At 39.9% G+C, this 72,089-nt stretch overlaps 1 protein-coding gene across 1 annotated transcript; it reads right to left on the reverse strand.

Moving 5' to 3' along the window:
* Nucleotides 1-3,639: 3,639 nt before the first annotated feature.
* On the reverse strand, nt 3,640-54,971 carry SLC16A10 (solute carrier family 16 member 10). The gene is made up of 6 exons (XM_063124781.1): nt 54,268-54,971; nt 28,168-28,312; nt 25,184-25,616; nt 16,092-16,235; nt 10,418-10,646; nt 3,640-6,205 (listed from the first exon to the last, which is right to left on the reverse strand). The coding sequence occupies exons 1-6, from the start codon at nt 54,716-54,718 to the stop codon at nt 5,976-5,978; spliced, it is 1,632 nt and encodes a 543-aa protein (XP_062980851.1). The 5' UTR covers nt 54,719-54,971; the 3' UTR covers nt 3,640-5,975.
* Between the last annotated feature and the right edge of the window lie 17,118 nt (nt 54,972-72,089).

The raw sequence follows: 72,089 nt of genomic DNA on the forward strand, positions 1-72,089 counted from the left end.
CAGAGGTGAGTCCCACTGAGTTTAATGGGGCTTACTTCCAGGTAAGTATAAGGTTGCAGCTTCAGGCTGTTATCCCATACTCACTTATTCTTAGGTAAATCCCATTGAACTCAGTGGGCTTTACTTCTGACTAGACATGTATAGGGCCACGCAGTAGAACATAATTGTCTAGATAAAACACATTTTATGGAGGTAATACTTTATACTGCAATGTAAAAAAAAACCCTGAAAAAATAGTTACTTAGAGCTATACTTAAACTATTCAGATTCATGCATTTAAGTTTAACGGGGTTTAATTAAATTTGAACATTATGAACTCTCAGTTAAGACCAAAGAAACTGAAGTGAAAATAATGGGCCAGCTCAAATATTGTTACACTTGGCTGTGGAAAACTCCCTCAACAAGATCTGAGAGCTCCAAGGATCACCTAGGGTTCACAGATGCTAGAGCAAACCCTTCTTTGTATTTTTATAAGTAGGGAAAGCATAACCACAATTCATCTTTCTATTTTACCCTAGTTAACTCTGAGCTGAATATAATGAGCTAAATTGAGGAGAGACTAAAACAGTGTGTTGAAACTTTTCTTTTCTTTCTACAATGTTTTAAAAGTATGTGTGATTGCTGCTGCTGTTATTGTAATGTAGTTCCTTGGGGCTTCCAAGAACATTCCCTGCCCTTGTGTGGCTGAATCATAGAATAGTAGAGTTGGAAGGGGCCTATAAGGCCATCTGAGTCCAATCTCAATTATTCTCGTGAATAATTACAAACCACTGGGGCAATTTATATTCAAAATAGGCAGTTCACTCTGCACTCTAGAAAATAGCTTTTTAATATTTATACGTGGTCTTTCCTTTCCTTCTGCTAATTTGGGTAAATGTGGGACATACTTCAGCTAGGCTTTAGGTTCCTGGTTTGGTATAACCTTTCTGTCTTTCCGTTCTGCCTTATTAATAACTGTAAACTCAAAGACTTGTACATTCTTAAAATAAGTTGTTTTGTATCTTCACTTTCTAAAGCTCTCATAAGATCAGTTTCTGTTCAGCAGAGTATCACTGTATATCTTGGTAGATTAAATAACAATAGTGACTGGAAGAGAGGGCAGTTGACAGTTTAGCACCACTACTTTACCCCCATCTGGCCATGTTATCTATAGAAGCTATTTTCTAGTAGCAGCTGGTTCAACAACTCATCTGCATTGGTGGCCATCTTCAATGTTCCACTTCTGTATTTTGTTCTTGGATAGTCAGTACCTCATGAAACAAGAAATAACACCCCCAAAATGTCTGGACAGACTCTTTCAAAGAAATTAAGCTTCAAAGCATGCTGTCATGGCTTACAAGTTTTACCTGCAAGCTGGAACATCTTAACTTAATTGGTTAACTTATGAGCAACTTTGAGGTGTTCTTTAACCACAAACAACAACAGAAGTGTGATATGAACTGCAAACACCTAAAGAACAGTATGGGAATAACTCCAGGAGGGGCGAGGGAAGGCAAACCTAGGACAAAGGGAAACAAATGGCTACAGAGGCAATAGCACAATACAGTACTTGAAGCATTCTAATGTATTGGGGGAAAGACCCCATGTTTTAAGTGTAGTACTATTTCTATAATCTAAAACCACCATTAAGTTTTAAATGCTTTAACCTCCTGCGGTAAGCAGATGAAAACAACTCAGTTGTATATAAAAGCATACTGCAGTTATCTTATTAAACATTCTATACTTTTCAAAAAGTAGATTAGGAAAGCAAAATTTAGCTAACAGTATTGAACAAGTGCACATTTTTAAGCATTAGCAAGATCATTATAATTTTTTAAAAATTGGTCATTTTAAATTACATGTATGTTAATCACTTAAGTTCTTGCAGAATCAGAACTATCAAAATATATGTGCTTTAATAACATCTGAAGAAATTAATAGAAAGCTCTCATTGAAAATATAAGAAAATAGTTATGAGCTATTTTCCATAACTATTGAAGAGAACATTGTCAATTTAAAATAATATAAAAAATAGTATAATTTTATCTTCATCTCAACTAATACTAAAATAAAGCAACTGCAACTATACCAATTCCCTTACTCTGGCTACATTCCAACATTCTTGTACACAACACAGGAGAAGCTTACATGTTCAACTTCAGTGAGTTTTGGGGTTTCTTGTTTCCTTGTTTTTTAATATCCATGATAAGTTTTAATATTATCAAGCAAAACAATATTATTAAAATATATTTATACTATTATTAGTAGAACACTTCTCATATAAGTCTGCTACTTTTCACCAAAAATAGCTATTTAAAAGGGAATGAAATTTTAAAAGTTATGTAAAAAGGTATCTCTGTCACACATGCACAACAGGAATACTAAACTGACTTTACTGACAATATTTTAGTCAAAAGAAAAAATGTCATTGAAATATTCATTTTGTTAAGTACTGTTGGTGCCATCTTTGTCAATAGGGTAGAATACAAGTAGGACTTCTGCCAGCAAGAATTGTACAAGAATATCCATTGGTTATATCAGTGCTGGAGGAATTCTCACCCTCTTCAACAAAGAAGCTTCCCAACACAGGTCTACAAGGCTTTGGGCTTCCATCCTATAAATGGGGCAGAGGTTGCCAGACAGCCCAAGGCATTGCTATAATTCATCATTACAGTATCCTCTTTTTTGCAGCTTTCAATCCTTCTATTCACACCCCACAAGCCCGATTGCAAACACGATGCTGATACAGTAAGTATACTGTATTTTTTTAAAAAGATATTTAATCCAGGCAGGTGCCACTTTGGCATGCTAACACTGCATGTGTAGCAGATGAAAAATGTGTTAAAAACATGAAGCCAGGCACATAAAACACCACATTGCTAAGTTTTTATGATGCTCAGCATCACTTTTAAAGATGTGCTTCTGTGACATGAGTGTCAGGTTCAAGCCCTCCTTTCTAAGCTCACTTTAACACCAGCAAAGGCAAATCAACAGGATCATTCTTTGAAACAAACAATACATTGGTTAGCTAAATTTTTACATTCCCATATATGTGTGATGGTTAATTCACTTTAAAAAAAAACCCAGCCACACTCACCTGTAATCTGGATTAGCACTGCAGCAAAGGTAGAAAGATGTTTAACCCCAACACTGCTCTCAAAGCTGCTATTTGTCCCATAAAAGAAGTTGCTATTGACATAAATAGTAACTTTCCTACCAGGGCAAACCTTGGGGCAGGGAGATGTTTGTCATAACTGCAGCATAAGGGTGGGGTTGTTAAATTGTCCATCAATGAAATAGCCTGACCGGGAGTCTTATAGCTGCTAATTTTTCTAAAATGTTTCTTTTATTATTAAACACCTCAGAAAATAAACATCTCTGTTTTACAATTCTACAAAGTATACACCACATATACAAATGTGAATACATAATGTATTTAATGTGAAATGTAGCTTGGCTCGAAGAACCTGATCCTGTCAATTTGTCTCAGCTAGCGTTGTTAAATGGTCATCACCACCACCACCATCTTAATTCTGGCCAGCGCCTCAAACCCAGATCTTTAGCAAATACTGCTGATTATAAGATGCGCTGTAATGACAGTGATTACATAAATACAATCAAAGCATAGAATAAGATAAATATACATTGAAGGTACCTCTGTCGCTTCTTTTTGGTCTCTTTATTAAAAAAACCTTCAGAGATTAAAAAACAGTGCATGTGGCAGGGACTTATCCACAAATGGGCACTTATTGACAAGTAATAATACATTCAAAAATTGTCTAGATTACTTTAACATTTGCATTGTATTATACATATAGATGTAGACATTGCATGTTCATAGTAAAATAATTATGCTTCTAACCAGAGCAATTGTGTATTGCAATAGTCTACGCATGTTTCAACAGAACATCTTATACATGTTTAGAACATTGTATGCATATTTAGACAGAAAAAAAACCATGACTGGCTGGGGAATGCTGGGAATTGTGGGACTTTTTTCTTCCTAAACTTTCATTGGATGGCAGCTTTAAACAATGTATAAGCTTTGAAACAGAAAGGTCAGTGTGCATTAAAGCTCAACTACAGTTGAACTTAAATGCACACTTGCTGCACCTTTTTGGTTTGTAAATACTGCTGCTGAGTTCCATTCACATTAGTGGGTGTGTGACATAACCATATGGCAGGGAAGGGCCAATTCAGCTGCGCATGCAATTTTGCTTTCACGCATCTTTTTATCAATTATTTAATTTGCACTAAAGTGCTTTGTTTAAGTGCTATTGCCCAAATGGTTTCAAAACTTGTAAAAAATATAGCTGAACAAAGATTTTGGTGCTAATTAAAGGATTGATAAAAAATAAAACAGTGATAAAAATGTTGCTGGCCAGAATGGTAGTAGTGAAGTTGTGCCAAGTGGCAATAGGTTCACTTTCCTAGTATGACATAACAGGAGAGACTGAAAACATTTTCTTTAGTCTTCAATCAATATTTGTGAAGTAGCAGCAAACTGTTAGTCTTTTAAAGCTATGGCCAAATGGTCTGAAAGCAGTATATTAAGAGAAACATATACATCCTGTGCACACATAGCTTTTGCAAGCCTCTCAGGTCTTGTACATCTATTCTTATAGTGGGAGCTATACCTGTTATCTGATGCTCAGAATCTCCTTTAAAGAAGCTATTGCAAATGTGTTTTCTATTACTTCTTTTCTACAGTGTATGGGATTCTCAATGCTCAAAGTCTAGAAAGCAAAGGAAGTCATTTGGGCAGAATGGTTTTAGACCAGTCAACTGAAGGCTGGAACGCTTTCAGTGACCATACAGACACTGGGGTGTATATACTGGAAGAAAGCATAGACCATATAAGAAAAAATCAAGGAGCAGGAGGTCACTACTATGGGACAGATTATGGAATATTAACAGGTTATAGCATGTAGTTCAAAACATGGAGATGTAGCTAAAACGTCTGCGTTGCAATGTTGGTATCAGCATCTGTCCTGAATCCATTCACTCTTCCTTGGATGTGTTTTTATGCACCAAGGAGAAAGCATTCTATCTAAAGGCATTCACATCTGTGTTGGTTTTAATATTACTAGCAACCCATTAGCAAAGAACTACTGTAATAGGCACTAAAGATGATATAAAAATAATGTTATTTTAGAATATACCTTTCCACATTCACATGAATAACTTGTATTAACTCACCAGTTTAATTCAATTATTTAAAGTAAGGCAGTTATAAAATTGCCACAATGCCATCCATCTTTGAAATACTGAGAACTAAGAAGCAATGCAAGAAGGGTCCTATTGCAGAATTAATCAACTAAAGATTTACAAAAAAAAATAAAAGATGTAAATATTGTATTACAAAGTTATGTTTCATAGTTTAATTCTCCAGAAAACCATTGCTGAAAGGCTATGGCTGCAATCCTATGCAGAGCTAGGCATTTTTAAAACAACTGAAATCAATAGACACGTCTAACTCCATATAGGATGTGACTTTAAGAGGGTTTTTAAAAGCTGTGAATCCACACAGACAAACCCCACAGAACTTTTAAAAGTTTAACAATACTAGCTTTAAAAGATCAGATGCTACTATAAGTTCCAGATGAATCATTCCACTGGATGGGTTATAAAACTACTGAAGGCATTCTGAAAGGTTCAGTTAATAAAAATGGCAGAGTTTTTGAGTTCCAGAAATGCAGTCATATGTGTGTTTGGTTTTGTTTAAAGTTCTTCTTACATACACATCACTAGTATATGTTCTGATGCTATAAAACCTCATGTATATGTAGAAATGCATTTTGAAATTGTATCCAGAAACAAGTGAAAGGCCTTCTTAGCTGTTAGCAATTTTGTTTTAACCTTCACCACTACTATATGGTTCTTGTTGTGGCTTTGATTTTTAAGTACAATCATATGGTACATTCAATTCATAAACAGAAAGCTAACCTAGTTTTTATAAAAATAAATTCAATCTGGCAAGGGGGGAAATAACAGCATTAAATAACAGATTCTGATTCTTTGCTGGGTTTCTCAAATGAGTCCGTGGTGCTTTTGATTTCCAGCATTTTATCAATAGTTTCCCCATCCACAGGATTAGCTTGTTCTTTGGATTTCTTCTTTTCATGCACCCATGGGATGAAACACAATATAGCTCCTCCAATAATAGGGGGAACTCCTGCTAGGTAGAATGCTACATCATAAGTTCCTAGGTGATCACGTAGCTTTCCTGAGCAAAAAAGAAAATGATTACCACTAAGACATGATAGACAACTTCAGTTGGATGTTTGGCACTCTTATTGATAGTTGGAGATAATACAATATTAATTAAAAACATAAGAATCACCCAATGTGAATTACAATAGAATACAAACCATACAATTTAATATAGCAGTACCCCAACTTCAAGATGTTATGGACACGTGAAGTATCATTAAGGCGGGGTGGGGGTGGGGAAGAGGAGATTTTGTGTTGTCTCCAGAGTTCTGCTGGCACTGGAGGAAGAGGGCAAGTCAGCAATTTTCTCAAATTCCTCCTTGCCCCTGCAGACCCCTGTGCCACCTCCAACACTGTTCCAAGGGGTGTTGCAGGAAGGGGAAATTGGAGTAAGTTGCTGTCCCATGCCTTTCTACCAGCAGGAACGCCCCACTGGATCCTAGTTACCTCCGTGAATGGAAGGAGCCCATCTGTTCACAGGGAATCTCACTCAATGATTTGAAATGTCTGAGCTGTGGGGAACAACAATGTTCTATTGGGAGTGAGATAGCGAGAGAGAGGCACTCCCAAGTTTTATACCTAGCTAGAGGCAAGAGACCTAACCAGCAAAAGTAGAGTACTCACATTAATTCTGCAATTCTTAATCTATTCTCCCTACTAGTCTGCAAAGCCCCCTGAGAGCGGCAAGATAGGTGGATTGACAATTAGCTAGGTTCAAGGTTCAATTTGGAATGCTCTCCAGCCCCATGTGTGTCCAGGAACTGCACACTGGAATGTATAGTAAGCACCTAATCTTATCGGATGTTAAGAAGAAAATTGATGAAAGCATACTACTGATTCAAAGTGCTGCTGTTGACCACATAACCTTAAGTGACTGGTGCCTTAATAGTAGAGACTACTTGCTCTCTTACACCCATCACAAGAAAAAAAATCTATCTTTGCAAGCATTGCAAGATCATTTTATTTGACCTCGCCACTGAGAGTCAGACTTACAGTAATAGAGGTGCTTTAATATTGCTTTAATAATAATATTGCTTTAATAAGGTGCTTTTAATGGGTGTAATGTATAATTGAATCTTATTTTTATAGGATTGTATATGCCTTTTTAATCTACCACACCCACTCCTGAGACTTTGATTTTTTAAAGAAAAAAAATCACATAAAAATACATTTGATTAAATAAATCTACATTGTTAAACATCTGTGTTGTATTACCTATTAGAACTTTACCATATTCAAACTAAACTAAAAACACATTACACTCTGCCTATAGGGCTAGTTGTCTGACATTTAACACACGGATACAAAAATTGTTTCTAGGCAGGCTCCTAACAGGCCACAGTACTGTTAGGAGCCTACCTAGAAACAATTTTTGTATCTGTTTTACAAAATATTTTTATAGGAAGTTGATAAATGTATAGTAACATCTTAAAATCCATTTTTCTTAAAATAGAGAGAATGGTAGCATTTGTAAAGTACACAACAAAATGTATTTTTAGCAAGTGAGGATTAACTACTAAAGCTAAAGGGACATAGTAAGATACTTAACAATACCCCAATTTTACATAGGCCACAGCTAGACCTAAGGTTTATCCTGGGATCATCCAGGGTTCACCCCTGCCTGAGCACTGGATCCCCTGTGTGTCACCTAGATGAACAGGTTTGACCCCTGGACGATCCAGGGATAAACCTTAGGTCTAGCTATGGCCATAGTCACCGTTCTCAAAATACCAATTCAGTTTCTTTTATCCAAAAAAAGCAGCTATCAAACCATACATCCTGCAGTTTATAATGTGCTGAAGTCTGTGCAAATAGTTTGTTAGTGAATTAGTATGCGTTTAAACATGAGTTGCAATCTAGAAAAACAGTGACTCATTCACAAGATGTTAACAACACATCTACTTGTGCAGATTTCAGTATGTAATAAAATGTCAGTGAACTAAACCCTGAGTGATGTACTGTCTGTCCTCCACCATTTTCCAGCCTTTCAACGAACCTATTTTTACATGGATTATTAGTGGAATATCTATTTTCTCTCTTTGGCTTGCATTTTTGTGCAACGTGCTGATTATCCAGTAAAGCCAGTTCAGTTGCATTTTTCCAGAAATATAAATGGAATGTTCCTCACTTATGTATAAATAACAGAACAGTACAAAATGTGTAACTTCTGTTTATCAAAGAGCAATCTTTGCACAAATGGACATGAACAAGCCAAATCATAGAATGTATGTAGAGAACTTCAGGTACAGGGTGCCCCAGAGAATAAGGACTTTGGGGAAGGACAGCATTATACTGAGGTAGAAGGAAACAATGCCTTAAAAGGCCATTTTTTAAATGTGATGGAACTGTTTACCTCTCACACACAAAATATCTCACCAAGGACAGTGAGTAGTTGGGTCTTGTAGTGGGATTTTAAATAATTAAAAATGCAGAATGATAATTTGAGACAGGCATGTTGACTGTATGGTGGACTTGTCTAGCTAGTGCAATAATGGTGAACATCACACATGATGTAGATAGCTTGGTAAAAGTCAGTGGTTACAGTGCATGGGTGTGTGTGTGTGTGTGTGTTTGTGTGTGTGTATGTGTGTTCATTTATTTAATAGATTTATATACCAATGTCCAGATTTAAAAATATCTCTAAGTTGTTGGTGCCAATGATACTGGGAAATATAGTTGCAAAGTTCTGGAAGAAAAATATTACTAGGTAGGATGTTGAAGTCCAGGACCTTAACTGTGATACAGTGCCAGTTAAAGAGGTAGAAGTTCCAAAGTCTCAATGCATGGATAAGATGGTAGTATCAGGAGGAAGGTTTTTTTGTTTATTTTTTGGCAATGGGGGACATTTTCAGACAAGCTGAACCTTTATACAAAAGAAGGAATTTGCTTGAACAAAAATGGTATCAGATTGCTTGAACTTATCAATGAATTAATTTATTTTATTTATTTATTTATTTATTACATTTATATACCACCCCATAGGCGAAGCACTTTACAAAAATTAACACACTTTTAAATTTATTTCTGGTAGAAAGCCAACAAAATTAGGGCTATCTGGACATGAAAAGGAAGCTAAACAAGAACACAGATTAACTGCTTCCTTCCATATGAACCTGCCCATAATTTACTATCATAATCAGAGGGCCTGAAATATGTCCCACCATCTAGAGAGACTAGGTTAGTAGGTACTTGAAACAGGGCCTTTTTGGTGGCAGCACCCTGATTGTTGAACTTCTTCCTGATGGAGGTGAGATTGGGTTCTTTATTACTTTGCTTTAGATATTTTGATCCATTGAACTTTTAATGCTGTGTAATGTTGTTTAATGTCACTCTTCAATTTTAATTTATTAATACATAAATGTAATGTAAAGTATGACTCTCAGAAATTTGGTGAAATGGAGAGAATCAGTGGGATATCATAATCCCTGGATACATGGGCAGACAGAGGAATATGAAGCATAGCATTGCTTTAGATATCAAAGAGGACTTAGTCCAAAGACCTAGAAAAACAAAGGAATTAATTTCTCCACAGAATATTGTGTGCTTAAATACCATGCTCCAAAAGTAATTTAGTACTGGAGGCATACTATTGCAGAAAAAACCATGCTACTTGCTGGTGTGGGGATTTCCCACCTCCACCCCACAACAGCTATACCATGGGGCTTCAGGGGGAAGAAGCGGCGAAGTCGTGCTGGAAAGACAGGCCCCAGTGTATGTCATGAGCGTCGTGGGACCCATCCACCAGCCTTCTCACTTGTGCAACTTCCAAAAGCTTCCACAAAGATTGCCCACCCCTACTCTAGAAGATATAACATCATATTTCATATGAATTTGCAACACGCTGGTATCTGTCTAAAATCACATCAACAACTGTGCATGCCTACCAATGTCAGAGATCAAGCTATATAAGAAGTCAATGAATCAGCCTGAAGTAGGTCAAACAATGACATAAGGTCAAACAAAAAACCATTTTATACTTTGGAATTAATGACTAGTAATTATCTCCAAATTGCACTGTTTTGTTTTATTGTTTTTGTAATGTTTTTAATGTGTTTATTATTTTATATTTTAACACAGGTTTTATATTGTATTTTATGTTTGCTTGTTTTTTTTAAATATAAACCACTTAGACATCTTATACCAAGTCGTATATTAATAGTCGAAATAAATAAATGCTACTTTATATGCTTTCTATACAGCTAAGAAAATAATAATTTTTACCTACCTGCAATAGGTGGACCAGCTGTCATGGGTATAGACATGAAGCCCAAAAGGAATCCAATTGCCTGAGAAACATGCTCTGCACCAACTAGCTCAAAGGCAATAGGTGCCATAATGCTAATGAAGCAGCCATCAAAAAGACCCATGAAGAGGCAGACAGCAATGAGACCTCCAAAGGACTGGCATAGTGGAATCATCATAGACATCAGGCCAATGAAGAAAAATGAAATCACCTACACATTGGGAAAAGAAAGTGTAAGCAACAAATCACATCACAAAGTTATAGGACAAACAGTTTGGGGGCAAAATAAATGCTCAAGGATGTATACAGTTGAATCCCTTCACTCACAGAAGGCTCTTCGATCAAGTAAAAGCTTCCACGAAAGAAGAGTAGAGCTGATTTCTGCTTATTCCCCCAGAAGCCCCTCCCCTAGTCTACTCCAAAGGGTTGAGGGGCTTTTGGAACAGTGGAAAAGAAGGTCCTCTATGGCACACATGTAAGTATGTGCATTCAGGGATAATGTGTCTAAGGGATCTTTTAACACTGATTGTAATGCATCTTGGCAAATTTGTCCCAAAGATACACATACACACACAAACATCTATTCAAAAAATAGGGGTTATTTTATTGAACACGCAGGAATAAAATATGTACACAATAATTACTTTAGAAATATTAGCTGGTTGATACTAGGCATTATATAAACTCCAGGATGGAATTAATCAGTTCATATGGAAGGCTAGGCTTTGGTCATGCAAGGTGGGTCTGGATACCAAATGGGATTGACTATGGTTCCAGGAGAGCTGAAGAAGTGTAGGCTAGGCAAATCTTGGGTTCTAGGAAAGAGAAGGGAGGAGGAAAAAGTCATGGGAGAAGAGAATGGTGAGAACAGGGAAAGAAGAAGGGGTTTATAGTGGTTGGTCTTTAGGCAAAAGTGGTGTGCAGTGGCTACTTCTTCCACGATGGCACCGGGAGAATCTAGTCTTTGGGGCAGCTAGCTTCAAAGCATTTTCAACAGTTTCCAGAGCCTTCTGCACCAATTGCTTCACATTGAGAGCCAATGGACACAGCCAGGACTGGGCTTAACGCACACCAGAAATGATTGTCACCCAAACTTTGGAAGGTCAGGACCCAATAGACCTTGCCATGAAAAAGGAGTACGTATTGCCAATACCTTGGGAGGGCAGGGAACACTGGATGTCGGAGCACTGGGTCTTTATAGTGTTTTAACTTAGGATACAAAAGGACAACTTAATGACAAAAGAGAGGGAAGATGGCATTGGTCAGAATGGACAGTTGTCTCAATAGGGAAGATTCCTTTTCCCAAAGCTTATTCAGGACAGACTAAATCTAATCAAAGCAGAATCTTCCTCTAGTACTGCACCCAGTGGCGGGGGGACCTCTGCCCAGTCATCACACTTATCAGTAATTATGCAGCATATCAGAAATATGTTACTCTTTGCCTAGGGTGTATTCATGCCTACTTCCTTATCAATGTAGCTTATCATGAGGGACTTAATCATGAGGGACTTAATCCTAGGCCTAATCTACACATGCCATTTATCCCAGGGTGGACTCAAGGTTGTCCCTGCTGGTCCAAATGACACACAGCTGATCCCAGAGTGAACTGGGATCAGCTGTGAATAGCGGGGCTCAGGAAATAGGCAAGGAGCTGTGTGGGGAGAGTCCATGGGCATTGGGGGTGAGGGTGAGAGCATTTTCACCATGTTCGTGATGGCTCTCAGCACCTTCCAGTGCCAAGTTTGTTGTGTTAGTGTTTTTAAAAAATCTTATCTTCACACAGGATCACACCCACACTGTTGCACAAATGTCTCCGCTTGTAAAGAAACCTCCACCACCCCCTGGCCCTCCTTTACTTCTATGAAAACTCGCTGGCATGCTGCCTCTGAGAGACAATCCTAGAAGTGCAAAACCCTGTGATCATCTCTCCCCACTCCTGGAAGGCCTCCAGGTGTAGATTAGGCCCTAGTGTGATCTGATTAAGTTATATTGCTTAATTTTTTCCAAAGCATGCGACCAGATGCTAAGTCAAGACTGCTTACTTTGGCCTCCTTACCCACTCCAGCTTGCAGAGGTGAGCCCTTTAGGCTTAACTTTACACAGGGCATCAGGCTATGCTTCTTAAAGTGGCAGTACAGAATTTCATAGAATATGAGGATAACTTGTCATTCAAGCTCCACTGTTTAGCTCAAAATGCTTAACCACCAAGGCTTAGTGTGTTGTCTGAACAGGTTCAATGTCTCTTGCAAGGTTGGTATTTGTTAGGCAAAGTAATGTATGCTCATCTATGTGTGTGTGTTTTTAAAAAACAAGCCTTTATTGACGTATGAAATGCTTTTAACAGGATTAAAATTACCTTGCCACAAATATGTGTTTAAAATACTATATTCAAAACTTTATGCTATGCTAAATTTAGGATTCTGGGTCTCAATATTTCTGTTAGGCAAGGAATCAATCAGTGTTGATCTAATCTCCCTCTGCTCAGACTTGCTGTTTCCTAACATTGAAACTTCAAAGGGGAATCCAGTTAGCTTCTCTTCCTGCTATCTGCAAACTCCTGTGAATCAACCATATGTGTCCCTTCCTAATCACACAGGTGAGGAAATATTTACTCAGACTGCAATAGACAGAACAAAAGGATTTACTTCGATGCCATCTCCTAGAAGTGGCCCTGCTGAGTCTCGAACATAAAGATATCCTTCTTTGCATTTTGATTAAAGTTCTCTGTGGGAGCCAAACTTCAAGAGAAACAGTTGTTTCATCATGTTGGTCTCCCTTGGCTCCAACAGACATCCTGTCTGATAAGGTTTTCCACAAAGGAAGGCCCCAATGTGCCCATCATTCTATTGGATCATAGCTGGTCTTGGACTGCATGGGTCCAAACTGCATGTTTAGCCACTCGTGTCAAGCGGTTTATAATCATTCTAGCAAAACATAACAATTCTCCTAAAGGATGCAATCTTGCACATGCAACCCTATGATGGTGACAGAACACTAAGGAAAGAAACAACAAATGCAGAAAGGCAAAAAAAAAAAAAAGGAAGAGTGTAAAGATACAGAAAACAATGTGGGCAGGATCACCAAAAACTAGTGATTGGCAGCAGGGTGAATTTGATTTAAATCACGATTTAAATCACTACTCAGAAAGACTCGGTTTAATCATGTGACTCCCCCCACCCCAAAAGTGCACTCTTCCTTGCTATATTTTACACAACTCAGATTTACCAAAGACTCATTCTTGCTGGTATAACCTTAATACTTACAACCAGATGAAGGTTTCATTTTTAGAATAGCAACTTTTCAGATTAGTTTTACAGTTATATCAAAAAATACTGATTTGGTTATACTATTAGAAACACATCATAGATAGATAATTATGAAATTATTGCAAGGTGAACTATCTCCAGTTTAATAGGGTAATCATTCATATTTGGACAACTTTTCTGCTGTACTTTATTGGAAGGAGAAAAATAATCTTACAGAAACCACTGGAAGAGCATGACATTGTGAATGGATTAATGGAATTCATTTACCAAAAAATTTAAACAGCCTCATGCTACATAATTAAAAACTATTCCTTATTTCATGATGAATAACCTTAGGGCTATATTGTATCTTAAATAGAAAAGTATCTTTAGATAGATTTTCCTCAAAAAGAATTTTATTTTAAAAAATCCGATTTAAATAAAAAAAATCTGATTTAAATAAAAAAATACATTAAAAAAAATCATTGATTTTTATCCACCCTGACTGGCAGACATCACCATCCCATATCTGATTAGGAGAAGGTCCTTTAAAAACCAGGTAGTGTGGCAGGCATTCAGTGAACACTCAAAGGCTGTGTTCGGATTACACAATAGTCAGTCCTGTGTTAATAGTCCACTCCATGGATGACTATTAGCATGTCGCATTGAGGCTAATGGTCATTCGTGGAGTGGACTAGCGGCAGTGCTGGGTCAGCTGCTAGAGGAAGGAAAAATGAGGAGAGATTATTGTGTGGAAGGGAACAAAATGTATGTGGTCGGGTTGTGGTTTTCTTGCAAAAGAGTAGTCAGTGCTTAATCCCTAAAATGGGAATGCTGAGGCTATATTATGACTTATTCCATCACTATTAAGTGAGTGGGGAGTGGAGGAAGCTGTAATTGCTCAGTGATGAGAGAAAAGTATTGACCGTTATTTTTACTAACATTGTTGAAATGTAAATAAATTCCAGTAATTCTAAATTTGCACATATATTGGCTCATTTCCTGGATCTTTTAAGTATCTAGCAATGTCTCTGTTTACAACTGGGGTACATCTTGATGAGGGGTTTGCAACGGGGTGGATCTGGAATGGTAGTAGGTCATCTATATGACACAGCCGCCATCCCAAAGCCATCCGGGGCAACCCCCCTAAACTCCGCTTAAAAAACATCGGGCACTTACCCCAACTTTTTTTGCTGCAGAGGCATGTCACAGCTGATGGTGATGCCTGATTGGTCACCATCAGCTAGACAGGGAAGGGGGCAGACCTCCAGGAGCTCCAAGTCAGGAGAGCCAGGTCCGGGCGCCAGGCACCCCTCCCTTCTTCCCCCTCCCGTTCCTTCACACACACACCCATTTTTTAAGAATCTGTAAATAAATAAATAAATAAAAACCGGGGGGGGGGAGAGGAACGGGCGCGTTCCTTCCCTTCATTTTTTATTTTTTAAAAATAAAATGCCTTCTCTGCTGTGCCTTCTCTGCTGTGGCACCCCGGCTGTGGAATGAGCTCCCTTAGGAGGTTCGCTTGGCACCTACATTATATGCTTTTAGACGCCAGGTGAAGACCTTTTTATTCTCCCAGCATTTTAACAATCTATAAATTTTAAATAACATGGTTTTAAATTTGTAATTTTGCATTGCTGCTGTTTTTCTCTGGTTGAGCTTTTACATTGTATTTTATATTATGGTTTTATACTGTTGTTTTATACTTTGAATGGTTTTAATTTTTGTGAACCGCCCAGAGAGCTCCGGCTATTGGGCGGTATAGAAATGTAATAAATAAATAAATAAATAAATGTGAAGCTTCACATTTACAGATTTAAAAAATGGAGGGAAAGGAATGGGCCCTGTTCCTCTCCCCGCCACCACCGTTTTTAAAATTTCTTTATTTACAGATTCTTAAAAATTAAAAATGGTGGGGGGAGAGGAACGAGACGGCCAGAGGGAGGTCAGAGGCAGAGGATGCCATGCATCCCTCTCTTCCTCCCCCTCTGTCTCATTCCTCCCTCCTCCCAGTGCTCGGCGTGGCAGCGGTGGCAGCAGCAACTCCGCACTTGCGCTCCTTCCCATGCAGATGCTGGGAAGGAGCGCAAATGCGGGAGCCTGACACCTCACAGTGCCAACGCACCACTGTCAAGACAGGGTCCTGATCTTCATCCTTGGTGTTTCTTGTCACATAGGTTATAAGGAGGTGTTCCAACAATTCTGTATTATATTGCAAATAAAATGCATGAGTGATAACACATATTGTCAAATTTGATTTTAGTGTCCAGGATTTATCATGTACAGACAATGACATGAACACATTACCATTCTGTATCATAATATGCAGTATAGAAATGTACAGAGAGGCCTTTAGCCTCTCGTAATATATTATTTACAATCTTATCAACATTGTTGTGCAATAGCTATACCTGTAGATAAACCTTTTTTGCACCAGGAATATAATCTGCAATTCTGCCAAAGAGCAATCGTCCAACTCCTGAAGTAATTCCAAGGCAAAGCAGAAGAGTCACATCTGGCACATCTTTACCAATGCGTTCTTTCACGTGATTCAGCTGTTTAGAAACAAGAAAAAAATGAGTTGAATTTCACAAGAAATCCTATCTTGCATGTAATTCCACAAAGGGAGTTTTCTTCATATTCTTGTCAGCCATGTTTTTAAGTTTTCCTACTTTCATAGGCCCAGTAAGCCAAGATACAAATGAGCCTTTTCCACAGACATGAAGCCCCTCTGTTCCCACTTTGTGGCATGCCTGAATGCAATGTAGAACTAGCCATGATCCAAAATAAACTTCAAACTGTGGTTTAGGATCCTGGCTTGTACCAACTCAGACAAAATGGGAAACTGGTTAATTAGAGATTTCCTGGCTTGCTCATAGGTCATGCAAAAGAAGGAAGGAACTATGTGCATGGGCAAGGCCTTGTTCATAAACCAGCATATTGAGTCAATATATGATTGAAGAGTGTTCTTATAAAGTCAAAATAGATATATCCTCATGCTCAGTGCAGTTCTCAAAAAGACATTTTAAAGAAACTATGCTCTGTTTTCATTGGCTAATCTTAGCAAAATAAGCCCTATTGAATTAAATTTCAACTATATTATTCAATTATATGCAAAGCATTGGTCAGTCTGTAAATTAGGAAAAGAAATCACTGAAAGATCAATCCATTCTTCTTGAAAGAGGTATTTTTTTCTTGAAATAGTTTAAAAAACAACAACCCAAAAGCTTTTAACTAACCTTAAAAACTATATAATTAAAAGTCTTTGTACTATGTAAGCCACGTTTATGGAATGTCATCTATCAACGGATATTTGACTCTGAAAATATTGTTTGTAAGGTGGGAAGATGTGAGTGGATTCAGTTGAGATCCTACTTCTTCCTCTTCCACTAGTTAAAAGGTGTTAAGTACTGCCAGAGTTGACAGTGTTAATTCTCTTTTTGGCAGTGTAATGTGTCAGGGTGCATACTGGAGGCTGGATGCAAAATTCACACCACCACCACCCCAGCATCCTTCTATGTGATATGGAAGATCCAGGACAACAATAAGGCTATATCAAATAAAAATATCTTTAACAAATTAAATCTAAAATATGTAACATTTTAATCAAAAATAAAGGAGCAAGAAGATAATAAGCAATCAGAAACTATTACTTTACACAAAGAGAAATGTTCTGAGAAAGAAATTAAGATATGTATGTGGAAATTGAAGGGAGCAAGATTAGAGGTAGAAAAGGAAAATACAGTATGTATGACAATTAGCTCATATCCTACTGGACAGCTGAGGTGAGTGACAACATATTTAACAAATGGAATAACACAACCAAAATCTCAATCAGCACCCCACAAGCCAACTAGTTTTGTGAAGTAAAGAGCAAACACATTATCTAATGAGATGATAAAGTAGAACTCATAATACAGTCAAAGGTAAGAACTGGCTCTTGCCTACAATAAGAAAGTCTTTGTTTGTAGAGTGGGTTCTATATTTTTATATTTGAAATAGAAAGCCAGTTTATTCACTTGTAATGACTAAACCCATTCAGTAAAAGCATGCACTTATCTTTTTAGCTTATTTGACAAAGCAAACTGGTGTCTTTCACAAATAAACAGTTTGATGCAAGCCACAGGATACGCAGGTGCCACTTAGGAAAAGCCTGTGTTAGTAAATTGAGTGAAATCTGAAAGCAACAGTGCTGAGAAGCACAGAGAGCCCTGGTTACCTTAGGATGTGCTGTTTTTGTCATCACCCTTTAGCACGCTGATAACAAACTCCTGAACTTGAAAGTATGTCTGATTCATTTCAGTAGAACTTTCTTCCAAGTAAATAAACCCAGGTATGCTCTACTAGGACAGAATTTAAGCAATTCTATTTTAAGTTACAATCTTGTGTCAGGATTGCCATGAAGCTCAGTGGGTCACCCATTGACACTCACTCACTCTCTCTCTCTCTCTCTCTCTCTCTCTCTCAGCATAATCTACCTCATAGGGGTTGTTGAAACGTGAAATGAGGGGGGAATCATGAACTTGGCCCCAAGCTCCTTGGAGGAAGGATGGAATAATAATAAAAATAGCAACCTAGAACTCTCAAGGCAATGAGTTCAGATTTCTATGAATCTAATCTACAAATTCTGCAGTGGAGCAGCTTTTCCTGAGTTAAACAATTTCTGCAGACTTGCAGATCAGTTTTTTATTTGCTGGAATTTTATGCAAATTTACTCGCAGAAGAATACGCGGGGTGGAGGGAAACCCCAACCAAAAATGAGCATTCCCCCTGCCATAGGTTAAAGCGTGAAAATGCACATTTCGGGAGGATTTGTCCATTTCCAGAACTGCACATTTTTGAAAGTGGACATTTGCACAACTGCACATTTTAGGGAAATTGAGAAAACTCTCATTCTGTCAATGAGTGGATGATGGAACAAAAGGTGCCTGACAAACCATGAAATGCAGATGGAACAGATCTAACAAAATCCACACATCCCTGCATAACCCTACCTCAGTTGTGTGTTGTTTAACGCATGGTGTCTGGGTTCAGATGACATATGCAAAACACCAGCCAACACAAGCTGTGGTTCACTGTAGTTTAAACAACCTATGGTGGTCTGTTTTGTAAACCAGCCGTATGTATGTATGTTGTTTATTCTTTACAGTAAACATAAACAGTTGTGTACTGGTTAATTCTGAAATGCAGGAGCTCATCATGATAGCCCCCATAACTATGTGCCCAAGAAGAATCCATAGTCACATGCACACCCAGGATAAGCATACCCTGTTTCCCCCTAATAAAATCTCACATTTAAGTTTATGGGGCCAGTTGATATGCAATCATTGGCTTTTAATTAAAAATGCAAACGACCTTGCAAAGAAGCACATAAAGTACTTCATCAAAGAAAAGGAAAGGAGTATCCAACCTCTGCTTGGCTATTTACCTCATTCCCTGATTTCTTCTGTCTCGAGCAACAGTAAAACTTACAGCCTATTATCACCTCATTCACTGGCCCAAGTAGGGAGGGCCTGCCAACTACCTTGGCACACAGGCAGATGACATCATAGCTCCTGCTCTGAGAAGAATCACAGAGCTGCACTCCCTCTCCACTACACCACCAGTGTTGTTAACTCACATAGAGTAGTTTTAACTGTTAATGTTTTTAGGGTGTCTAAATTGTTTTAAATTTTTATATGTAATTTTTTATGCTGTATTTTTATGTTGTATTTTATTATTTTATGAAGTTTTGTAAACTGCCCAGAAAGCTTTGACTATTAGGTGGTATAGAAATGTCATGATGATGATGATGATGGGGGAGCATAAGGTGTAATAGCACTACTAGCACAATTTACGTGGTTTTACATTACATCTGCTGTTAACTCCTCAAAGGGAGAGTGTGTCTGCAGCCAGTGTCTCACTTCCAGTCGTCACTGGTGGTGATTTGCAACAGTTATAACTCTATTTACTTACTGTTTCGGAAGTATATATCCCCAGTCATTGTAAAAACAAAAACAAAAAAACTAACCACAGGTGCTCAAAAGTGGTAAATGCATGAGATCAGAGCTTTAATTGAAATGCTTCTTTATGACAGATAAGCTACCACGAAGTACAATTCCATAAGAGTGGGAAAATTAAACTGTTTGAAAAGAAACACATACAATGTTGCTTAATGAGAAAATAAGAAGCAATGTATAGAGAAATACCAAACACGGAGCAAATAAATTGCCCACTTTTGTTCTGTATTAACTGCTTTTGAATACTGAATACAGACTTTTAAAATATATTCAACAAGAATGTAGCCTTCCTACTCAGGTACCAGACTTCAAGGGAACCTCAGGCATTGGTGCTACTGCTGAAAGACTAGTAGCCCCCCTCCCCAGACTAGCAGTCACTCACCTCATCAGTCATTGATGTATTTTTTCAGCAGGTGGCAGCAACACCTGCATGGGAGCCAAGGTGGCATTCACATTGAGTCAACTCCCACCTGCACTACCTGCTTGTCATGTTAAATTATCCCAAATACAGTGCCTGACCCAATGTTGACATCAGGTCAGGCATTATATTTGGGGTAATTTAACATAGCTGATAGTCACGGTGGGTGAGAGGTGAGCACACCGACTCAGCTCCAAGGCAAAAGTACTGCCACCGGCTGAGAAACTTCACTTGCAGGGATCAACAGGGACAGGGTGGGCCCTTCTGAGACCTCAGATGCTATTCAACCTTGCCAACCCCTGACGCTGACCCTAAAATGACTGAGGATTTCAAGAGAATAACGTGATTACATGCTAATAATCCACAAATCAAAACTACTGTGATTATAAATGCTATGTTTTGGCAAAAAAGGTTTTATAGGCCCACTGGGTACCTTGCTTTTTCCTCCCAAAACACAGCGGCTCATGTTCCATGAGACTCAGCTTCCTCAATGTTCTCCCAGTTTCAGAAGTGGCTTGGTAGGGGGCACAGAGTCCGCTTCTGAGTTTGGGTAGAAAGGGCCTTTAGAAACCCTACTGTATTTGTGATGCTCACTGTACTGCCCTCAAGCTCACAGACAACATGCTTTGTGTGTATTTATATTAAGTTTCTCAGAAGCAAGGTCCTACTTCTCTAAACAGAGGATGAATAATTGGATTATAAATGTGGAATATAATACAGTGGATGACAAATTTCATGTGGACATGGTTGATTCAGACTACAGAACTCTACATATTTACCTGAGAGTAAATGCCACTGAGTTGAATGGGAGTTATTTCTGAGTAGACATGCATAAGATCATGCTGTATGTATTAAATCCCTACTCAGGTCTATGATATAAATATATTTTAACCTATTCTAAATCCTTTGAACATAACAAAGAAGTCAAAAAATGGTGAATCATGAAGAATGGTCCTAGATATACAATGCTAGCCAACATTAGCCAGATCTGGTTATTTTATAGATGCACTATCTGCTTTCCTTTAACTTTCATCTCTCCCCCTCCTTTTGCCCATCTAACATTTTCATTATCTAATGTTTTATGCAAATCCTGAGCAAAGAATAAAACCAAGTACTGAGACGTAGTCCCTGATTAAGTATGATGAAGTTCTGCCTGGTGTAAACAAGCAAGGTTAAAGAAAGCTGTGTACTGTGGAAACAACAGTTTCCTGGCATTTTTCACAGAACATGTTTAATGTATCAGTCTTAGATGGATGTAAAGGGGCTAGACTAACCAAGCATAGGCACTGTCAGGTCAATACTGACAAGTGCAAGGAAGAGATTAAAAAATGCAGAGAAGTCACAGAACCGTAAAAAGGGGGGAAATGTCACTAACCTGGGCAGTCAAATTGCAGCAGAAGTTGAAATCTGAAGAAAGATAAATGTAAAGATTAGAAAAGCAAGTAAAGCACACAGGAGCCACTGAAGATCTGGTGCCTTAGAAAACATCCATCTAAAAACCAAGGTGGCACTGAAATGCAGATACCATATTAACTTTGGGTAGGAAAAAAAACTGTGTGGAAGGTGGCATGGATGAAGGAGAAACAAAGTGAGAGAGGAAGGTGTACAGAAAGGGAAGACAAAGAGGGCAAGAGGAAAATGGTGTGAAAGATTATTGTGTTTAACAGTCATGCCTGTGAATATCTCTTAAAAATCATGAAAATAGTAATACTTGACTTACAGTATTACTTTAGCGATAGACATAGAAAATAAGATTTTTTTAAAAAAAGAAGCTAGTTTCTATCAAGACAACTATGCAAAAAAGTGGCAGAAAAGTGCTTGAAAAACTCAGTAAAAGTAATGTAGCACTGAATTCATACAGTTATGAGTTAATTATATCTAGGATTACACAGTTTGGTTAAATTGCCTCAGTTACATTGAAATGAATGCATTTTATGCAAGCTGTGACTGGATTGTGCCCTAGACTCTTCTTTTCTTTTGTTTTTAAAATCACAAAAAACAAAAACAGGGTAAAATAGACACACAGTGATCTACATTTCAAGGGAAATAATTATATTCCATTACATTTTTTACACCAGAATTTCATTTACTGAAATTATCAACAAAGTTATATAAAAAAAAGAAATGTTGAAAGATATAGATGATGATTATTTGAGGCCAAATCCAAACAGCTGCTCTACCATTTGGGAGCCCTGCAATATTCTCCAATTCTCTTTTCCAGCTGCAGCTCCCCACCACACATCCCATACTGTTCCCAAGGTCCTCCAATCCTCAGGATTGGCTTTTGAAGGAAAGGAGGCAGGAAAGCCCCATTCCACAGACAGAATTCTGCTTGGATTGTTAGGATCCACCCCACTTTGAAGTGTAGGTCCCAGGAACAGCTTGCACAACATCTCAGATGTAATCTGTGAAAGGTGCCCTCTGAGACTTGACTCCAAGTCAGATAACAGTTATTTCAACTACTTTGCATGGCAGTCTAAAGTTGAATAGCAGAAATCCAGTCTGAAAGTTAGGGAAAAAACAATAAATTGTTATCTATTGAGAAGTCACTGAAGCTACAGTTACTAGAGGTTAAAATGAGGATACATAAGCCTCTAATCAAGGGTGCTCTTCAAATGGTTTGAACTACTGTTCTTATCAGCTCCTGCCACTATAGCCAACTGTCAGGGGAGATGGGGCTTGTAGTCCAAAAGAATTTGGGGGCATCACATCGGAGAAGGCTGCTTTAGGTATAGATTTTCTTCCATAAATTGGACTAGATTATAGTCTTTTCATAACCAAGCTGAGACAGCCACCCACCACTGCTCTGTATCAGATTGATCTCCAACTCTAGGTTGATGTCAGATATGCATTGTGCAGGTTTCCTCAAGCTATTGCTCCTGGACAACACTATCTTGTCCAACATGGTGCTTTCTTGGCACAATCACAGGGGGCCTGCAAACAAAGCACATGCCTGGTGCTACCCTGGAAGTACTTCCCCTTCTGCCACCAAATTGGGCCCAAGGCAGCATAATCTGAACCACTATCCCCTAAATTCACTGCTTTCAGTAGGTCCCTCAGTCCATCAAGCCAGCCATTAGTACCAGTTCAACGTTTAAAAATGCAGTTATGTACAGAGAAACTGTTGACCAGAACCAGAATAGGTGAACAACATACAACTGTGCAGGAAATATTCTAGATGTGTAGAGGCAAGGGCAGATGCTCCCTTCCTAATGCCATTCACACAATTGTAATGAATGTACTCTATTCAGAAACATGTTTTTCCTCCAATGGAAAATTGCTATACTTCACAAATAAGCAAGGGAATTGCCTGAAGAAACAGCATCAGTAGTGTCACACTAGAGTTATCAGTCAAGTTTACAAACATCAGATAGTGTTATAGAAGTACCAAGTCAAGTCAAAAAGCAAAATCTTCAAGTAGTAAGCAAAGGGATTAGAAGTTGTATTAGCTGCAAAGTAAGTCCATATTCAAAATATCAAACGATACATTGCAGCAAAACTAAAGCAAGTCTTCTGAATATTTTCTTGAAAAACCTGCAGACACACCTGTGCATGCAAACTCCTATATGAAAAGTACACAAGACAATACACTGTTACGTGCCCCATCTGTTGAGGAATGAGTTGGATTTCCTACTCTTATCTTTGTCACTGCTGTTTGCATCTATTTTTTTTCTTACTGAATTTTTTTATTGATTTGAAAAAAATATTACCCAAAACAATACAGATGGCCCAACATACACAACCCACCCTAGCCCACCCAAGAGAGGAAAGCAGGGATCGGGGGGAGAGAGATGAAAATGTAAGTAGGATACTAGAACAAGCAGACAGATATAGTAAGAAGAGAGAAAGACGGAGTACAAAAAAAGAAACCGGCGGGGGGGAAGAGTGGGATGAAGTACAAGAGAGAGGTAAAAAGGAAGTACACAAGCAGAGAACTGAGATAACACATAGAGTTACAGCTGTATCTATACACCAGTTCTGTTGTGTTGCACAAGACCAGATACAGATGTAACATTTCCTTTTATCTGTCTCACCCCATGGACTTCACATACTTATCTAAGCGGACAAACACCACAGTAGTAGAAATCTTCATTTTGAGCAATTTTCTTCAGATCATATAACTCTTTCACAGTAAAAGGTGAATATTGAGCAACAACAGAGTGCATTCTCCCAATTCTCACCAGAATCAAAGGAGAGGACAGAAGACCTTTAAAAGAATTATGTCTCATGACTGTAAACTGTTTTAAATGTGCATTAAGATTTTAAGTAATGACCAAGGTTTTATATCTTGAATTTAAGGCTCATCACTCTCCCTCCTATGTGGCTTCTTTGTCTTATAACTTCTGTGCCAAAGAATTCCTGTTTAAATCGCTGATATGCAGGCAAATATCTTTCATATCTCTCAGATTAAGATGAGATACTATTGTCTAAACACAGCCATACAGAGTCACCTGCAGTCCTGCTGCTTCCCTTATCCCCTGCCTAATATAGTCTTTGACAACATAGTTTATTCTTAACTACTACAAGATCCTAATAAATATGTGAAATAAGGAAAATGCATAGTATTTTTAAATGTTTTAGCTAAAGTGAAGGCTCATATAACTTTTCTTTCTGCCTTGGGTCTTCTTCAATTAGAGCACGGGCAGGCAACTTTTTTGGGTCATGGGCATACTGGACAATTTAAGAAATTGTCTTGGACACCACCACAAAATGGCTGCAATGGGAGGTGAAGCAAAGGACAAGTAATCTGCTAAAAAAAATGGAGTACAAGGCAAAAGTGGCTTTTGAGCCCCAACATGCTAAATAGGTCCTTTGAACCCACAGTTTTCAGCACCAACAGAAACTTATTTCACAGAAATGCTAATTGACAGTAAAAAAAATGTTAATTAAAAAAAACGGGAAGGATAGAGCACCAAGAAAGTTATCTGGGAGCACACTGGTGCTCACAGCCACCATGTTGCCTAAGTCTGAATTAGAATATAAGGAGGTATGATTTACTGCTTTTAAAAAAATATATGCATCAATACATTATATTCAGTTACATGAACAATAAAACACAAAAACAGGGAGGATTGTGTATACTTACTAGGTGAACATAAGGTATGAAGTATCCAAATAAGGCAACTGGGATCCCAAAAGCCCAGATTCGATAACTCAAAATTTTGAAAATGGAAAAGTTGAAAATCTTCTTTGCTGGAGGAAATTTGAACTTGCCCTTTTTCCCACTTCCTTTGGCACTAGGAATGAGAGGCTTATAAGTAAAGCCAGCCAGGAAGAGAACAAACACAAGTATGCACAGGACCCGGAAAGTGTTGTATAGGCCAACTGAGTCAATAAGGATATTTAAAAGAAAAGGAAGTGTTACAGTAAACAAGCTACTGCCAGCAGTGACAATGCCATTCACCAGTCCCAGGCGTTTCTTGAAATAATGTCCCAAAATGACCAGGGATGGCTGATAGGCAAATGAGCAACCACAGCCAAATAAGATCCCATAAGTGAAGTAGAGAGGTCCAAGTGAGCTACAACAAACAGAAAGTAGTTGTTAATCACAATGTTTTTATTTATAAACATATTTTTATACTTCCTTTTCAGCCCAAACAAGAGCCTCAAAGGCAGTTTACAACTAAGGATGATGTTGAAACTTTAAATTAGTTGGTTTGTAAGTCAAATCTAGCAGGTTCCTACTGGACTCATGTATTCTGTCAGCAAAGTTGTGTGGTATAGGATAGGGCTGAAGATTGTTGCAATCTCCACTGTGTTCTGCCATGTGACAGCGAGTTAAACACAGTTACCAGATTCACTTGTAGGGAATATGCATAAATGGGCCTTAATACTCCTCTAAATGATTTGAGTTTTTAAGGTGTAAATGTATATTTAAACTTTATTAGTATCTATCACATATAATTACAACAAATATTTCAAGACTTCCCTCCTAATAATATATATTGATTCCACAATAACTGTGCTTTATTTTTGAAGAGCTACCATATCCTCAAAGAGCAAACTAGCCTTGTTACAGCTTATCAGAGAAATTTATGAAACATTTCATTTGCAGCTGTTACACTTCCAAGCTCTCCATTTGCTTTACTAATTACCTAGAAGTGGAAAACATTACCTAAGCCAAAAAATACAGACGTGACTGGGATCCAAATAGTTACTTTAGGTGACTCCAAGGACATAGATATGCAGAGTCGGAGTTTTTGACACCTCCACCACCCACAGTTCCCAAACCATTTCACAAACTGCTTTGAACATCCCCTCAGTTTCAAAGTGTGTTTTCCCATATGGCATAAGAAGGGGAACTGCTGTTCAAAAACAACAACCACTCTGAAGCTTCCTTGAGTACACAGAACTAGTTACACAGTTCTCTGGATCCTAGGAACCCTGTGATTCCTAATAGGACTTACTGCTAAAAACTCTACAAATCTGATAGTGTTCCTATTGACAAAAAACAAATCTTGTTATGTTTAATTAACTAAAAATAGGTGTATAACTAATTAAAAAGGTAGTAAGAACTCTCAGATCAAGACAATCAATGCTGTCTAAACATAATAATTTCTGCTAAATATACAAATATAATTAATTTGCCAGGAAAGCCACATTAGTGAGTATTTATTCTACTTCAAGCTTAATAATACAGCGAAGGCCAACTATATTAGATTTTTAGATGAAGTAAATAATATCAAAAATCCAGAGTGGGACTAGTGAGGGTGCATGGCCTGTAAATGGGACGTGGCTTGGAAAAGAGTTCAGAAATCCAGACTGAGGCCATTTCTACACCAGCCTGAAAATCCAGGCTGGTCACGACTGAGTCCTTGTGCATCCAAATGATGCACAGGAATTCCCAGGGGAAAGGGGAATGAACAATGGTTTTCCCAGGGATAAATAATCCCTGGTAAAACCCAGTTCTTCCCACGGTCTCGGGATTGTCTCAAGACCGTAGGACGTGTGGGCGCCCGTCCCGGGTTCTTCTCTGCTCCACATGAGTAGCGGGGATCAGTAGAGAGAAGGAGCCGGGCCGTCTGGCATCAGGGTGGAGGAGAACAGGGTCAGGGCCGTTTTTCCCTGTCCAACTTTCCTTGAGCCGGAGCACAAGTGCGCTGCGGTTCCTGTCTACTTTTTTTAAAAAAAGGCGACCAGGACTCGCTGAATGTCCCTCTTCCCATCCCAGATGTTGCGCTTCCATTTGGACACATGGGACAATCCCGGAAGAAGGTAAGTCTGGGATCGCCCCCTCTCCCTCCCTCTACACCTGTATGGTGTAGAAAGGGCCTGAGAGGCCTGAAGGTTCAAATTTCACTTGCAGGCCAGTTTCCCTGGCCTTGCTTTATGAGTTTGTTATTATGCATGTGAAGTACTAAACACTCTTAAGGTACTCTACAAACACTATGCATTAACAAAATCATCATCTATGTTAATTACTTCTGTTCAATTTAGAGAATTATATGAGAAAGATCTAAGAGGCCAGGGTGTTCAAAATATAATTTATACATTTAAATGCCAACTTGATAATCTAGTCCAGCTGGCAGGATAGATTTTTGGCAGCAATGGCTGATGGGATACTAGCGGGAGGACTGGGTGGGGGATGAGTGAGTCAACTCAGCATGGACTAATAGTCAAGTCAACGCTGATCCTCATCCTCACCATGACTGATTATTATCATGTTGTGTGAAGAGTACCCCCTAGAAAAGATCAAGTGTCGAGTTGATTGTTACCCCACCATTGACTATCGTGTTGTTCAAACACAGCCATTGAAAATAAGCTACAGATGAGTAGCTTAATACTTGAAGGCTATCTTTAAAAAGTATCATGATTCAGAGAAGCAACTAATTACATAATGCTGATTAGCCATGTCAGAATAGAGATGCAACAAATTGTAAGAAGACAAGGATTGCAAATTACTTGTGACACTTGAGACTGTGTTGTAATTCATAACATCCTCAATACTTCAAGATATATCATCAGGGTCCAGGAAGGCATTATCAGATTTGTCAGCCAAAATGGCCAAGATTGTGATATGCAGCCAAAGGCCACCTGCACTCAAAGAAGTCAGGGGGAAATGGTACTTACCTTACAAATGAGCTTGAAAGGAGCCCAACAAAAGCCACTGCTGCTCCAACAACAGCTACTATTCGACAGCCAAACATGTTGGTAAATATACTGACTATGGGAGAACAGAAGAAGATCATTCCCATGGAGAGGGAATTCACCAAAGCTGTGGGGGGGGAGGGAAGTATAGAAAAGTTTAAGCATATAAAGAGTTACCTTGTTTAATATAACGTATTTCATTACATGACAGAAGAGCATATAATGGAATTGTTACTCTAGTTTTAAGGGAGCACAGAAAAATCTGCCAAGATATTTAAACTGCTAACCAGCAATCAGTTTGAAAAACCTCAAATACGCTTCAAATTAAACACTGAATAAAGTAGTTCTTTGTTGTGCAAACTAAAAATTGGAAGACTAATTCAATTCTACTGAATTACATGAACCCAAGGAGTTATATGACTAGATAGAAATTGTCTGGAAGTCATGTAGTCATGAATTTCAAAGACCAGTGCCAGTTTAAGAATTTGTGAATCTGACCTAGAGACATAAAACCCACAGTCAAGCCCCAAATATTAGACATGAATTCAAGTTGTAAAAGAAAACTGAAAATTGTATTTTATTACTTATGAACCAATTTTAATACTCATTAAGCCAAGCCCTTCAGGATAACTTTTTAAAAAACATTCAAGTGTAATCCACCAAACAAACATATTTGGTATAAACTTAAAGGCAAAAGAATTGCAGTGATTATGGGCAAACTATTAGCAATTCTCCAAGAAAATTTGAATATGGTAACTAAGAGGGAAAAAAGCTACTAGATCAAAGGAAGGAAGCATTTCTTAGCATTTGTTGATGCTAAGCCCTAGGGGGAATCCGCACGTCATACCGAGACCGCTTCTAAGCGACCCCAGTGCGGCATGAAAGCGATCGTGTAATTTGCCTTTGAAAGAGCTGAGGAAGAGACGTCTTTGCCGCCACCGCCGCCGCCGCCACCCACAGACCTCCTCGCCGACCGGCGAGGAGAGCTCAGCTGAAGAAGGCAGGGTTGGGAGCAGAAGAAGCTCTCCACCCCGCCTTCTTTCCCCGAGCTCTCCATCCCAGCCAGCGAGGAGGTCTGTGGGTGGTGGTGGCAGCGGGAAGGATGTCTCTTCCTCGGCTCTTCCAAAGGCAAGTTACACGATCGCTTTCACGCCGCACTGGGGTCGCTTAGAAGCGGTCTCGGTACGACGTGCGGATTCCCCCTTAGTTCACACAAAGTATGGGTTGTCGCTGAAGCATGGGTTGTCATTACATGTGAAACCTGCACTATGGTTTAAGTATGGGTTATTAACCACAGACAACCCAAGAAGAGAACCCATGATTTGTTGTTGGGTTCTGAACTCTGGGTTTGTTTGTTAGATTTATTTATTTATTTATTTATTTATTTCCTATCTCTACCACCCAATAGCTGAGGTTCTCTGGGCAGTTCACAAAAATTAAAAAAAACCATAAGATACAATATAAAAGTTTAAAACTATCATATAAATAAAACTAAAAAACAAAGTAATACCTAGCAGCAATCCAAAGATTTAAAATATAGTAACAGATTTAAAACAGAAACTGCAAGACTAAAATGCCTGAGAAAATAAAAAAGTCTTTACCAGATGCCAGAAAGAGCACTATGTAGGCACCAGGTAAGCCTCTCTGAGAAGCTCATTCCACAATCATAGTGCCACTATAGAAAAGGCCCTCTTCTTAGTAGCCACCCACCTCACTTCCTTTAGCATGGGCTCCCAGAGAAGGACTGCTGGGAATGATGTTTGAGTCTGGGCAGGTATATAAAGAAGGAGACAATCCTTTAGGTAACCTGGACCTAAGCCATATAGCACTTTGAACTAGCCCAGACCTGGACCGGCAGCCAATACAGATGGAAAAGTACTGGCATAATATGATAACATTGGCCAGTCCCTCATTAAGGGATCTCATTAAGGGATTAATGCTGCCCTATTTTGGACCAGCTAAAGTTTTCAAATGCAGCCTCATGTATAATGCATAGTGGTAATCGAGACGAGAGTTTATTCGAGCATGAACAACTGTAGCTAGGCTATCTCTGGCCAGTTAAGGGCATAGTTGGTATATCACCTAAGCTGATAAAAAGGTGCTCCTTGCCATCAAGCCCACCTGTGCCTTGAGTGACAGTTCTGGATCCAAGAGCAGCCTGAAACTATGAACCTGATCCTTTAGAGGGGAGTGCAGCCACTTTCAGAACAGAACACCACTTAGTCATGCAGACAAACTACCCACTAATAGTACCTTCAGATTGAGTCTCAGGGCATGGCTAGACAAGGGGGGTGGAAGGGTATGTTCTTGAGATTTTATGATCACGCGATCCCCCCCTCAGTCTACACGCAGCGCGAGACGTCCAGGAAGGAAGAGGGTGTCATGCCCGCCATTTTTTTTTTAATTGAGAAAGAGCGCAGGAGCGCTCCTACAAAAATGTAAGTTTTTTTAAAAAATGCTCCTGCTCCCCCAACCCCACCCCTGATGGGCACTGAGCTCCTGAGGAGCTCCGCACGCCATGCCCTGGTCCTTGCAGTTACTCGCGAGGAGCATGGACAAACTGCAACACCCTGCCACATATCCCGCGATCTCGGGATCATCCCAGGACTGCAGGAAAAAACGCAACAGAAGTGTAGGGCAATATCCTGGGGCAAGGGAGGGATCATTCCTCCTTGTCCCCGGGATGCCCATGCATCATGGGGACGTACAGGGATGATCCCAGGGTGATCCCCGGGATATCGCCTGGTCTAGCCATTGCCTCAGTTTTTTGGCCCTCATCCAGTCCATTACCATGATCAGGCACTGATAAAGAACAGCAACTGCTTCACCTGGATTTGATGAAAAGGAGAGAGAGAGCTGGGTGTCATCTGTATATGATGACACCTCAGCCAATCCCATCAGTTTCATTAAGATTTTGAACAGCATGAGGACTAGAATAGATACCTGGGTTGATGGTACTGAAAGGCACTGAGAAGCTCAAGAGAGACTCCCCATATCACTCTCTTAGCAAAAGGTCATTCCATTGGCTGATGAAGGCAATTTCCATTCTGAAACCAGTCCTGAAGCCCAATTGAAAAGAGTCTAGCTAATCTGTTTTATTCAAGAGTGCCTGGAGTTGACCGCCAGGAATGGGTTGATGGCTATAGTTGTTAACACCATCAGGGGCCTGATTAGGGTTTTTCAGGAGTGACCTAATTACCACCTCCTTTAAAGAGGTCTCTCTCTCTCTCTCTCTCTCTCAGGAATTTACAACCTCCTGGACTCAGCCTGTTATCCCCTCCCTAATAGGTGTAATAAGCCATGAAGGAGTCAAGTACAGGTGGTTGACCAGACTTGGCCAAGCATCTTGTATGCATCCTCAGGCCTTAACAACTGAAATTCATCCAAATAAACTGAACAGACTGTGCTCTGGGTACCCCTACTAAAGGAACTGCATTAATTGTGGTGTCCAATTCATGATAGATTTGAGCAATTTTATCTTCAAAATGTCATGCAACCATGTCACATCCTCCTGCCCAGTTGAGAAAACCAAATCAAGTGTGTGTCTTTTTGGGCTGATGACATATTGAGACAGCTTCATGGTTGTCATGGCAGCCATGAAGTTCTGAGCCATCCCAGATCCAGAAGCCTTGGCATGGAAGTTTGGATCCCCCAGAACCATCATACTATGGGACAGGGTGTAGCTCAGTGTGATAGAGCACAGGCTTTGCATGCAGAAGGCCCCAGATTCGATCTCCGGCTTCTCCAGGTAGGGCAAGAAAAGGATCCTGCCTGAAACCCTGGAGAGCTGCTGCCAGTCAGTGTTGACACTAAATGAGCCAATGGTCTGACTCAGTATAAGGCAGCTTCCTATGTTCCTGTATTCCTAGGTGTCCTCAACACCAAATATGAGACCACTCTATCAGGTCAGGCAGGGAGACTGATGGATAGCAAAGAATAACAAGCAGAATCCCTAACCTGCCTAGGTTCCCAACATGAAACACCAGACACAAGCACTCAAGATCAGCACTTGAAAGAATAGGAAGGTAGAATTCCTATTGACCAGAGCACACACACCCCAACTGGGGCCTAAATCCAAAGGCCTGACCTCCTCTGGAGTACTCACCATTCCCCCAGTACCAATGCAAATATGTTTCTGAAGTGGTTTTTGATTACTATTGTTTTTGCTTTGTTTTTTAAACTGCTTGGTGCTCTGAATAGGCCCTTGAAAAGGTTGGTTTTGCTGAGATTTTATACAGTTAGTCTTACATGATATACTAGTTTAGTTATTTTGGATGGCTTGAAGGTTCCCTGTCACATTTTCTGTTAAATAGCCTCTAGCAGGGAATAGATTAAACTTTTAATACATGTTCCTAATTCTTAGAACATTGTTTCAAGTGTCTAACATATGCCACTGTTGTTGTTTGAAACATTTCATTTATATGCTTTTTTTTGTTTCAGCTTGTACTCTTTCCCCCACGTTTCCTATCCCACTCCCTTCAGCATACAGGAAACAAGAGGAAACGAAATGTTTCAACACAGAGCTTGAATACACAACCTTTTAACATCCAAACCAGTGTGGCCTTGCTTGAACAGCTCTTTTATTAATTGTGCAAATATTCAAACAGAAAAAAATATTTAAGCTGCAGCCCTAAGCATACGTAGTAGGAAGTAGCTTGTTAAACAAGTATAGGTTTGAGATGAAAGCCTTGCAATGGAACTATCCAGAAAGATTCATATTAGCCTTAGAGACAGCTTGGAAAACTTACTAAGTCAACCTTCTGAGCTTTCAGAAGCAAGCTATAATTACTTCAGAGTTGTATTATAACAATAATAAAAGTATAGCTAACAGAACTAATGAGATTTTTATGAGGTGGTATTTACATAATTAAAAATAATCATCTTCCTGGTCATATCCTGACTGTAACCCAGAAGATGGGTCACAGCAGAAATGCCATCACAATTCACTTTTGGCTTGTTTAAAATTAAGAGAAGGGGAGTATAGGAAGCAAAGGAAAGAGAAAAAGAGAGAACACACTGCTCTCATAAAGCTTCCTTGCATTGGTGCTTGGAGACAATTCTTATTTGACACAGGTATCTTGGCAAGTGGCCAGTCACAAGAATGCAATATTCTCAAGGCAAAAGGAATTTTGGCTGTGTTAAGCAAGGTTCCATTTTTACCATCACTTGACCATGAATATAAAAGAAGAAACTGGCAAGATACAGTATTTAAGACAAAAAGAAGTGAACACGCATCACATCAAACAGAAGTTATCTTGCACTGTACACATAGCACTAGTAATAGAGCGGTAGGTCTGCAAATTAAAAGTCCACAACTAAAATCCACAATTAAAATCCACAACTATTCATCCAAATTACAATTTGAAAATAATAATAATACTGAGATACGTTCAGCTGAAGAACGTATCTCAGAAAGATTATTTACACACTAACAAAAGCAGTTATTGCTCTGATCCTGATACAAATAGAAGTTACATACACGACTATGACAAAGATAATCAGATAATTAGGGTGAATTTCCAAAGATTAAATATTCATTTATTGAATGCTGATTGCAATGTGCACAAAGCGTATACATGAGCTTGCAACTTTATTAATCCATATCATCACTGACAACTGAGGGTTTTTTTTTCATGTTTCCCTACTGTCGCTATGGCCTCCTGCTGCTGTCCCACAATAGCAACAATCTCTTTACACAGGTAGAGAAACAGGAAGCAGCAACGACCATGTAGCCTATTCAGTGGGTGTTTTTATTGCACTGTTTTCCCTGCACACTGCAGGAAATGGCAGCAAGTTTCATTTCAAAAATTAAGTAAAATTTTCCAGGTCTTTTTTTTTTTTTTTTTTTTGTGATGGAAAAATGAATGGAAGGAGTAGGAGGCATTCAGGAGACAGATGTCATCATCTAAAGGACAAAAAAAATGAGCGAGTGTATAAAACGCTCATCTGATAACACTCGTAGTGTGCATTTCCATTCTACCATAACCTTTACATTTTACTCTTTATGGTATCTTTGAAGACTAGATGCAGCAGTGCTAAATAATGTTAAATTTAAATTTAAATTAAATATGAAATGCATGGGGTTTTTCAAAAAAAATATGTACACAAAACACAGACACACAAATTTCCCCAATATTTTGATGAAGGCTGTGAATCAAGAACAGGCATTTTACAAAGATAAAAGCAACTAAAAAAAGGGGGTTTAGTTTTCATCAGCACTGATATTCAGTGTTACTATTCAGAAACTCAAAAATCAGAGCTGGTTTTAACTATTAATAGACCATACATATACACTGGAGGTAAAATTCAGGTTAAGTATTTACATTTAGCCTGAAAATATACTCTCCAGCTTTTCACAGATGAAAAGAGGGACATTTGTATTTCACCTTTCTTTTATAGTGAATATGTTTGCAATTCTGACTTGTAAGGAGAGTGACAAACCAGGATTCTCTGTTTGGACAACATACTTAAAACCCGTCATTTAGTGGTTGCACTGCTGGGGAGGAGCAAAGCAGGAGTGAATGGGATGCATGTACTAGCACACAACCCATTCCCTGGAATCCTGGCTTATTGTGCTGTGCAAACCCAGCCAGTGGCCTGGTTCAAAGGATAAGGCAGCCCCCAGTGGGCAGAATCTTTCAAGACCAAATGCAGCAACTCTACGTATTTTGAAGTCAAATGAATCCGAGTTAACAAAATACTTTAATTTAATGACAATTTAATTAGCAGCAAGTGATCAGTCTTACAATGTGTACATTTTGTTCTACCTGCAAATTAAAAAAAAACTGGGTAGTATCCAATGATAGTCCTATATAGAATAGACCCATTAAGATGAATGGAACTTAAGTTCATTGTGACTAACTTAAGTCTCATTCATTTCAATAAGTCTACTCTAAGTAGGACTAATATTGGATACTACTCTATGTATAGTAGTATTTATATAATATTATTTAGAATAGGAGTGGGCTGTGGGCCTCCAGATATTGTTAGACTCCAGCTCCCATCCTCCCAAACCATTGGCCATGCTGGGTGGGGCTATTGGGAGTTGGAGTCCAACATTTTTAGGGCTGCAGGTTGCCCATCCCTGATTTAGAGAATACTCTTCCTCAGTGGAGCCAATTGAATATATTTTTTCTTAACTTAGAATTAGGTACTAAATTCAAGAGAGAGAATGATGCAATATTAAAGATCTGCTTTAGTGCGTATAAAAAACTCACTAACCTGGATGCCAAACCATAGAGTATTCCTGTGTTGACAAGGCACAGCTTTAATTATGAGTTGAAGTGTTATTTGGAAAGTCCAGATTCCTGCAATGCAGAGACCCTTCGGGCTTGTCAACCCTCAGTGGTCCCTCAATGGCTCATCTGTCTAACAGACAAGACACAGTACAGGTAGTTTGTAGAACCAACTACCTGGGTAAACAAACATGTATATCATTGGGAGGAAAACATTCCTTCCTTTCTATGAGATTCCAGATCTCCCAGCTGAGAGAATTGGAAACTGCCTGTCAAAATGAATCGTTAGAGTCATAAAATGCTCAGTTTTCATCCAAAAACCATTTCTAGGCCTCATAATGGAAATATCTTGAAAAATTATTGCAGCAAGTGCTGTGTATACCTCCCAATTGTTGCCACTAGAGGGTACCCTGAACAATCACTTTCCGAATCCTTTGGGACCTGAATTTCAGATGATTCATACCTATGTTATTAAAACTACTAGTAGCTGTTGGAATTGATGGAAAACAGAACATAGATATAGGACCAGTTCCCAGTGAACAATATATATTATAGCAGAATGGGATGAGGAAGGGATAAGCAGCTGAAAAGGAACAGACGGGGCTAAAGAGAGATAGAATCTATTGAATTATATGAAGTGGAGATGAAATGCATAGCACCAAATGGGCTGACATTTTGAACACTGTCCTAGCACAGTAGTTCAAAAGGATGAACCCTAACAGTCCAGGACTTCTGCAAAGGCACTACTGCTGCCCTTGGGCTGGCACTGTGTGAGCCATACTTCAATAGCTGTGCAGCAGCAGCCACTGCTATCATCCACTTTGCTTTGCTAAAGCTTAACCCAATGAGAACTATACAAGGTTTGATTTTAATTTTAATAGTTCAAATCATAGCTTGTGCCACTGCAATTAAGGCCAATTTATAAGATTAAGTTACCAGAATATTGGAAAACCATAACTTTATTAAGTAAACATCTTGGGATAGCAACCCAGAAGGAATTCTAATTAGATTTAAACACAGTCCAAAAAGAACCAGTGCTCAGATCGAGGTATGCTGAATTTGACAAATCACATTGCATAGATCCTATTTGCAGACCAATGAGATGGCAATGACAGTGGAAACAGTTATCTTTTCTCTGCCACTATTGCATTAGTTTAATCATGTCCAGCTTGAGAATTTCCAAGGGGCCATCTACATGCAGGGAAAGCCCTGCAGTGGCTGTGGATCTGCGCTGCATTGGTTAGACAATGCAAGAGCAGCTTCGCAGCCACTGTGGCCCTTCCCCATGATGCTGTGATTCAAAAAAGTTGAGGATTTACCCCGACTTTTTCAAATGGAGCAACATCAATATGGCACTTCTGCCATCTGCCATCGCTCCGGGGCCAATCCGGGGGCAACCCAGGGGTGGTGCCTGGTGGAAGGTGACCAGCGAGAAAAGGGCAGGGGCAGCTCTAGTACCCAGATGGTACTAGCACTCTCTCCTCAGCATTGAGCCCCAGATAGCAAAAACACAGGGTTTGAGAGGGCTTCAGTGCCAACCCAGCACCATGAAGACAGAACTCAAGTTGTACCTGTTTTTTGTCAGGCAGGAATCTTTATAAGCTGGTTCCTCTGTAGCTCACAGTTCGGCTTTTGTTCAAATCTCATCTAACAAAGTCACTCATTTGATCTACCTTGAGCTCCATAGTTGATGTGGTCTATACAATTTTATTTATTTATTTAGAATATTTATATACCGCTCCTCATTGAAAAATTTCAGAGCAGTGTACAAGGTAAAATGGAAATAAAAACAGAATAAAACAGTTAAAACAAAATTTAAAAGAAGCAAAAACAGAAATCCAAGGCTGCATGTTAAAGAAAGGCTTCTTGGAATAAAGATGTTTTCAGGAGGTGCTGAAGGGAGTACAAGTTTGGCGCCTGCCTGACCTCCAGAGGCAGGGAATTCCACAGGAGGGGCACCACCACGCTGGAGGCTCTTCCCCTGGTGGATTCCAATTGGAGGATGGATCTATGTGGAACCACCAGGAGCAGGCCCTCGGATGACCTCAGTGACCGGGCAGGTTGGTAAGGGAGAAGGCGCTCTCTCAGGTATCCTGGTCCCAAGTTGTTTAGGGCTTTGTACACAAGTACAAGAACCTTAAACCTGGCTCAGTAGCAAATAGGCAGCCAGTGCAGTTCCCTCAGCAGAGGAGTTACATGCTGGAAAGGGGCAGCTCCAGACAACAGCCGAGCTGCAGCATTCTGCACTAGCTTCAGCTTCCGGAGCAGCTTCAAGGGCAGCCCCACATAGAGCGCGTTGCAGTAATCCAATCTTGAGGTTACCAATGCCTGTACCACCATAGTCAAGCTATCCCTGTCCAGGAGAGGCCATAGTTGGCGAACCAACCAAAGATGGTAAAAGGCACTCTGAGCCGTGGCGGCTACTTCAGCCTCCAACAACAGAAATGGGTCTAAGAGTACCCCCAAACTATGAACCTGTTCTTTCAGTGCAACCCCATCCAGAACAGGCAATGAGCCTGTCTCCCGGACTCGGGAACCACTCACCCACAGGGCTTCCGTCTTGCCAGAATTCAGTCTCAGTTTATTGGCCCTCATCCAGCCCATTACTGAGTCTAGGCACTGGTCCAGGACCTGCACAGCCTCACCTGATTCAGTTGTCACAGGGAGATAGAGCTGCGTGTCATCAGCGTATTGACGGCATTTAGCTCCAAATCCCCTAATGACCGCTCCCAACGGCTTCATATAGATGTTAAATAACATTGGGGACAAGATGGTGCCCTGCGGCACTCCATAGCTCAATTGCCAAGAGGCTGAGGACTGGTCACCCAATGCTACTCTCTGAAAGCGACCCCGTAGGTAGGACCGGAACCACTTTAAAACAGTGCCTCCGATGCCCATCCCACAGAGTCGATCCAGGAGGATACTATGGTCAATGGTATCAAAAGCCGCCGAGAGATCGAGCAGGATTAACAGGGTTGCATTCCCCCTGTCCCTCTCTCGATAAAGGTCATCCATCAGGGTGACCAAGGCTGATTCAGTCCCGTAACCAGATCGGAACCCAGACTGGAATGGATCTAGAGATAATCAGTATCCTCCAAGAGTGCCTGCAGTTGCTCCGCCACAACCCTCTCAAGTACTACCTTCCCTAAAAAAGGAGTGTTAGCAACTGGGCGGTAGTTGCCTAATACCATCGGGTCCAGGGTGGGCTTCTTCAGGAGTGGTCGCACTACTGCCTCCATAAGGACAGCAGGGACCACCCCTTCCCGGAGAGAAGCATTTATCACCCCCTGGACCCACCCAGTCAGAACCCCTCGGCTTGCTTTTATAAGCCAGGAGGGACAGGGATCGAGAGGGCAAGTGGTCGGTCGCACTGCTGCAAGCACCTTGTCCACATCATCAGGCCACAATAACTGGAACTGATCCCACAAAATTGGGCAGATGGTGGCATCGGACACCTCAACTGGAGCTGCACTAAAAACAACTTCAAGCTCGCTGCGGAGAGAAGCGATCTTGTCCTCAAAGTGTGATGCAAAAAGGTCACAGCGGGTCCTTGACGGAGCCAGGGCCCCATTTCCTGGGGATGATGTTAGCAGCCCCCAGACCACCAGGAAGAGCTCTGCTGGATGGCTACTCGAGGACGCAATGGAGGCAGCAAAATAAGCCTTCTTTGCTGCCCGCACTGCCATGTAATAGGCAAGATTATGCACTCTACAGAATGCTCGGTCAACTTCGCTTTAAGTCTTGCGCCATTTGCGCTCTAGCCGACGTCCAGCCTGTTTCATTGACTGCAACTCCTTAGTATACCAAGGAGCAGAGCGGGCTCTACAGGGCTGGAGAGGGCACTCAGGTGTGATCAAGTCGATGGCCCTCCGCATCTCACCGTTCCACAGTGAGGCTAGGGCCTCGGCTGGATCACCAGCTCTCTCCACTGGAAAATCCCCAAGAGCATTCAGAAATCCATTGGATTCCATCAGTCTCCTGGGGTGGACCATCCGAATGGGTCCCTCACCCTTGCAGGAGGGTAGTAATGCCGTGAGTTCAAATCTCACCAGAAAATGGTCCAACCATGACAATGGGGTTACTTGGACCCCCCCCCCCAATCTTCAGACTACCCATCTCACAGCTTGGAGCAAAAACCAAATCAAGGGTATGCCCTGCTTCATGTGTTGGGCCAATGACAAACTGAGACAGCCTCATGGTTGTCATGGAGGCCATAAAGTCCCGAGCCGGAGCCCCAGAGACAGCCTCAGCATGAAAGTTGAAGTCGCCCAGAACCACCGTCCTGGGTTCCTCCAACACCACACTCGAGACTGCCTCTGCCAGCTCAGTCAGGAAGGATGCCGGGCAGCAGGGTGGGCGGTATACCAGCAGCATCCCCAATCTGTCTCTCTGGCCCAACACCAGGTGCAAACCCTCAAGGCCTGCTCCAAGATGGAGTGGTTTCCCAGTGATAGAGATGGAAGATCTATGAATCACGGCGACTCCCCCACCCCATCCCTCCAATCTATGTTGGTGCTGCACTGAGTACCCAGATGGGCAGAGCTGAGTCAGATCAACCCCACCCAGCTCACCCACCCAAGTCTTAGTAATGCACGCCAGGTCAGCCCTCTCATCCAGGATTAAATCATGAATAAGAGAGGTCTTATTGCGGACTGACCTGGCATTAAAGAGTAGCACCACATCCATACCTCCTTGGAGATATGGATGCAGTACTTGTAAGCCCCCCACATGCAATTAGGATCCTTGCCAAAGTTTTGTGGGGTTTTGACTAGAATTGTCAATTGTCGATAGACTTTCCCAAGCATTGAAAGTGGCAGTAGTTCATCCACTTTTAAAGAAATCAGTGTTAGATAAGGACAATCTGGCCAATTTTAGACCTGCTTTCAACCTCACTTTCTGAATGTGATTGAGAACATGATAACATATAGCTCCAGCAATTCCACAATAATGGACCATTCCTTTACCCTTTCAGTAGGTTAGAAACTGCTTTAGTGTCCTTGATGGATGATTATCTAGGGAGGACAATGGAAACACTGCTCTAAATTTTGTTGGACCTCTCACCAGTTTTCTTTTCTTTTCTTTTTTGTTGGATCTTTCAGCACAATTTTCCTGACAACATTTGCCCTGCAGTTCAGAGATTGTGTCCCAATGGTTCTGTTCTTTTTTGTCCAGTAGGACAAAGGTGACAACTGGGGATACTGTCAGCATCCTGTTATTTTTTATTTGGGGTGCCACAGGGCTTGGTTTAAACTGCAATTCTTTTAAAAGTCTATGTGAAGCTGCCAAGCAAGATCCGTAGCTTTGGGGGTGATTGTCATCAGTATGCTGATGACACCCAATTCTATATTTCTTCAGAGGAGCTGTCTAACTTGAACCAGTGCTTGGAAGCAATGGTCAAGCAGATGAAAATGAACAGAATGAAGCTGACTACATAGCAAAATGGTACAGTCATTTACTCTTAAAAATACAATCCAGGCTACACAATTCTTGTACTGATACAATTCACAAATCAGACAACACCATATTATACACAAAAAAGCATCACAGAAAAGTCCTTATTCTCAACAATTCAAGCAAATCACACAAGAAAGGCAAACAACTTCAGGGTCAACACAGTCCTTTGACTGCCTCCTCTGTGATTGTGACCTCTTTTAAGTAACTGAACAAGTGGCCAATAGCTTATTTGCTGCCACACAGAACTGTATCTCTTTAGACAGTGACATACAATTTTAAACTCAGAAAATGTTTCAGATTTCCTGTATGAAACACATGCACACAAATGCTGCTGGACTATGTCAATATGCTACTTCTGCCATTAGGTACATTTGTGTCACCCATTGCCCTAGAAAGCACATACAGTTTAATAAACAATTGATGTATATTTACTAGGCTTGGACAAGTATGAATATTAATAGATCCATTACTTAGTTTCTAAAACATTGTAGCTGCACTAGGTTTTGTTAATTCTAAGTTTACTTACTCTTTAATAAGCTTCGTTAGTTGTTTCAGGAAGTTCTGTTGTTTCAGGAAGCTTTCCTTAAATGATTGGCCATGGTTTTATCAGAACTTAATTGTTCTTTTAAAAATGTAATTTAAAACATGATGTTTTATTCTTTTATTCTATTTGTTGTTCACCACTCCAAAATCTTTTGGATGGGGAGTGGTATATAAATATTGTAAATAAATAAATAAATAAATAAATAAATGTTTTTAGATAAATTTGGCCTATAATGAAAGGTTCCATTGGCACTGCATATAGAGTAATTTATTGTGTTTGTTCTACATTTTTGTCAAGTTAGCTATTAGAATTCTGCTTTATTTCTTCATATCTATTTTTTGCTGTTTGTAAGACTAGGCATTTGATTGCGCATGCACACACACACACACACACACACACATGCTATAGCTTGCTGTTCTATGTGAACCTGGAGATGGTGGGTTGTTGGGATTGTAAATAAGCTATCCAGAACCACCCCAACAACCCACCCTCACCAGGTTCACACATAATGACAAGCTATGCCGTGTCCCCACCATGGCTCAAATAGTCAAAATGCCAGCCACAACAATAAGCCCCATGAGGAAGTTCACCCACAGTGGCTTTTTGTTACATGCAAACTGGCCCAGTGATACACATTTACAAAGCTGATTACTGTTTTGTAACAACAGGTAAATTCTGAACAGTACATTTTGTTCCACATCAACAGAGAAGCCTTAGGGCCTTTGGTAAATGCCAAGTCTATGCTTTTTAAAATTTGCTGTTATGAACATATCAATCAAACAGCATAGTTTAAAGTTATATTTGCACTCCAGCTTTGCTTGGGTATTTTTCTACAGATGCCTTTAACAATTAATTCTGATTTTTAAAACTTGCCTTTTTACATCATACTCAAAATTGCCAAGTAACCAATAGCAGAGGAGGGGACAATATGAGAATGCTGTCCATCATTAACTAGTGCATCACAGTGGGCAGAGTCAAATGGGTCACTTACGCCCCCGCCAATTCCTTTCCATCCTACTGGTTCCCCTCTGCAAGTGGTGGTCCCACTAATTCTATTGCACAAGTGGGACCCACTGGTTACAAAAGGGATATTTAGTGCTTCCTAAGGGAAGCCCCAAAGCATTCATTTCTGGAAGGAAGCAGGTCACTGAGCTTCTTTATGTAAACATCAGCACCTGGAATGGGGCTTGGAAGCAAACTGGAAACCAATGTAGATCCTTTAAGACTGGCATGATAAGGGCCCCTTCCAGTGCTGCCTGTCAGCACCAAAGCTACTGTGTTCTGCAGCAATTGCAGTTTCTGAACTGTCTTCAAAGTTATCCCCACAAAGAGTGGATTATAAGTGTGTGTGCATCCAGCTACCAATGGTTCCCTGCACCAAAAAAATGAATTGGAGTGAATCAAACATAAAATAGGGGGCGCAGGGTGTCGCATACTGAGATACCTATCCATGCTGAAAAATGAAGCTGGCAGATTACCGCAGCATCCCTAACTATGAGCGTAATGTGTTCTAAAACATCCTCCCACTTATGTTATTAAAACACAAACATTTTTATGTTCTAATACTATCCTAACTATTATTTAAATACTGGAATGAAGCATACCTATTGTAACCTAATATAACCCCAATGTAACAGTCATCTGCTGTAATGTCTATCCAAAGCATCTAAAAATTGAAGCAGCGAGTTTACCGTTCATTTTGCATAGCACAAAGACAATCATTTTGTTAAGCATATTATATTTTGTTAAGTGCAGCATATTTCCTTGAACAGTTTGATAGACTTCACAGTGCTTGACATTAATTACTTGCTTCAGAGGTAAGTCAGGTCAAACGTCCACTGGCAAAACAGGAGAATTTAAAATAGCAACTGCCACAAAACTTGCTTTACCATACTAACCTTTTCAAAAGTATTAATGTCACACAACTTTGAGAACAAACTTAATTTGCATCTTTTCTGTAACAGAAGCATTGCTTACATATGACTCTTCTGTAATTTAGATATAAATAAAAAGACTGCTGAGGAAAAGCAGAAAACAAGCTTTATATTTAATATTGCTCTAACAGCTGTGTCCAAAGACTTATGGATATTAGTAATTTACCAGCTACGTAAGTAGGCTGTTAAATCCAGATAATTTATTCCTCTTTTTGAGAGCTTTAGAAAACAACTGATAATCATGATGTCTGAACCCAACCACGATAAAAAAAAACCATGGTTTGTTAGCCACGAACAACCCACAGTTCACAACCGCACAACAAACCATGACATCTCTTCATGGGTTGCTCATAGTTAACCAAACAGTTTGTTAGTGCAGCTGCATTCAGACAACACAATAACCCATGTTTCAACAACCACCCATGGTTAATGGCAACCCATACTCAATCCTAGAGTATGGGTTATCATGTTGTCCAAACCCAGTCAATGACTTCAACATTTAAAAAAAAATGATTAAATTGCCCCCATGTTAAAATGGATGATATGTCATCTAACTAAAGCAGGCTACTCCCTGTTGAGCAGTTTGAAGCTAAGCCTATACATTATGAGAAACATGTAGAGCTGCAGTCAGTCCAAAGTATTCTCCTTAGAAAGCAGGACAGAAAGTTGAAGAAAGTCCTGCTCAGGTATTAAGCCTGAACAACGCACACCAGTGCATGAGCGAGAGTACAGAACCACAAATGCTGGCCCTGCTCTTTATATCCCAGTGCATACCAGCCCTGCCACCTCAGTTCTGAAGGAGCAAGGTTTGAAAATGGGATCTATTCACATTCACTTGAATACTCCATGAGTAGAACGTTATCAGGGTCCCTGATCCCACAAAAGGTTCTTATTGCATTCAAGTAAATGCAAGAATAACTGATCTTCACATTCCCACTCAACATGGCAAATTTAGAACTGAGGGGGTGGAGGCTACACACAATGAAGTGTAAGGGATGGAGGCAGTGTGCATGGCCCTGTACCCTAATATGTGAGTAGGGGCATGGCTTAATGCCTGAACAGGGCTGTTGGATTGGAATATTTTGGTGAAGGGGAGGAACATGCCACCACAACTGTCAATACTCAACAGCATAACAGGATTCAAAAAGAAAAACTGACATATTCATAGATATTTCTATCAATGACACTTAGCCACACTAGGCAAAGGATGCAACATCATTCAAAGTGTATGCCTACATTTCTTTGTGGACCTTTTCCCTTAAGCATATGCTGTCGTCTATTACAGGAGACAAAATACTGACCCTATGAGGGAATTCTTACGTAGTTGTAGGAATATGCCAGCTGTAAAACCCTCAACATTTTATGACTTACGCCATGCCATAGTAAAACTAAAGGGACTTTCAACCCCTGGATCATAAATAAATGGGGGAAATATGTGCTCAGAATTGAAACCAGTACAAACGAGGCTTTAATACAATGTCACCTAATAGTTCCCCATCCCTGATAGTTTCAAGTCAGGAAACATTCTTTTTGACGCTGTTCAGATGACATGCTAAACCATGCTGGTTAAGCATTTTGAGCTAAACATTATGGCTTAGCATGTTGTGTGAACCATGACTTAGCATATTGTGTAAACTATTCCTAACCATGGTGGCTACATAATCACGGTTTAAACATGCTCACTGACCATTTTTTGCAAAAGGGTTAGCGGCCTAGCCATAGCTTAGTGTTTTGTCTGAACAGGCCCTTTGAATGCATATAGATGAAATTTTGCCAGTCTTCACTCAGCAATGTCAGGCTTTTCCATTGTGAACCGATATCCACAAATAAGTTCTAAACATGTAATGACAGATCTCAAAGACTTTGGGCGTGAATTGTGCAACTTCCCTTTAGCAGATCTTCATCAAATTATATGATTCAGACTGCTACAATAAAAGATTAGAGACTAAACAAGAGAGTTTGCTTCAAGAACTGTATTTTTTTTAATATTTAATACACCCAACTGTATTTATTTAATACATCCAACTGTATTTGTGAAAGACCTAAAATGCACTCAAGTGGATGCCAACAGTAGGGTTCAAATGAAACTGTTTAAAAGATTCAAAAGATTTAATTTAATAAATTTATTTATTAATTAAACTTCATATTGGTAATAAGAATGTTATTTCGGACTTCTTACAACATAAGAAAATACTAAATGTAGCTTTAAGGATGCACACCCTTTGTTTCAGTTATATACATGCACACAGAAGAGCACTCAATTAGTTGTTCTGCAACCGCCACTTCAGACAATACTTTTTAAACCTATAGATTAAAAATCTGTGATGCAGAAACTACTGTAAACATATGATATTACTAGCGTCCTAGCCTGTGTTTTGAGAGGTACTTGAGAGATTCTCACATTATGTTTGATCCGACATAAATACTAACTTAATAGTTGTTAGGAAATGTGATGGCAGATGTGGATCAAATTAATCTCTTAATTAAATGCACAACTGGGACTTCCTTTTATTTAAACCATGAAAACCAAAAAGAATTAAAATCTAATAAAGTTTTTCAGTTAAAATTTAGCCTACAAGCCAACAAAACTAATAAAAATGCTCTTGCTGAGAACCTGCTTTTCCCTGTCTCTATGCCACTATCTATCAAAACTAACAAAAAGAAGTTTTGTAGTCTTTGCACCATGAATAATCACATAATAAGGTTTAATCAAAGGTCACAGATATGGCTTATCACACTTCATAGTAACGGCAGTAAAAACAACAAGTCAAAGTTTAGGAGTAATGCATTTGTACAGGCTAAAATCAATATGCATTTCTCAGAGGGTCTGACTTATTTTTAAAATCAAGATTTAAGATGTCTGTGCATTCTAGCTCTAAAGCTCATACAAAGCACTTTATTTTTATGGAAATGTATTAAAGAACCAATGACAGGAAACAATGTTATACTCAGCAGTTATTCTTAGTTTCCTGAGCAAATCTTCCATTCTGCTTTTTCTGTACCCTAGCCATTAACCAGAGCATCAACACAGGGATCTCACCTTGTCGTCTTCCTCCTGGAACTAACTTTGTTTAAGACTGAAATCCTATATGCACTTACCTTGGAGTAAATCCCATCAAAATCAATGGGGGTTACTTTCAAATAGGCATGCATAGGATGGTACTATAAATGACTTCAACCTCACCACTTTATTTTGGATTCTCAAACTAACCTTCTTCCTTGGCTTTTTACTCCACTCCTTTGTGAGCCTAGTGTGTGTCATCTTTTACAGCCAATTTTCACATTACACACAGAGGCCTTAGCTAGACCTAAGGTTTATCCCGGGGTCGTCCCTGCCTGCTCCCGAGATATCCTGTGTGTCATTTACATGAACAGGGATGACCCCGGGACAATCCCAGGATAAATCTTAGGTCTAGCTAAGGCCATAGTGTGCTCATGTGTCTGTTTTTAACTTTAAATAGCTAACACCAAAAGAAGTGGGGAATTGGGACAGGGATAACAGTAAAGGGAGAGGTTGGTTGGTTTTTAATTGTAGTGGCAGCTTCCTTCCCTTGCCACTTAGCATGTTTTGGGGCAGGGTAGATTGAAAAGAGTTTAAAAAATAACCCTTCCCTTTTGCCATGGTCCCATTCTTGATTCCCCCTCATCATGAGAGAAATTTAAAATAAAAAAAACCCTACACAACACCAAACTACATGTTTAATATAACATGCAATTTCAACCTCAGATTGTAAACTTGAGGGCAGGACCTGTGTCTTTTATTTTGTTTTATCTATAACTTGTAATTACTTTAACAACAACAAGTCTTGTGGCAACTGAAAGACTATCAGATTTATTGTAATATAATTAGATGTATTGTAACATAAGCTTTTCTTGATTCCACTTCAGATGCACGAAGTTCACAAAAGCTTGTGCTACAATAAATTGCTTAAGTATTGTAAAACAGTCTGTTTACATCAACAGACTCGCAATGTTACCCATTGGACATAAGTACTGTAGGCACTCTAGAAATACAAAAACTATGTGCAGTTCCCAACAGTGAATGGAGATACTTAAGTGCACTATCTTTTTCGAAAGAAAATTATTCACGCAGCCTCTGTAGGGAAAGACAAAGCAAAGCACTGACAAAAAGAAAGAAAATAGGGATGCAAAGGACCTTCAAGTCAAGTATTCAATGCTTAATTGCCAAGGAAAAGTGAGGAATGAATGGCTTGTGCACGTGTAAAGCTCAGTGTGAATATTCTTTGGCAATCCTGACCCAGATCCATCCCATTTCTCTCTTGCTACCCAATAAACTGAACAACAATAGAGGAGGAAAATGCACACACTGGGATGGTTCATGTGACAGTCCATGGTGAGTTATCTAGCCCAAGGTGAGGCTGCAGTGTATTTGCCTACCATTTTGAATACCGGGGGGTGGGGTGGGGTTGACATGTCATGCTTTTCATGGGTTATGAGAAGGTTGTTTAACTCTCAAATAACCCATGCTTGCTAGGTTCACAAGACACAACAAACCCCTAACAGAGCTTAGATATTCAATTTGGTTCCTGCTCATCCATATCTGATGATTGTTAAGCCACTGATAGGTCCAGATTTTCTACCAAAAGACTCCGCTCTTTTCTGTTCTTTCTTCACACTTTCTATAGTCACTCCACTAATGCTGTGGCAGTATCAGTTCCACAGTGCAGTGTGTGCTGGCCACAACTAGGCTGAAACTGGTCTTGCTATCATACTGGCAGGTGCTTTGCTAGCCCAATATTAAAATTTGCTTTAATGAAGGTCTAATTATTTGACCAGCAATTTAACACAAATTCTACACTACTACAGAGTGTCAGATAAACTTTTATGTTTTCTTTTGAAAAAATAGTGTTAGTATTTTCAAACAAGGGCTATAATCAGATAACAATTTCTTATCCTCTTGTTTCCTATTAGCATTCAATGTTAAGTTTAAGTAGTTATGTAAGATGTAATGGAGATTTTTTAAAACTCAAGTTTTACAAATTTAGGCACTACTGACTTTTCAAAATATATGGGTTGAATTCCAGAAAGATCCACACAGCAGTTGGCTTATTTCCCCTTCTTGAATCAGGCCTCACTGGGGCCACTCTGGAAAACTCCAACCTTTGAGGGCACAAGGACTGCTGTCGGAAGCTCCCATGCTCACACAGACAACCACTGCATCTGGAATTTTTGATCCTACAGTTGCTTAATAGCTATATAATAAAAGAACAAGCATGTGAGGCTCATAGTACTCTAATTATTTGACTTTTCAGAATACTCAGCAAGTTTTGACAGTTCTGTAAGCTTTCAGAACTTTTATAAGAATGAAGTATGCCTCCAGCCCAAGTCAGAGCAATTATCCAAAGATTACTGCTTATTAATTCACTTATCCTCTTCAGTGAGCAAAAATAATGGGGATTAGGTTGCCTTCACCTTTTGTGAAGTTCATGCTCAGTTTCAACCAGATGCTCGCAGTCATCATAATTAATTATAATAGGAAGACATACTAATTGGATTATGTGATACATGTACCCATTTTTTTTCCAGTTGGAAGTAGATGTTTCTCAAAGCAGGTTTTCAAAGTAGTCAAATAAAAGTAGTACTAGAAATAAATGTGTTCTCTCCAAGAACAGTGTACTCAAGTATCAAAGCAAAGCAAAAACTATTGCCGACCATTCAGCTGCGGAGGGGGAACCATTTTTGCAACCTGAAACTGAGGAGCAAACTTCAAAAAGATACTATGCAGATCCTGTCAATAAATTCAACAGGACTTATTCCCAAAGGAGTATAGAACTCCAGGCTAGAGATGTGAAGTCCCAGGAAAAAAACGGAAACATTTGGGGTGGGGGGGAAACATTCTTGAGTTTTGGTTTTGGGGGTTTTCTGAAAAATTGGGGGGGAAATGAAGAAAAAAATGGATTATGGAATGTTTTATTTTAGGATGATGAATAAAACGTTTAAGACAAGGTGTTTATATATTTACTTCTCCAAATGATTTCTAAAATCTATGTGCAGTATCAGATTCTTACAATTTCTATGCACCGAGAACAAGCAAGTCCTAGGTTGCAAACTGAGACTGCAACTCTCAAATGCAAGAACAAGATGCATTTCAGCCTCTAGGGGGCACTGCCATTGAAGCAGAGACTTAACTGATAGTGACCGCTATAGCTCAGAAAATGAGTCTGATTAAATTCCATGCATATTCATTGAATCTTGGTCCCCACTTTATCTCAGTTCTTTTTATGGGAATGGGTTCTTTATGTCTGCTTGACACTGTGGAGGACTAGCGGAGACATAAATAATTTTCTTTGTTACTAATATTGATGGTCTCTTCTACTTGTTGTTGTTTTTAATTGTTTCTTGCCTGCTCCTCATAAACTGGCAAAACCGAAGAAGTTCCTTACAATTCAGGAGCTTGTAGCTCCATTTGTTACAAAAAAGGTAAGAATTTTAAAAAGTAAATTCAATTTGCAATAATTGTTTGAATACACTGTACTTTTAATATACCAAATGTGATCATTTTATGCCTAACCAACTTGTACATTTTATGTTCCTAAAATAACAAAGTGACTTCTAATCTGTAAAAAGTGCTAATATTGCATTTTTTCCAATTTTTCAAAAACAATACATTTTTTCCTGAAACCACACCCGGGGAAAAACCAGTTTTTTTCCATGGTTTCAAAATTTCCAGAAATTTTACATCTCTACTCCAGGCTAAAACTAAGATCAACTGATGGTCAACACAATTTGAGATGCTTTCATCAGGATCAAATATATAGTTTTATAAACATTGAACACTACCTATCCTTAAAATGTAGATGCTATCATTTACACCTACGTCACTAATATCTTTAAAGATGTTAAAGTTAAACAGAATAATCCAAACAGGAATGGGATTAACAAATTTTTTCAGGGCAAATAACCACAAATTCTCTCTATTTGATTCATTTCCCTTCTGGCTTTCCTAAGACTCTTGGTACTCAGCAGGACACTTTCTACAGTTGCTAAAATTTGTTTTGATACAACAGAGAACCACTTCTCAATGCTTCTATTAATTTAAACAAGATTTGTTATAGCTGACTATTTATTTATCTTTTCTTACCATCCAAAAGAAACACACTGTTTATTACAAAAGGAAGCAAATTTGAAAGACTGCATATGTTAAGGTTGAAATGTTACAGCACTAGGATTTTTTTGATGATTTCAACATTAATTCAAAACAGCTGTTCACAAATAATGACAATTTTGCACATTAGAAAAATTTGGATGAGTACTGATTTGTGTGAACATTCCTGATTAACATTTATTTAAATTAAATGACACTAAAATCTGTGCTACGTTTTTGCAAATAGCTAGCATATGACAATAAATCCTATCAGAAAAATCAGATTTTTAAGTTGGTGTTCAGACTACAAGAATGGAAGTGTACTGATCCATCGTGTGTTTTTGATAAGCTGTCTTACAGTTTAAACCAACAAAAACTCTTCTCTCTCGCACGCGCTAGTTTTTATTGTTTGTAGCCAATGGGCATCACAATACAAACACAGGTATTTGTCTAGTTTGTCACTGACATTTTCATATGAAAAGCTGCTCTAATATAGTTTCATAACCCACAAATTTGTGTACATATTATAGGAAGCTGGACTACTGAGAAAGATTTCATCTACAAATTCAATATCTACTTTTGAACAAATTGGCTTTTTGGCTTCAGGTCCTACATCTTTGAAACAGGAATTAACAGAAATCTACCTTACAGAGTTTTTGCAAAGATGAGTGAATAATAATTTTAGCCAATCATAAGAACATAAGAGCCCTATGTAAGAACATAAGATCACAAAGGCCTATCTAGCCCATCATTTTGTTCCCAGAGTGGCCAATAGGCTTCCAAGATGACTGTGGGAAGTCCACAAGCAGAACATAGCCTTATCCTCAATTAATTCGTCAAATTCCCTTTTAAAGTCATCCAAATTGGTGGCCATCACTACATCTTGTGATAGTAAATTCCACTGTTTGACAATGTGCTCTGTGTTCTGAATCTCCACAATTTACCGTAGTTTCATTTGATGACTCTAGGTGGGTGGGTGGGGGACATCTCCCTATCCACTTTTTCCACAAGGACCTGTTCAGAGGACATGGTAAGGCACAATGGTTTAGCATTTTGAGCTAAACATGATTGCTTAGCATGTCATATGAACCATTCCTATCCATGGTGACTTCATAACTATGGTTTAAACACACTCACTAAACATTTGCTGCAAAAGGGTTAGCAATCTAACCATGGCTTAGCATGTTATCTGAACAACATCTTTAACTGCATTTGCCATTATAATGCCCATTTCCCAGGTCCTATTGAAGCTCTCTGCTGTCTCATTTTGTTTTAACCACCCTAAATTAGTTGGTGATATCCACAAATTTAGCTCACCCACAACAAGTTAAAAAGCAATGATCCCAGTATAGATAGTTGGGGACCTCACTATTTCTATCACTCCATTGCAAAAATGTCCACTTTCGGTTGTTTAACCAGTTACAAATCCATAAGAGGACCCCTCTTCTTATCCCACAATTACTAAGTTTGCTCAGGAGTCTTTGATGAAGGACTTCGTCAAAATTTAAGTACACAGTGTCACCCTCCAAGAAATCTAAACGGTTAGTGAAGCCAGATACACTTTTGCAGAAGCCACATTGCTTCTCCTTCAACAAGTGTTGTCCTTCTAACACATTTGATAATTTTATTAACACACCCTATGCACCTTACTTAGAAATAAATCCTACTGAGTTAAATGGGATTTGTTCCCGAATAACCATGCATAGAATTGCAGCCTCAGGAACTTAAGGGTGCTATATAAATTATAAATACCAGATTTCATATCCAACATAGATATTGTTATCCCAGTGCTGCACACCATTATCTTTTAAGTCTAAATTTGTTGGATTTTTATTCTTTCAGGGGGGAAATGCTGACTGTATTTACAAATTTTTCACAAGTTAGTCAGAAAAAGGAAGAAACAGAAGCTATGCTAAACTTATATCCAAGTTCAGACATCTGCTAACAATAGGAATTTTGAGTGGGTGGAGCCAAAGAAGAAGTGGTGGAAGTGATGTATCAGGATTGGTAGGGCATGTAGCACTCCCACTTTTTGAGACTACTCTAGTCAATACACCCTCCATACGCCTTTCAACATTTTATAAGTCTACTTTATTCCCTAGTTAAATCTCTTTCTCTTTGGGTGCAAAACCAGGAACCCTGCTTAGGAGGAACCTGCTCTATGGACCGCACACTGTAAAAATCATGGATCCCACACTTCACAGCAGCACCATTGAGTGAGAACAGGTATGGATACTTTGGGTTTTTATATGGGATGCTAACAAAGCCACCATAACATCACAGTTCACATCTGTGCCCATATATTGCACTGTAACTATCAAGAATCTGGCATTTCATGCTCCTGCCATTTAATAAATGCCTTTTTATTCACTCAGTATTTTAACACTTAATTTTAACTTAAATTTAAATTATACTATTTTAGCTCTGTATTTTAACCTTATATCAATTTTGCTGCGTGGGTTTATCCTGGTTGTGCTTTTTATATTGTATTTTGTATTTGTGTTTTAACCTGTTGGTTGTTTTATGATGGTTTTAATTTTTGTGAACCGCCCAGAGAGCTTCGGCTATTGGGCGGTATAAAAATGTAATAAATAAATAAATACATGAATCCCAGACATGGATCTGTGCAAAAACACAGTTGCAAAGCATAGACTTTCTCGGGTTTTATACAGGATTCTCAAAACTATCAAAACACAGCTCACACCTGTGTACTCTGCCAAAAAAGTCACAGATCCAAGGCTTCAAGGTGCAGCCCATAGAGCAGGTGCCTCCTAAGGCATGCATCTAAAGCATGGATCCCCTGGGTTTTTATATGAGATGCTACCACAAAGTTACCACCAAATCACATCCATACCCACAGATTGCACCATAAAAACCATAGAACTGGGGCTTCACAGCATAGCATTGCATGGTGCAAAAACATGGTTCCAAGGCATATATCCTCATAAATCCCCTGGATTTTCCCAGGTAATCTCCTTTCCAAACTGCAACCAAATCACAGCTCACATCTATGTCTGAGGACTACAACTGAGGGGGAAAAAACCATGATTCCTGTCAAAACACAGCTCACATCTGAATACTGCACCAAAAAAGTCACAGATCCAAGGCCTCAAGGTGCAGTCCATAGAGTAGGTCCTAAGCATTGGACCTCAAGCATGGATCTCCTGGATTTCTATATGGAATGTTACCACAAAGCTACCACCAAATCACATCTGCACCCACAGATTGTGCTGCTGTGCACAAAATCATGGATCCTCTAGATTTTTACAGGGCATGCCATTAAATTCACTGTCAAATCACAGTCGTGTTTGTGTCTATTGATTGTACAATAAAAGTCAAAGACTTGGGGTTTGGGGCCACATGGGTGTTAAAAAAAAAACCCACCTCAGTGGCATCTACTTTCTATTCTTCTCTTCCCCAACCTGGTGCTCTCCAGATTTTTTGGGCTTCATCACCCAGCATACCGAGCTGAGGAAAGCTGCTCAATTCAGTCTCTACTGCACACCTGCAAACAAATGACAAAGACGCCTTTGGGGAACAAGGAAGGGGGAGCTCTCCGAAGTTCCATAGGAACTCACTGCAACTGCGAGCGCCAACTGGACCTTCAGAGAGCTCCCATGGTCCCCAATGGGCATCCCATTCATTCGTTACCCCCACCCCTTCCACGGTTGGATACTAAGTCTCATGATCCCTCTTCTCTTGCATCTCTCTGGGTCTCTAGGTGTCAAAACAGAAACCTTGGTTTGGAGGCAGTTCGGGAGGTGTTACTCCTTGCCGTGCCTTCCGCCTTTTTTATTGCATTTCCCTCACCTGTCCTGAACATTAGTTGCGGGTCTTTGGGGTCTCCGAATTCCTTAAGCATGGACTTGAACAGGAGCCCGCACGAGTTCTGGATGCCGAAGACCGCCCCGTTGCACCACATGGAGGCCAGCATGACCAGCCAGCCCCAGCCGCCCTCAGGGGGCTCGAACGCTGCGTCTTCCTGCTGCTGGCTGGGCTGCTGGCTGGGCTGCAGCAGTTCCCCCTTCTCTTTCTTCTTCTCCGGAGGAATCGCCGCCGCCACGACGGCCGTCATCAGGGGAGCTTCCCCGGCTCCCTCTGCCGAGGCAAGGGGCACCTCGTGCGGGCACCATTCCCCGTTCTCCTGCTTCTCTTCGCCGTCCACCTCCTCGCTTTCTTCGAGCACGGGCGCCGTGGCGGCAGTGGAGGCGGCGGCGGCGGAGGCGTCCCCTGCTCCCAGCTCCTCGCTGACGGGAGACATACTCGCGGCGGCACCAGCGCTAAATCGACGACTGAGGCGGCCTGAGGAGAAGCGATTACTGCTTCCTCGGTACCGCTACCATCCCCCGCCTAGCCGAAGAGGGAACGGGGATATTATGTATCTAACTTATCCGCGGGAAACGGTTCCTCTCGCGCTCTTGTGACGACGTAGCGCCTCTCTCTCTCTCCTACATATGTTTGAAGCGACCACCACCCTGCGCCTGCACCGCCTCACACACACACGCGCGCGCGCGCCGGCCCTTGAGGGTGGTAAATCCGTCCAAGACTCCTCCAGGTCCATTTAAAGGATCAACCCCCTAGGGGCGTGTTCGCCCCACCCTCTTTGCCCCCTCCACCCCAATCCTGAGGCTCCCACTGGTTGGGGGGGACGGTGAAGCCCCGCCCCCTCCCAGCGCCTGAGGAGGAGGGGGGATCGAGGATAGAGTACGGCGTGCCTATGGATGAGGAAACTGAACTCGGGCAGGCAACGGTGTTCGGGAAGGGTGGGGGAGCGGAGTGTGTCTTTTCGTGTATGCGCGCGCGCATAAGTCAAGAGTTAACGACCACCCAAGGCTGACGGTTAGAGGAAGAGGGTCGCGGAAGCAAACAGAGCGACTTTCCTCCTCCCAACTGTTTAGGGAGGAGGAGGAGGAGGAGGAGGCTGTGTCCCCCACGCGATCTGTACAACTGAGTCATTCATGTATACCTGTATCTGAGACACAGTTGCACACGTGTGTGTGTGTGTGTGCTCTCGCACCTGTGTGCAACTGAGGCCAGAGCTAGACCTAAGGTTTATCCTGGGATCATCCAGGGTTCGCCCCTGCCTGAGCACTGGATCCCTTGTGTGTTACCTAGATGAACAGGTTTGACCCCTGGATGATCCAAGGATAAACCTTAGGTCTAGTTATGGCCTGAGTCTCATATACATAGAGAGAGAGAGAGAGAGAGAGAGAGAGAGAGAGAGAGAGAGAGAGAGAGAGAGAGAGAGACTCAATTCCACAGAGCGCGTGGGGGGACACAGCCTTCTCCTCCCTCATATCCCCCTACACACAACACCGGGTCCAAAAGGCTGGCAACCGAATAAGCTGGGCAGGGGGATACGTCTGCCTGTGATGTCAGTTACCTCCCCAAAGTCTGTGACATAATTTACTGGCAAGGCTGAAGGAAAATAAAAAGGATTTGACAAAGTACAGGGCAAAAGGGCAGACCTTTATCCAGAGTTTACTGGATGCACACGTAGTAGAAGGATGTGAATCCCAAGAAGGAGAGGGGTAAACTCGCTGTTGGGGTGTTATGAACTTACAGAGGCCAAACTGCCCATGATTTGGGGAAAACCGAATGAAGATCAGGATAGATTTCCTCCTCAAAGCAACCTTGAAATAAAGTCCACAAGGGAGCTAGTGTTCGAGCGTTACAGCAAATATACAAGCGCCTGGTGGCACTCTAAACGTCACAGATTTGATCCTGAATCCACATACTTGCGAGTAAGACCCAATGCCCCATTGAATTCACTGAGACTTACTTTGGAATAGACATGTATAGGGTTGTGCTATTACTATAGTATAAACTTCCCTGGACTAATCCCATAATTAATCCACAAAAGCTTATATTTGGCATCAGCAGCACCACATCTATATCCAATATTCAGATGTAGGGCCATTGCTTATGTATCAAAAATAGCACCATTCATGTCCAAAGGATTGGTATCAGCAGGTCCTGGAAAAACACAAACCTTGCAGCCATACATATTGCATTCACCTCCTGACAGGTTTTCTATCGCCCACTCCCCACTCTCAGTCCTCCTTGGTCTGTTTTGGGGGTTTCATCCTCTTTGTTTGCGTTTCTCTTTCAGAACAGTTTTACAAAACAAGGAGGGTGAAAACCCCAAAACAGACCAAGGAGGACTGCATGGGCAAGGGACTACGACAGAAAACCTGTGGGGAGGGGAATGTAATGTAGTAGCTAGAAATCCGAAGAGGAACACTCCCTAACAACCATTAAGGGAATCCTCACATTCTACTTATTTGCATTTCAAATCCCTCTAACAACAATGTTTGCATTTCTCATCCACCCCCACCCCAGCATGGGTGTATATAAATCAGCTAATTTGAGGTTTTACGCTGTACAGCACCATGTACATTGATGGTGCTATAATAATAATAATAATAATAATAATAATAATAATAATAATGTGGACAGCGTCCATGAAAGCTTATGTTGGAATACATGTTTTCTGACATAAGACTTCCTGTTGTTATTTCTTCCTAATATTGTAGGATACACATTGGTGACATTCACATGTTATATTTTTTCATGCATATATAAATAATCGTTAATGTAGACCTAAACACTGAATTTATGGAGCAGTCCTCACATACAATTTTACTGGGTGGGGGAGGGAAACAGTAGCATTTTTTTAAAGAAAGAAAAGAAAACAACAGTAAAAATGTTCTGAAAGTGTAACGATCGTGTACCTTGCCGTATGAGGTACAGTGCACTCCTTTTATCAGTTAATGTTCATTAGGTGTAGCTGTGCATACAAATGGTGTTCAATTAAATGAGTGTTTTGTGCATACTTGAACACATACCTTATATAATTCTACTGATAATAATAATAATAATAATAATAATAATAATAATAATAATAATAATAATAATATGCTTTTCTGCCTAACAGGGCCCTCAAGATAATGTACAATTTAAAACAAACAATGCAAATACAACAACCAAATAAAAGTAAAACCCAAATATACCTGTGTGGTTGGGATGGTGCAAAATATAAACAGACCCAATTATGAGACACTTGAGAGTCTTGCGTTACTAGAGGAGCAGATAAGCTGAGGATCTGTTAGTTCAAGATTAAGGCCCCACCTCTAAGGAGAGGTTTATCTTCTGTTCAAACATTGCCATCATTTTCACATGTGTATTTAACATTTTAAAATAACAGTTAAAGTAAAGGGTGGACAGAATGTTTTCTAAAGAGAAATCATGCTCCTGCACTGATGTTTGACGTGAAATCCACAATATTATGGCCTACTACTCTTTTACCGGAATACCCCTTTTCACAGCAGACTATGGCAACTTCGTGACAGAAAGAACTCTGACTTCTTAGAACATGTATAAACTGCATAAAAGTAAGGCACGCCATCAGTAAAGTATCCATTGCGCCGCTTGTTTATGTCAACCATTGAAGAGAAAAACTACCTTGATTGCAGCAGAGGTGAAGGCTACCCTAGAGAACAGCATGGCATAGTAAGGAATGGTGATAAGATGAAAAAGAAAACAGATTCTAGCCAAGCTTGTGAAGAAGATAAATTCTGCCAGCAAATGCATAATCCCAAATCCATTATTTGCTGAGATAATAGAGATGTGGGATGTGTGAGAGAGGACCACTTACAGAAAGGAGAACATATAGTTGAGTACTCCTGAGCCCATCACCTCTCTTCTGCAAGGCTGTTTCTCCCCACCACCACCAGCTTGCTTCCAATTTTAGAGACTAGGGTCCTTTCTACACCTAAGGATTATCCCAGGAAAATGGAGGGATCGTCCCTGCCTGCTCCCAGGATCCCCTGTGTGTCATTTGCATGCACAGGGATGATCCCGGGATGAGTGCCAGCACTCAGCAGGTGAAGGAAGAGTTAACACCCACTTCCTGTCCACCATTTCTCTCCTACAAATACATCACTACCACCACCATCAACATCATCACTACTACTACACAATCTATGTACAAAGAACAGCTGCACAAGGAGTTTATAATCTAAAACATAAACAGGGGGATAAGTGAAGAAGCAGGAAATGGAGGCATACATCTTGACCTCCTGCAGGTGACCATGATGCCATTGTCACATTTATTTGGCATGGGGCATAATGACAGAGAGAGATGGACAAATTTGGCCAGTGTTCACAGAGGCCTGGGCATATGGGTACAAAATACTTCCATAGTCACACTGAGGTTGCTGATTATCCTATGAAGGATTCTTCGAATTTTAGGGCTGGCTTTGGGGAGTAACAGAAGGCTATAGCAGAAAATGCAGGAGTAAAGAGTCCCTTGATTATGATTATGTGGTATCTTTAGGATCAAAGCCTTTAAGGACATTAGAAGCTACTTCTATTTGTTTTCTGTTCTCTATTTAAACAGATAATTTCAAATGGTTCTATGTACTGTATTAAGAATTAGTCTACAACTATTGTACCTAAATTTTCAAACCTCATGGCAAGGGAAATCAAGATGGATTTTACTAAAACTAGATCAGTCTGGGGTAGGGTGAAAGAAAGGGTTGCATTCAATGCTAGTCTAATTTAACTCCCATTCAATTCAATGGGTCTAGTCTAAGTAGGACTAACATTGGAAACACACACACACCCAATTAACAAAACAATCAGAAAAGGGTAACACACTTAGAACTCTAGTTAATCTTTTTCAATCTAACTGGCTTTCTGAGTAAAAGGTATCTTTGTTTACCCAAACAGGGAGGGGCTGTGGTTTAGTAGTAAAATCCCTGTTTTGCTTGCAGAAGGTCCCAGGTTCAATCTGCTCCATCAGACAAGTGTTTTATTATAATAGAGTGTTTTATTTAAACACCTTAGTAGGACCGACTTTTTTAAAAAGATGGAAGTTGCTGTGTGCAGGAGAAGCGGCGGGATCAAAACGGCTCATTGAATGGGCCATGTGCAAGTTGTTTACTTCGTCTTTCAAAAGAGGAAGTAATGAGGGACAAATGTGCATGCAGTAAACAAACACGGTTTTTTCCTGTGTGATGATGTCTAGTATCTGCAGATAGGGCAAGAAAAACTCCTACCTGAAACCCTGGAGAGCTGCTGCTAGCCAGTGTTGACAATACTGAGCTATATGGAACAAGAGTCTGATTCAGTATGAGGCAGTTTCTTTCTTGCTCAAATTCTTTGGGGATGGGGGTGGGGTGGAGGATTGTATCTAATGTTAGTCCTAGGACAAAATGGTCTTCAACACAGCATAAGGCTTTTTATATGCTTTACTATTTGATATTTTCTACTTCAGTTGAGGTAAATGAGAACTAAGTTACACGTTTGCCTTTTTTGTCTCTTAAACCCATTTCAGTTTTAAACAGAGTCTTGTCATGTGAAGATCAGTGCACACTCCAGCTTTTTTTGTCTTATATTTGAACATGGATTGCTGCAGGAGCTATGTTGTTGTTGTTTATTCGTTCAGTCGTTTCCGACTCTTCGTGACTTCATGGACCAGCCCACGCCAGAGCTTTCTGTCGGCTGTTGCCACCCCCAGCTTCCCCAAGGTCAAGTCTGCCACCTCCAGAATATCATCCATCCATCTTGCCCTTGGTCGGCCCCTCTTCCTTTTGCCTTCCACTTTCCCTAGCATCAGCCTCTTCTCCAGGGTATCCTGTCTTCTCATTATGTGGCCAAAGTACTTCAGTTTTGCCTTTAATACCATTCCCTCAAGTGAGCAGTCTGGCTTTATTTCCTGGAGTATGGACTGGTTTGATCTTCTTGCAGTCCACGGCACTCTCAGAATTTTCCTCCAACACCACAGTTCAAAAGCATCTATCTTCCTTCGCTCAGCCTTCCTTATGGTCCAGCTCTCACAGCCATAGGTTACTACGGGGAATACCATTGCTTTAACTATGCGGACCTTTGTTGTCAGTGTGGTGTCTCTGCTCTTAACTATTTTATCAAGATTTGTCATTGCTCTCCTCCCAAGAAGTAAACGTCTTCTGATTTCCTGGCTGCAGTCAGCGTCTGCAGTAATCTTTGCGCCCAGAAATACAAAGTCTGTCACTGCCTCCACGTTTTCTCCCTCTATTTGCCAGTTATCAATCAAGCTAGTTGCCATAATCTTGGTTTTTTTGAGGTTTAACTGCAACCCAGCTTTTGCACTTTCTTCTTTCACCTTCGTCATAAGGCTCCTCAGCTCCTCCTTGCTTTCAGCCATCAAAGTGGTGTCATCTGCATATCTGAGGTTGTTAATGTTTCTTCCTACAATTTTAACTCCAGCCTTGGATTCGTCAAGCCCAGCACGTCGCATGATGTGTTCTGCATACAAGTTAAATAGATAAGGTGAGAGTATACAACCCTGCCGTACTCCTTTCCCAATCTTAAACCAGTCCGTTGTTCCATGGTCTGTTCTTACTGTTGCTCCTTGTTCGTTATACAGATTCCTCAGGAGGCAGACAAGATGACTTGGTATCTCCATACCACCAAGAACTTGCCACAGTTTGTTATGATCCACACAGTCAAAGGCTTTAGAATAGTCGATAAAACAGAAATAGATGTTTTTCTGGAACTCCCTGGCTTTCTCCATTATCCAGCGGATATTGGCAATTTGGTCTCTAGTTCCTCTGCCTTTTCTAAACCCAGCTTGTACATCTGGCAATTCTCGCTCCATGAATCGCTGGAGTCTACCTTGCAGGATCTTGAGCATTACCTTGCTGGCATGTGAAATAAGTGCCACTGTACGATAGTTGGAACATTCTTTAGTGTTTCCCTTTTTTGGTATGGGGATATAAGTTGATTTTTTCCAGTCCGATGGCCATTCTTGTGTTTTCCAAATTTGCTGGCATATGGCATGCATCACCTTGACAGCATCATCTTGCAATATTTTAAACAGTTCAGCTGGGATACCGTCATCTCCTGCTGCCTTGTTATTAGCAATGCTTCTTAAGGCCCATTCGACCTCACTCTTCAGGATGTCTGGCTCTAACTCACTGACCACACCGTCTGAGCTATCCCCGATATTATTATCCTTCCTATACAGATCTTCCGTATATTCTTGCCACCTTTTCTTGATCTCTTCTGTTTCTGTTAGGTCCTTGCCATCTTTGTTTTTGATGTTCTTTTTCAAAGAGTACTTCCATTCTTTTGTAAAGATTTCTTGAAATATTTGATTGCTAAATATATATTGGAATTTAATTTTCTTTGCATTTGAACATAGCTATTTACCATCTCAATTTTTCTCTGAATTTTTTCCCCTGAATGTAGGCTCCATCCTTGTACTCCTTTCAGCACCTCCTGAAAACATCTTTATTCCAAGAAGCCTTTCCTTAATATGCAGCCTTGAATCTCTGTTTTTGCTTCTTTTAAATTTTGTTTTAGCTGTTTTTTTCTGTTTTTATTTTCATTTTATCTTGTACACCGCTCTGAAATTTTTCAATGGGGAGCGGTATATAAATATTATAAATAAATAAATAAAAGCAATCAATATTTTCAATCTTTTGTTGCTAATTATTTTGGTAGTTAATATTTTCCAGCAGGATATGTACGAAGTGCCTATGATCATGGTGTATACTGTTATCCCTCTAACAGATATGAGATCAGCTTGTTTTCATTTATGATTACCTTTTTCAGATTTTCTAAAAGCTAGAATATAAAAGGACTGATAAATTGGCAGGTGAAACAGCTAGATGTATTGGTTGTGTAATCGCATAGCCATATGATACCCATTTAAATATCTTGTATGTCATATATTTATTTATTTATTTATTTAAAATATTTATATCCCGCCCTATATCACTAAGATCTCAGGGCAGCATACAGATAAAAACATACAGTATAAAATAATAAATATACACAGTTAAAAACAAATTAAACCATAATCCAAGTTAAAACAATATATCTCAGTGGTTGCCCCCCGACTGTGGAATGAGCTTCCCGATGAGGCTCGTCTGGCGCCAACGTTGTTATCTTTTCGGCGCCAGGTCAAGACTTTTCTCTTTTCCCAGGCATTTTAACAGCATTTAACAACATTAAGTTTATTTTTAATGGACCCCAGAATTGTAATTTTTAAATGGATACTGTTGTTTTTATACTGTTTTTATGTTTTTTTAATTTTTGTATACTTTTAATGTTTACTATTTTTAATTGTTGTAAACCGCCCAGAGAGCTTCGGCTGTGGGGCGGTATATAAATGTAATAAATAAATAAATAAATAAATATAATTTAAAAGCAATAGATGCAGTTAAAACAGTTAAAACAATGTGCCAGTGAGTTTAACCATCAAAGGCTTTGTTAAAAAGCTATGTTTTTACTTGGCGTTGAAATGAAATCAATGTTGGCGCCAATCGGGCCTCCAAGGGGAGGGCATTCCACAGTCGGGAATGTATGTAGAAGCAATACCGCCCAGAGAGCTTTGACTATTGGGTGGTATAAAAATGCATTAAATAAATAAAACATGTATTTATTTATTTAAAACATTTGTAACCTGCCTTATATCACTATTTGGCTATTTTTTTTTAACTGTTTTATTCTGTTTTTATTTTCATTTTATCTTGTACACTGCTCTGAAATTTTTCAATGGGGAGCGGTATATAAATATTATAAATAAATAAAAGCAATCAATATTTTCAATCTTTTGTTGCTAATTATTTTGGTAATTAATATTGTCCAGCAGGATATGTACGAAGTGCCTGTGATCATGGTGTATACTGTTATCCCTCTAATAGATATGAGATCAGCTTGTTTTCATTTATGATTACCTTTTTCAGATTTTCTAAAAGCTAGAATATAAAAGGACTGATAAATTGGCAGGTGAAACAGCTAGATGTATTGGTTGTGTAATCGCATAGCCATATGATACCCATTTAAATATCTTGTATGTCATATACTTATTTATTTAAAATATTTATGTTATTGTTTATTCGTTCAGTCGTTTCCGACTCTTCGTGACTTCATGGACCAGCCCACGCCAGAGCTTTCTGTCGGCCGTTGCCACCCCTAGCTCCCCCAAGGTCAAGTCTGTCACCTCTAGAATATCATCCATCCATCTTGCCCTTGGTCGGCCCCTCTTCCTTTTGCCTTCCACTTTCCCTAGCATCAGCCTTTTCTCCAGGGTATCCTGTCTTCTCATTATGTGGCCAAAGTACTTCAGTTTTGCCTTTAATACCATTCCCTCAAGTGAGCAGTCTGGCTTTATTTCCTGGAGTATGGACTGGTTTGATCTTCTTGCAGTCCAAGGCACTCTCAGAATTTTCCTCCAACACCACAGTTCAAAAGCATCTATCTTTCTTCGCTCAGCTTTCCTTATGGTCCAGCTCTCACAGCCATAGGTTACTACGGGGAATACCATTGCTTTAACTATGCGGACCTTTATTGTCAGTGTGGTGTCTCTGCTCTTAACTATTTTATCAAGATTTGTCATTGCTCTCCTCCCAAGAAGTAAACGTCTTCTGATTTCCTGGCTGCAGTCAGCGTCTGCAGTAATTTTTGCGCCCAGAAATACAAAGTTTGTCACTGCCTCCACGTTTTCTCCCTCTATTTGCCAGTTATCAATCAAGCTGGTTGCCATAATCTTGGTTTTTTTGAGGTTTAACTGCAACCCAGCTTTTGCACTTTCTTCTTTCACCTTTGTCATAAGGCTCCTCCTCGCTTTCAGCCATCAAAGTGGTGTCATCTGCATATCTGAGATTGTTAATGTTTCTTCCTGCAATTTTAACTCCAGCCTTGGATTTGTTAAGCCCAGCACGTCGCATGATGTGTTCTGCATACAAGTTGAATACAAGTTGAATATCCTGTCCTATATCACTAAGATCTCAGGGCAGCATACAGATAAAAACATACAGTATAAAACAATAAATATACACTGTTAAAAACGAATTAAACCATAATCCAAGTTAAAACAATATATAATTTAAAAGCAATAGATGCAGTCAAAACAGTTTAAACAATGTGCCAGTGAGTTTAACCATCAAAGGCTTTGTTTAAAAGCCATGTTTTTACTTGGCGTTGAAATGCAATCAATGTTGGCGCTAATCGGGCCTCCAAGGGGAGGGCATTCCACAGTCGGGAATGTATGTAGAAGCAATACCGCCCAGAGAGCTTTGGCTATTGGGTGGTATAAAAATGCATTACATAAATAAAACATGTATGTATTTATTTATTTATTTAAAACATTTGTAACCCGCCTTATATCACTAGGATCTCAGGGCGGTGTACAAATAAAATCATACAATATAAAACAATAAATATACACAGCTAAAAACAAATTAAACCATTAATCAATTTAAAATAATAACAGCCCAAATAATATGTAATAAAAGAACAGGTATTATACTGGGCTAGGTCACACATCCTGCTAAGCCACCCTCTGAATAAGCCATGGTGGGTGTACCTCACAGTCAGCCATGTAGGCAGGCAAGGGATCGGCATGTTCTAACGCCCAAGTCAGACTTTAACTTACAAGGTCAAATACGCATTGGAAGGACGCCCACATTGTCTTGCAGTTTTGAGCTAACAGTGACACAGAGAACGCTCTCATTCATAAATATGTGATTACAAGTGAGGAACCTGTGATAAACTGCTGTGAGTGAAAGGCATGGGGCAAAGGTGGAGAGGGAGGGACATTCCCTTTTCCCCACAATGCACTTTTTCAGAAGGGCTCATCTGTAAGGTGGCTCAGTTGAGACAATTTGAGGAGCTCATCTTTTCCTTTGTAACCCCAGGCTGAGCAAATGAGCTGTAGCAGGGCTGGGGTCTTGCTTGGGCTAGACTGGGGTGAGGGACATCTTTCAGTCCGAGGGCCAAATGCAATTTTGGAGAAGCTGTCAGGGGCTGCATCCCAGTGGTGGGCAGGGCTGAAGGAAAAAGGGCAGGGCCAAATATGCCAGCATATTTTAATTTATTGTCCTTAGTGCCAATAATTAAGCCTTAGGAGAGCTATTTCAACCTCTTAGAATGAAGAAAAAAAACAACAAAATTGGTGGCTGGAGAAAATGGGGTTGGGCAAGAGGAAGGGAGCGTAGTGACATGGGGAACTCTGTAGGGCCCAATTGGGACTCCAAGAGGGCTGGATTTGGCCTCAAGCCTGAGGTTCCCCACCCTCAGGCTAGATGGCACAGTTAGCAGGCAGGTATCCTGCCAGCTGACTGCCACCAACGTCAGCTTTATCTAGGCTAAGAAGATGGTGGTGGTTGGCCACCCAGACCGAGACATGAGTGCTCTGCAAATGTTTTGCATAGTGCTGCAGATGTACCATGTGTAGCTGATTTGGGGCCCACCAAATATACCTGGGGCTTTGAGCTAGTGAGAAGCTTTATGGTCTTTTTCTAATTACAGAAGATCTTTAAGGGCCATACTAAAATAGACTTTTACCTTTGGAGATATATTAAAAAATGGTAATAAGTATTCACAACAAAAGTGACAATGATGCAGAGAATGATGGCTTGGTAGGAAATAAAACATAGATAACAGAAAAAAGTTGATCCATGAAAAGCTATTGACTTTTTCTTTTTTTTAAGCACTACAACTAAGAAAACAACAATTGCCTGTATACTTTCCAGAGGAGTAGTTATGCTAGTCTGTTGCAAAAATAACAAAGTGTCTATGGTGCCTTAACAACTAATGCATTTATTACAGCATAGTCTTTCACAGACTACAGTCTACTTCATGAATTGCATGAAGAAGTGTTATCCTGAGTTATCAGTATACATTCACATGGTTTGTGGGGTGGGATTGTAAACAGTGAGGTGAGAAGGAGTTGAAAAGCAGAATGTAGAGACAGTTAAAGGCGCAGGACATTCCACTGGTGGCTTTAAGGTGGCCATAGTTAAACAAAGACCAATTACATACAAAACAGCGCAACTACAATTTATCAATGGGTTTGATTCTATGTGCTGTAGCTTGAATAGAGGTGTATGCTAGTCACATTACATGTGTTAATCAGCTCACCATTGCAAGGATGTCTGTGTTATTTATTTATTATTTTATTTTATTTATTACATTTTTATACCGCCCAATAGCCGAAGCTCTCTGGGCGGTTCAGAGCATAAAAACAACCAACAAAATAAACACAAATATAAAATACAATATAAAAAGCACAACCAGGATAAAACCACACAGCCAAAATTCATGTAGGTTAACATATGGAAAAACAGCAAAGTTTAAAATTTAAGTTTATAGGTGTTAAAATACTGAGAAAATAAAAAGGTCTTCAGCTGGCGATGGAAGGAATACAGTGTAGGCACCAGCCAAAGTTCTCTGGGGAGCTCATTCCACAGCCAGGGTGCCACAGCAGAGAAAGCCCTCCTCCTAATAGCCACTTGCCTCACTTCCTTCAGCAGGGGCTCACGGAGAAGGACCCCTGCAGATGATCTTAAGGTCCGGGCAGGCACATATGGGAGGAGGCATTCCTTCAAATAACCTGGCCCCAAACCATTTAGGGCTTTGAATGTTAGTACCAGCACTTTGAATCGGTCCCAGACCTGGACTGGCGTGATGTGGTCTCGCTGGCCAGTCCCTGTTAGTAAACAGGCTGCCCTGTTTTGTAACAGCTGACGTTTCCGGACTGTTTTCAAAGGCAGCCCCATGTGTAATGCATTGCAGTAATCCAAACGAGAGGTTATAAGAGCATGGATAACAGTAGCTAGGCTATCTCTATCCAGATAAGGGCGTAGTTGGTATATCAGCCAACAACTGCATTGTCTGCAGAAGCTTATACCGGTTCTCTTCACTGCAAAGCCCAAGGCTGTTGGTGGCTCCCAATCACTTCAAGAGCAATTTTCCACCTCTCTCACACACACACCTCCTGCCCTCTTTTTGCAGTAGCTGCTCACTCTCAGCAGTTTGTTTTTGCTGTGGGCAAGCTAGTCTGATCTGGGCTACTGGAGGAGGCTTCAGGGGTGGGGAGTCAGAAGACCCGTCACTTGTGAGGTGTAAGGTGACTGTGGCTGGGAGGGTGGAGGAGGATGCTGGATCAATCAGTCAATCAGCTGAGGAGCAGGCACCGAGGATGCAGGGGAAATTGAATGTGCAAACAAGAGAGAGTGCAATGTCTACACATATGGATGGAAAATTTACAGCATTGAATAGAATGATCTCTCCTTGATGAGAAAAAGATCTATCCTAGGCCAAGAACCAGTGAGCTTGTCACAATTTGCCTGGCTGGTGATTTGGTAACTGACTGATGATGAGGCCTTCCTTGGACAATGTGGAGAAGGATAGAAAGAAGAAGCCCCAAAAGAGCTCTAGCACAGCTTCTTCACTTCACTAGGGAAGGGAAAGGCCCCAATAACCCAAGCAAGGCCCCCAAGAGGCCTCAGTGCCAGTGCCTAGAGCCAAAGTGGCTCCTGACTGATAAATAGTGAAGATCACTGGCTTATTTCTTAAGAAATGTGTTAGTCTTTAAGGTGCCACAAGGCTCTTTGTTGCTTTTATCTATATGCGGACCACTGAGATACACAGTAGTTCCTACTGAAGTTAGCTTAAGATCCAAGCATGTTTTTAAACACTGTGGTCCAACATATGCTAACTATTTTGCAGACCACATAAAAGGTGCCATAAAGCACACAGTAAAGTAATGCAAATGATCCATGGCCGATACATGCAAGAGTGAAATGAAAGTAAGTGGAGAAGGTAAAGGGAGGATAAGAACTCCAGCATAATGTGAAAGTTTAGCATTATGTATAAGTTCACTTAAAATAGAAAGATGTGCCTTCAAAGCATTATTTTATAGATTTTAAAATTTCAATAATGATTGTTATTGGCTTACAGGAGCAGTATTTGGTCATTATTTAAACATGAAGGGATGAAGGATAACATTTAATACAAAAAAAAACCCATATGGTAACCCAACCAACACAGAAGTCAAAGATTTATGCCTTTTCTCAAAATAGCATTTAATTTATGCTGCTCTGCAGGAGTGAACATTTTGCTGCTACTTAGTGACTGGGCTCCTCCTGCTGTTAAGCAGTTTGAGGCAAAGGAAATGCATTTGGCTAAAAGTAAATAAGGATCTAGATGGTTATCTGCAAGAAAAATAATGTTTAGTGAAGCAGAGGGAGTTTGCTTTGGAGGTTAAAATTCAAGTCTAGAGCATAGAATAAGCACAAAGCAGCGGCCAAAAGAGAAAACATATGTCCAGTAGATTGGGAACTGTGTAGAGCTGCTTTTGCTTGTATCATATAGACCTTGTTCACAAATAATGCTAACATATGGTTAACCCATGGATTGTTGAATTCTGGATTTATTTACTTGATGGGGCTGTTCACACAACACTCTAGCCCACACTCAGTGAGTTAGCAAGACATTTTCCGCATGATGTCTTGTTAACCTTGCAATGTGGCTTAACCACCCTGAACAATCCAACAACAAACCATGGTTTCTAAAGGTAGTTTGATCAGGAAAAATAAGCCACACTACATGGTTAACAAGCCACCATGCAGGAAATGTCAAAGGTTCAGACAAAATGCTAACCCCCATTGTTCAAAAACAACCCTCACTCAACCACTGAGGCCCCATTTACACATAGGACAGTTGGTGGTTAGGGTAATCACAGGGTAGGAGAGTTAGCAGAACCACAGCAAGTAGGCCTGCCACACAACTGTGGAATCACACAGCATCAAGTGGTTTTACTCCCCCTCATCCCATAGTTAGGGTAGATATCTCCACATGGTTTCCCATGCATCCCAGGCTCCTCCACAGTGTAAACAAAGGCTGTGTGACCATAGAGAAGCTCTGCAGTGGCAAGAGTGTCACTGGAAGTTATGGTCGCACTTGCGAACAGACTCTATGGTTGCAGCCTTTACCCCTACAGGAGACTGTTCCAACCATTGGGGAGCCTGCCATACATCAAGGTAAGCCACCATAGCTAGGCCAAAAGCTTTAACTACTGCAGCTTGGTGTGACATCTGAACAGGCCCTGAGTGTGGATTAGCATATTGCACAAACCCAGCTGATGTGTGGGAACATGGCAGCACTAACAAATCATGGTTTGTTAACATTGAACAAACCAGAAAGTTTTGTTGTGAACTCTGGATTGTTTAAACCATGGTTTGTTGTTACAGATGAACAGGCTTGGGCCATGGCAGGTCTCCACTTGAAGTGCTGGGGACCTGCTGCACTCCCCCAGCCCATTTGACTCTTCCCTGATTATTTAATTATTTATTTAATTTATATACCGCCCCATAGCCGAAGCTCTCTGGGCAGTTTACAAAAGTACAAATAAAAATGTTTGCCCCTTCTCTTTGCCGAATATGAGTGTTGCTGCTTGGAGACCATTTAATCTGAAATATAGTTCTCCCCCTCCTATTTAGGACTAAGTGATTTTATTGCACATTTATTGGGTTGGAACCTTCTGGCCAAACTGGCTTTATATATATATATATATAAAAAAAAACATGGATTTTAAAACTGTGCTAGAAAGTACTCAAAGAATGAGGCTGCTGCAATTGCTAGTAATATAAGAACTGGTGGAGAAAAAAATATTTTGGAAATCTGGATCTTTTTTAGTTAAATGTCTGTTCCAGATTTCTTTAAATCACTTTTAATGTTAAAATACATTTATCATAGTATTGGCTTATTGTGAAATCTGTATTTTAACAGAAGGTTAGGAGGCCTCCTTGTATGGTTAAGAGCACCCTTTTGAGTTCATCCCCCACTCCTGTGAAAATTCCTTTCAACAACACTGCCTTTTACTACTGCCAGGACTGGAACTGGGAGTAACAGCTTAAGTTAAATAGGTTTTTTTAAATGATAGTTAACATGAAGCATGGATAGTAAGGGGCAGCATTCCAAGCAATGCTGAAACTCTGCCTACTCTTTTTGACTCTGGCTCTGCCCATCATCAGCTACAGCCCCTGATTTACTTTTTCTCTGTGAGTCATGTCTCATCATAAGAAGAAGATTCCCCAATTCCCGCTCCTGGTAAAGACAAAGGCTCCTTTAAATAAAAATCCTGCACATGATAGCTTTTCTGCAACAACGTTTCTTAGGGCAAACAGCAAGCTACGTTTATTTGGAAACTGCAAACATTAAGATAGTATTAACTTGTATTCACCATGGAACAAATACATCAACTGATTGTATTAATGTAATCTGTTACATTAATACAAAAAGTGCTTCTACAGATACCTCTGACAGACAATCCGAATACATCTTCTGTTCCTTCTAAGAGTATTGGATATAATATATACATTTTAATGTCCCTATTAGTCATGTTAGCATTTCATCCACATTGGTGTATGATTAACAGAACTGTTAGCTGAGCAGTGATTGCAAAATCTTTATTGATGCATGAACCAGATAAATACATCTTAGCTTTTAGTTTCCAAGCTGAGTCTGCAAAATCACCATGTAGAAAACAGTTCCACCACTGCATTCTCTGGAGTTGCTGTGAAGTTTCTGAGAGATAAATCCAAAACCTCATGACATTTCAGTAATTACTCTTCAGCCAGAGCTAAAACACAGAGGCGACTGAAGTAGGGACAGACCTCCACATGACATTAACTGCCTTTTTTCTTCCTTTGTTCATTATGCAATATATCATTTATAGTTGCCTCTATTAATATTTTGGTTTTTTCTGTACTTGAATTTATTCAGGAATTATCTAGTATATAATAGTATGGCTAAATTATTTCTGGAGATAGTGTTTGTATCTCTGAATATTTCCCACAAGCTACTGTGGAAGCAAGCTTAGGATGGGACACAATGGGGCTGTTCACATAGGTTGACAGCCCACTGTGGGTGTCCTGTTGTGTACTCAGGACACATGCAGCTGCCAATTTGAAAATGAAATCCCTGCTCTGGGGTTGTCATGTCATAGTCCCAGAGCGAGACCAGGATTTATTTAACCCAGTGAGTACAAAAGCTTAGTGAATATTTTTTTTTGTTTATATATGACATAAGTGTCTCAGAAAAGTGAGTCTTACAAAATTTCAGGGGGGGGGTGTTGCATGATGATGCCATCAATATGGCTGCTGCTGCGCTATTATGTAGTTGCCATATTTAAATATGCATAACTTCTCACCTGTTTATGCTACAGAGATGAATTTTTTTTCTGAAATGTTTCAAATTTAATGACGAATACTTTTTGTAATTACAAATGTTTGTTAACTCCATTAGTTTTTGAGATAATTTCATTTGAACATATAAAATCAGTGTTCACATTGGTTATGTATGACATTTAACCATGACTTACTCAAAAACTATACAACTTTCAAAAGAATACACAAGAACAAAAAGTTGAATTTTTAATGAGGATTAAGAAAATGTATAATAACATGGGGTTTACTCCAATGCTTAGAGAATTATGAGTGATATCTTGTTATACGTCCTCTTTCTCAGGATTGCATGATTTTACAGTTTATCATACAGGGCTTTCATTTCAAAAGTATCCACCCTAAATATCTCTTGATCTGATGCACAGATCATTTTGAACATGTTCAACTGTGATTTTTACAGTTGAACATGTTCAAATGTTCTTTACAAAATTTCAAACAGGACGAGTATGATGAAATATTTTTTAAAAACAATTTATTAGGTTGAATTGTTTAACAAATATTTTTAAAATCTTCAGAAAAAATGTACAATTTATAAAATGAAAACTATGTTCTGTGAGAAGGGTTAACAAATAAATTTCATCAGATGTCCTCTTCACTTTCATTGGATCT

This window comes from Elgaria multicarinata, chromosome 4, assembly GCF_023053635.1.
Source record: "Elgaria multicarinata webbii isolate HBS135686 ecotype San Diego chromosome 4, rElgMul1.1.pri, whole genome shotgun sequence".
In the NCBI taxonomy this organism is placed as follows: Eukaryota; Metazoa; Chordata; class Lepidosauria; order Squamata; family Anguidae; genus Elgaria; species Elgaria multicarinata.

Coding starts and splice junctions, on each gene's coding strand:
- SLC16A10 (XM_063124781.1), bottom strand. CDS start 54,718: ATGTCTCCCGTCAGCGAGGAGCTGGGAGCAGGGGACGCCTCCGCCGCC. Junction 10,647..16,091: donor CAAAAAAGGTTTATCTACAG/GTATAGCTATTG, acceptor CCCAATGTGTAG/GTGATTTCATTTTTCTTCAT. Junction 6,206..10,417: donor AGCTGGTCCACCTATTGCAG/GTAGGTAAAAAT, acceptor TTTTTTGCTCAG/GAAAGCTACGTGATCACCTA.